Source organism: Ursus arctos, chromosome X (assembly GCF_023065955.2).
Source record: "Ursus arctos isolate Adak ecotype North America chromosome X, UrsArc2.0, whole genome shotgun sequence".
NCBI classification, from domain to species: Eukaryota; Metazoa; Chordata; class Mammalia; order Carnivora; family Ursidae; genus Ursus; species Ursus arctos.
In genome coordinates this window covers 18,375,248-18,447,336 of record NC_079873.1, presented here as the reverse complement: position 1 = coordinate 18,447,336, position 72,089 = coordinate 18,375,248, and positions in this window count along the sequence as shown.

Genomic DNA, 72,089 nt, shown 5'->3' with positions numbered 1-72,089 from the left:
TTATGCACACAAAGAGCTGGAATAGCTGGGAGTTTACACAGCCACTCTGGGTGGACTGCAGCTAAAGACTGTAAGAATACTGGCAGTGCAACTTAAACTTCAGGCTGAAGCTTGAAACCTGCTTGAATTCTCTCTTTTCCATCTCTTACTTCTCCTACTCCTTCACTAGTCTTCTCTGAGAGAGCTTCCTTAAAAAATCACTTGCCAGGGGCGCCTGGGTGGCTCAGTTGGTTAAGCGTCTGCCTTCAGCTCAGGTCATGATCCCAGGGTCCTGGGATTGGAGCCCTGCATTGGCTCCCTGCTCAGTGGGCAGTCTGCTTCTCCCTCTGCCTCTGCTGCTCCCCTTGCTCGTGCTCTCTCCCTCTCTCTCAAGTAAATAAATAAAATCTTTTTTTTTAAAAATCACTTGCATAAGAATCCTCATTCCATGACCTCTCTCTTAGGTCTGCCAACCTATAACTGCGCAATAAATATTTATTGGATGAGTAGATAAATACTTCTCTGCCCTTAAAGCCTTGTGACCTTCCTGTCAGACTGTTGTGCTAACTCATATTTTATCTCCTGTTTTAAAGATTATTTTTTATTGGATTTTGTTAAAGTAAAAAAAATTCATTATATAGTATACTTAATTGCAAATATTTTTCTGCTTCTCAAGTGTTAAGTTCTAGTATAGAAAATTTTTATGCCTTAGGCTGTGGGGTTTGTTAGCTTGTTTAGCTGTCACTGAATGATAAACATTTGACCTATGCCATTAATGCCATTTAACAGGCTTGACCAATTATCATCCATTGCTCTCTGCATTCACCTGGTTGACATTGAAAATCCGCCTTTGTGGTCTAAATCAGAAGGCATTTGTATGTTTAAAGCTTCTACTTGAATTCCTCAATGCTAACAGTTATTTCATGTTGTTACTACAACCAGAAAGGATCTCTGCTCCTTGAGTAGTGTTGGATGAGGTATGTGTAAATAGGAGAGGGTACATTGATTTCTTGATAAGTTCATGGAATCTGTGCTTTATCACTTACTTTACATGACTCTCTTCTCTCCCTGAAAACAGTTTTGATTCATTATCACAATGTAGTGTTCAGGTTATTGTAAATGCTTTGTCCTATCCCTGGTTTCCCTCTATTCCAGTCACCCATCCTCAGTGCTTGCAGAGTTATGTTCTTTAAATCCTATCACTTCCTCCCTTTAAAGCCCTTGTTAGATCTAAATTAATTTATAGAAAAAATCCATATTTCTTGTTTTAGTGTGCAAGGCTCTTTTAAAATCATTTCCCAAACCCCTTCTTTAGCCCCATCTTCTCCGTCTCTAAGATTTATTCTGAGCTCCACTTGGAATAAACTTAGACCTTTTTCTGGTTATGCTTTGCTCTTTTGACTCCATTGCTTTGTACGTGCTGTTTCATCTGCCTAGAAAGTGATTCACTAGCTTTATTACTTAGAATGATCTTTATCATGGCCCAAGTTTTAGTTCACATATCTCTTCAATAATATTATACCCAACCTGTATTTTCTTCCCTCATCACATAAGTTCATTGCCTTCAGCTAAGTCCCATAGCACTATCCATCCCTACCACTTGGGGATGCTGTGCTTTTCACTCAAATGCTCCTTTAGGACCGAATGACTTACTCCCCCTGGTTGTAAAGAATGTTGCCACTGATAACCATCAGCTGTCAGCTATCTTTGGAAATTGCCCTCACCTGCAAAGGCTGCCTCACTCAAACTCTTCCCCCTTTCTCAGGGGCAGAATGCATTTCATGACTTGTTTGCCCTGCGATTATGAAGATTCTTTTGTCCTAATTTGGACTGCTCTGAAGGGTAATTTCATCTTCAGGGCTTCCCATAGAATCAGCTGAGGACATTGTTGAGACTCTATGGCAGACCAGCCATTCCCTGTGTCAAATCTCATTTCCTTCCCTTCCTCTTTAGGTGTTGATCTAGAGAGCCCTCCCTAATAAAATTCCTGCATAATTAAGCTTCTAAGAGTCTTCATTCCATGGAAACTATCCTGAAATGCTATTATGATTTATGAAATTTTTCTTTTTTTCCTGTTGCTTTTCTCCATTTAACTGTGAACTTATTTAGGATGGTACCATTATGCCCATTTTTATTTCCTAACATTTAGCACAGACCCTGACAAACAGTAGATGATCATAAATATTTCCTAAATAAATGGATGAAAGGATATTCTTAAATTTTGACTAGTTGGATAAGAAAATAAATTTTGTCTCTTTTTCTCATCATTTCTTTGAGTTTATATGCTATCATTAACTTTTTTATGCCGAATATTAGTTTTACAGCAGTGTCTATAATATATCATGATGATTGTGCTTTCCCCTTAAATATAACTAACTAGATAAGATTGAATTTATTTATCCAAGATTAAAATAAATGGACCACATAGGAATAGAATTTCAAAATCCATATGAACAAATAAGCCAATTTTTTCCTTCAAGAATAAAATCTGCAAGTGATTAAGTTATTTTCTAAAGTTGAGCTTATTTCTTTCCGAAGTTAGGCTTATATTTATACAAAAGATATTTGTATAAACTAATGATACAGATGACTTGAATTATTTAGAAAGACTTACTCTTTCTCTAAATTACAAATTTCCATTAGAACTTTTTGAAGGCTACACTGACAGTATTTATTCTGCACTTCAAAGGGCCACTACATTTATGTACACACAAAATATGTATGAGAGTATATAAATTTTTCTCTGTTGATAGAGATATATTTTAGAGAGGGAGTGTTATAAAAAGGGTATCAAGTTAGGACTCAGATAGCATAAATTTGGTCATTTCTTTTAGCTATTTTCTTTTTTTATAATATTTTTTTACTATATTATGTTAGTCACCTTCTTTTCTGAAAAATAAGCATGCTCACACAGGCTTACTCACTCTGTGCCAGCGTTTCTCAACTCAGCACCATTGATATTTTGGACTGGATATGTTTTTTTGGTGGAAGGGGATTGTCCTCTGTATTTTCTGATGTTCAGCGGTATTCCTGGGTTGTGACAACAAAAATGTCTTCAGACATTGCTAAGAATCTGCTGTGGGATAAATCAACCCCAGTTGAGAACCACTTCTCCTTGATCAAAGTGATCTGTCTTTCATCCTTAAGTCAGCTGGAGCTGTTCTTTCTAGTCACCAGTAAAATTTCACTTGCCATATTAACACTTTCTTGGGCCTTTATCTTAGTGCCTCTGATTGATCCCAGAGAATATTTCTAAAAAGTTTCTGCTGTGATAATTACCTATGGGGGACTATGATTCTAAAAAATAAATTTGGGTTAGCTTGTGAATTGGGAACTTTCTTAGAGCTTAATGCTGTGTTTTCTCCCCTTGGGAAAAGTAGCAGGGATCATCTTATATTCAGGTTTTAAAATTTGAGTATTTGGGATGTAAAATGTAACCTTAACCAGAGATAGCTTTATACACATCAGAACAATCTGTCAATAGACATGTTTTATTTCTTTGTTTATAAGTAAGCCACATACTGTCTTCCTAACCAGGAGAACATACGTGATAAAAAAAATAATTAGGAAGTTGTCTTAGTTGCCTATTGCTGCTATAACAAAATACTATAAATAAGGTAACATATTCATAAGTTCCAGGAATTAGGACATGGACATTGTTGAGGAACCATTATTCAACTTACCACAATGTCCCATTCCCTTGGTTCAAAATAGGTCAATAATATAAAAATCTGTCACTGCCCACATTCGCCCCAGTTTGTAAGCAGAAGAGAGAGAACAGGAGAGGGACCATTGGGACCACTTCTGTGATTTTTTTTTTTTAGTTATCCTTTCAGTCAAGCATAAATTATCTTTATATTCTGTTCACTCTTAGAGGATTTGATAACTACCTTGGTAGCTGGTTAATGCTATGAAATTGACTATATATGTATACATCTGCATGCATGGATTATCTGTAAATATGTGTGTGAGAGAGAGAGTGTGTGTGTGTGTTCCTGTGTATTCCAGTCGCTCCTTTAATTCATTGGCCCTATTAATTGGCCCAATTAGAATGGCCAATTGACATTCATCCAATGTCAAACTTATTCTAAACTTACCTGTTTATGTTGTACACAGCACTTTTCACTGAGCTTAAAAACTATTTTTAATTCCTTGTTTCGTATAGTCAGTTAATCTCTAAGTACTTTTTTAAAATTATGATTTATCGAACTTCTGTTCAAGTCTACAGTCTTCTCTTCACTTTTGCCTGAACTATTACAGTTCAGTATAAGACCCTTTACCTAAAATCTCATCTCTTTCCTGTTCTCCTACATATTGTTTTACTGGATTAACACATTGTATCATCCTAGTTGATCCATCACTACTATTAATTCCTTACCCAAATTCCAAAACCTTGAATTTAAAACTCTCCAAAATTCAGTTACAACCTTCTTTTCCAATGACTGCCTTACATTATATCAACACAAGTCCTTGCTTCAATGGATGTGTTGCACCCACTATCTACCAAATGAATTCTTTATGCTACTGAGGTAATTTAAAGAGCAGATTGTTAAATCAGACTCTCTAGAACTACGGATTTTACCTTGTGTCAAACTTTTCTAATAACTCTAAGGGCACAGGCAACTGCTACATACAGGTAAAGCATGGAGAAGTCTGAGACTGCCAGTGCAGCTCCCAGGTTCTTGCTTCCTATATAAGTGTGTTCCCTGAATCAGATTTTACAAATAATTTGCCTAAGACGTGGGAGGTGTCAGTTACACAAAGGGAATTCTTTCAGTCATAAACATCTCCAGTATACACTATGATAATTACATAGCTAATGGTGACATTTTACAGTATGCAGTGCCTCATAAAGAAAAAAATTCTAGGTTGGTTTTCTATACGCCACTTAGACCAGGTATATGCTGGTAAAAGCATTCCACAGAAAAGAACTCCCCATTTTTTTTCCCATTAGTAATTACCATAATAAAGTCTGACAAGTGTAGCATGTTACAAGGAGATTTTTTCCCAACGATGGCCCTAGACCAGCTATTCGCCATCTCCTTCCTATCTACCACCTCTAAAACTTATTCCCTCTGTCTACAAAGCCCTTCTGCCAATTCTCCTACCTGTAAAATCCCAATTTCAGTCCCATGTGCTCTATTATGGCCCCAGTTTATTCTAGTTCCTGGTAATTTCTTGGAACTTTGAATTACTACTGTACTTGTTAACTTTACTCTGTCATTTAGCATTTATATTAGAAACATTATAGAATCAGTTAATTTAATCATCGGAAAACCCCGTAAGAATATTTTCATTTTTACCATGCAAAATTATTAAGACATTGGAAGTCTAAGAAACTTAAGATCACAAAAGCTGAGGATCGGGTATTCAAACCTCATTCTGACTTACACTTAGCATTAAATTTCTTTTAGGCCAAATATACAAAATGGGTGGAATTTGTTTCTAAAGCCTACTCCTGTGCCCTACCATCAATGTTGTTAATCATTTTAAAGGTATTCACTGATAGGTCCTAGGAACATGGCACCAGCCAGGAATGTTAACATTTAAAATTTGAATAATTAAAAAGGATCCTTTTGAGGTGAGAGTTAAGATGGCGGAGGAGTAGGGGACCCCTTTTTCAGCCGGTCCCCTGAGTCGAGTTGGAGAGGTACCAGACCAGCCTGAACATCCACGGAATCAGCCTGAGACGCAGGAAGATACATCTGGATCTCTACAAACGAACCTCTCCAGCGCTGAGTATTGAGGTACAAAGCGGGGAGCTGTGAAACCGCGCACAGATATCGGAAGATAAACGGAAGGGGGAGGGAGCCGCCACGTTCGGGCACCTGGAAGCGGTAGCCACCTGCACGGGGGAGCGGGCGGACTCAAGGACCGGCACCCGGGAGAGAGCAGACTGAGACCATGAGCCAGGGAATGCGCGCCACCAGAATGAAAGGGAGCTCCAGTGTGCTCACTGGAACCAGACTGAGACGGGGAGCTCTGGGAGCGCACGGGGCCGGCTGGCAGCTGGCGGTGTTAGAAACACAAAGGACAGAGACGCACCGGCCCTGGAAGTGAGGGCTGGGACCCGGCTGTGGGGCGCATATCCCAGGACGCTGCAGGGTTGAGCAGCACCAACAGTAACAGAGTTAAAGTGGCCAGAACATCAGTGGAGAACAGTCCGCGATCCCTCTGTTCTGAGACAGAGGCTGAGATTCGTCCACTGCTGCTCTGACTCTCAGAAGAGGCACAGCAAACCGCCAGGGAAAGCCGCCAGAGAACAAAAGCCTGGAAAGACCAGCTCACTGTGTGCCCACCCCCATCCCCCCTCGCAGGGGACACAGAGACCCTACCCAAACAGCGTTGCCTGAGTATCGGCATGGCAGGCCCCTCCCCCAGAAGGCAGGCTGAAAAATCAAGATGCCCACATCCCTAAGATCCCTATAAAACAAGGGCACACGGCCTGGGTCCCGGTCAATAATTTGGGCTCTGGACAACCCCACACCCTCTCCTCATCAGAATGACGAGAAGGAGAAATCCCCCCCACAAAGAAAAGACAATGAGTCTGTGGCCTCTGCCACAGAACTAATGGGTATGGATATAACCAAATTATCAGAAATGGAATTCAGAGTAACAATGGTCAAGATGATGTGTAGACTTGAAAAAAGGATTGACGAAAATGTTAATGAGAATATAGAATCTCTAAGGGCGGAAATGAGAGCGAATCTGGCAGAAATTAAAAATTCTATGAGCCAAATGCAGTCAAAACTAGAGGCTCTGATGGCCAGGGTGAATGAGGCAGAAGAACATATCAGTGAATTGGAGGATGGGTTAGTAGAAGAGAAAGCTAAAATAGAATCTGGACTCAAAAAAATCCATGCTCATGAATGTAGGTTACGGGAGATTACTGACTCAATGAAACGATCCAATGTCAGAATCATTGGCATCCCTGAGGGGGTGGAGAAAAACAGAAGGCTAGAAGAGATTTTTGAACAAATTGTAGCTGAAAACTTCCCTAATCTAGCGAGGGAAAGAAACATTCGTGTCCAAGAGGCAGAGAGGACCCCTCCCAAGCTCAACCACGACAAACCCATGCCACGTCACATCATAGTGCAATTCGCAAATATTAGATCCAAGGATACGGTATTGAAAGTGGCCAGGACAAAGAAATTTCTCACGTACCAAGGCAGTTATCAGAATTACATCAGACCTGTATACACAGACCTGGAATGAGAGAGAGGGTTGGGGGGGGGGACATTTTTAAAGCTCTTTCAGAAAAAACATGCAGCCAAGGATCCTTTATCCAGCAAGGCTGTCATTCAGAATTGATGGAGAAATGAAGACCTTCCAGAATCGCCAGTCATTGACCAATTTCATAACCACGAAACCACCCCTACAGGAGATATTAAGGGGGGTTCTATAAAAGTAAAAAGGCCCCAAGAGTGATACAGAAGAGAAAGTCACAATCTATAGAAACAAAGACTTTACTGGCAACATGGCGTCATTAAAATCATCTCTCTCAGTATTCAGTCTCAATGTAAATGGCCTAAATGCTCCCATAAACGCCATAGGGCTGCAGATTGGATAAAAAGACATGACCCATCCATTTGCTGTCTACAAGAGACTCATTTTGAACCTAAAGATACATTCAGACTGAAAGTAAAGGGATGGAATACAATCTTTCATGCCAATGGACCTCAAAAGAAAGCTGGGGTAGCAATTCTCATATCAGACAGATTGGATTTTAAACTAAAGACTATAGTTAGAGACATAGAAGGGCACTATATTATTCTTAAAGGATGTATCCAACAAGTGGATATGACAAGTATAAATATATATGCCCCCAACAGGGGAGTAGCAAGATACACAAGCCAACTCTTAACCACAATAAAGAGACATATAGATAAAAATACGTTAATAGTAGGGGACCTCAACACTCCACTATCAGAAATAGACAGAGCACCCATGCAGAAAATCGACAAAGAAACAAGGGCTTTGAATGCCATACTCGACGAGTTGGACCTCATAGATATATATAGAACACTACACCCCAGAACCAAAGAATGCTTATTCAATTCTAATGCCCATGGAACATTCTCAAGAATAGACCATGTTCTGGGACACAAAACAGGTCTCAACCGATACCAAAAGACTGAAATTATTCCCTGCATATTCTCAGACCACAACGCTTTGAAATTGGAACTCAACCACAAGGAAAAATTTGGAAGAAACTCAAACACTTGGAGACTAAGATCCATCCTGCTCAGGAATGACTTGATAAACCAGGAAATCAAAAAAAAATTTAACAATTTATGGAGACCAACAAGAATGAAAACGCAACGGTCCAAAACCTATACTGCAAAGGCAGTCCTAAGGGGAAAATACATAGCCATCCAAGCCTCACTCAAAAGAATAGAAAAATCTAAAATGCAGTTTTTATATTCTCACCTCAAGAAGCTGGAACAGCAACAGAGGGACAGGCCTAATCCACTCACGAGGAGGCAGTTGACCAAGATTAGAGCAGAAATCAATGAATTAGAAACCAGGAGTACAGTAGAGCAGATCAACAAAACTAGAAGCTGGTTCTTTGAGAGAATTAATAAAATTGACAGACCACTGGCAAGACTTATCCAAAAGAATAGAGAAAGGACCCAAATTAATAAAATTATGAATGAAAAAGGAGAGGTCACAATCAACACCAATGAAATTGGAAGGGTTATTAGAAACTTTTATCAACAGCTTTATGCCAATAAATTAAGCAATCTAGAAGAGATGGAGGCCTTCCTGGAAACCTATAAACTACCAAGACTGAAACAGGAAGAAATTGATTATTTAAACAGGCCAATTAATTATGAAGAGATTGAATCAGTGATAAACAACCTTCCAAAAAACAAAACTCCAGGCCCAGACAGTTTTCCTGGGGAATTCTACCAAACATTCAAAGAAGAAATAATAACTATTCTCCTAAAGCTATTTCAAAGAATAGAAACAGAAGGAAAGCTACCAAACTCATTCTATGAGGCCAGTATTACTTTGATCCCATCAAAAAGGAGAATTACAGACCAATTTCCCTAATGAACATGGACGCCAAAATCCTCAACAAGATCCTGGCTAGTAGAATCCAACAGTACATTAAAAGGATTATCCATCATGACCAAGTGGGATTCATCCCTGGGATGCAAGGGTGGTTCAACATTTGCAAATCGATCAGTGTCTTAGATTTCATCCAGAAGGAAAAATTTAAAAAACATATGATTCTCTCAATAGATGCAGAAAAAGCATTTGACAAAATACAGCATCCTTTCCTGATTAAAACCCTTCAGAGTGTAGGGATAGAGGGTACATTCATCAATCTCATAAAAACCATCTATGAAAAGCCTACAACAAATATCATTCTCAATGGGGAAAAGCTGGAAGCCTTTCCCTTAATATCAGGAACACGACAAGGATGCCCACTCTCACCACTATTATTCAACATAGTACTAGAAGTCCTTGCAACAGCAATCAGACAACAAAAAGGGATAAAAGGTATCCAAATCGTCAAAGAAGAAGTCAAACTGTCTCTCTTCGCAGATGACATGATACTCTATATGGAAAACCCAAAAGAATCCACTCCCAAAATATTAGAAGTTATAGAGCAATTCAGTAATGTGGCGGGATACAAAATCAATGCTCAGAAATCAGTTGCATTTCTATACACGAATAATGAGACTGAAGAAAGAGAAATTAGGGAATCCATCCCATTTACAATAGCACCAAAAACCATACGTTACCTTGGAATTAACCAGAGACGTAAAGGACCTATATTCTAGAAACTATAAATCACTCGTGAAAGACATTGAAGAAGACACAAAAAGATGGAAAAATATTCCATGCTCATGGATCAGAAGAATTAACATAGTTAAAATGTCCATGCTACCCAGAGCAATCTACACTTTCAATGCTATCCCGATCAAGATACCGAGGACATTTTTCAAAGAACTGGAACAAATAGTCCTTAAATGTGTATGGAACCAGAAAAGGCCCCGAATCGCCAAGGAACTGTTGAAAAGGAAAAACAAAGCTGGGGGCATCACAATGGCAGATTTCGAGCTGTACTACAAAGCTGTGATCACAAAGACAGCATGGTACTGGCACAAAAACAGACACATAGACCAATGGAACAGAATAGAGAACCCAGAAATGGACCCTCGGCTCTTTGGGCAACTAATCTCTGATAAAGCAGGAAAAAACATCTGGTGGAAAAAAGACAGTCTCTTCAATAAATGGTGCTGGGAAAACTGGACAGCTACATGCAAAAGAATGAAACTTGACCACTCTCTCACACCATACACAAAGATAAACTCCAAATGGATGAAAGACCTCAATGTGAGACAGGAATCCATCAAAATCCTAGAGGAGAACATAGGCAGCAACCTCTACGACATCGGCCAAAGAAACCTTTTTCATGACACATCTCCAAAGGCAAGAGAAACAAAAGATAAAATGAACTTGTGGGGCTTCATCAAGATAAAAAGCTTTTGCACAGCCAAGGAAACAGTAAAAAAAAAAAAAAAACTAAGAGGCAGCCCAGGGAATGGGAGAATATATTTGCAAATGATACTACAGATAAAAGATTGGTATCCAAGATCTACAAAGAACTTCTCAAACTCAATACGTGAGAAAAAAATAAATCATAAAATGGGCAGGAGATATGAACACTTTTCCAATGAAGATATACAAATGGCTAACAGACACATGAAAAAATGTTCAAAATCATTAGCCATCAGGGAAATTCAAATCAAAACCACCTTGAGATACCACCTTACGCCAGTTAGAATGGCAAAAATTGATAAAGCAAGAAACAACAATTGCTGGAGAGGATGTGGAGAAAAGGGATCCCTCCTACATTTTTGGTGGGAATGCAAGTTGGTACAACCACTCTGGAAAACAGTGTGGAGGTCCCTTAAAAAGTTAAAAATTGAGCTACCCTATGACCCAGCCATTGCACTACTGGGTATTTACCCCAAGGATACAGACATAGTGAAGAGAAGGGCCATATGCACCCCAATGTTCATAGCAGCATTGTCCACAATAGCTAAATCGTGGAAGGAGCCGAGATGCCCTTCAACAGATGACTGGATTAAGAAGTTGTGGTCCATATATACAATGGAATATTACTCAGCTATCAGAACGAACGAGTTCTCAACATTTGCTGCAACATGGACGGCACTGGAGAAGATAATGCTAAGTGAAATAAGTCAAGCAGAGAAAGACAATTATCATATGATTTCTCTCATCTATGGAACATAAGAACTAGGAAGATCGGTAGGGGAAGAAAGGGATAAAGAAAGGGGGGTAATCAGAAGGGGGAATGGAGCATGAGAGACTATGGACTCTGAGAAACAAACTGAGGGCTTCAGAGGGGTGGAGGGTGGGGGAATGGGATAGACTGGTGATGGGTAATAAGGAGGGCACGTATTGCATGGTGCACTGGGTGTTATACGCAACTAATGTATCATTGAACTTTACATAAGAAACCAGGGATGTACTGTATGGTGACTAACATAATATAATAAAAAAACATTTAAAAAAATAAAATAAAAAGGATCCTTTTGTTTTTGGCTCTTTTCCATGCTGCACAGCTGGACAATAGAAATACGCAGGATACTCAGACTCTCTCTTCCTTCTTCACACTTCTTCCCCGTGCCCTCTCTCCTTCCACCAAATGGTGAACAAAAAGAATCTCACTACAATACTTTGTTTTTTTAAAACCTTCCTTGAGATGTGTTTTTACTTTAATTAAATTATTAAACACTAACACCATGTAGAATGTGATTGGAATTTCCCCATTCTTACCCATCTTTTTCTATGCACCATTCCAAATCTGCAAAGGGTAAGGACGACAAATTGCATTTCCCAGAGTCCCTTGCAGCTAGGCTTCCAAATATGAATTAGCTCATCTTTGACTAGTTTAACTCATAAGAGATTTAGAATGCAGATTTCAGTCAGAGGCCAAATTCCGGATACTGTGTCTGCTGGCCTGTAAAGGTCGTGAATCCAGGATAGTGTCTAGAAAAAGTTGTGGCACTTAAAATTAGGGTTTCAGATTGAATTAACCAACTTTGTAGGTAACCAAAGGCAGTTGTCCAGGGCGGGCTCCTTATTCTTGGATCACATCTATGGTAGCGTGTTTTAAATCCAGGAGTTTCAGTGATGGCTCCTGATTCCTGCTCCTCCAGGGCTTCCAGTGATTTCATAACCTAAGTTTCTCATTTAAATCTTTTCTTTCTTAAAATAACTCAAATGATTTGTGTTTCTTGCTAGTAATCTTGACTTATACAAACACAAATTATAAATATTTTGTGGCAGCAGTTTACCCCTCGTTGTCCCTGAAGTTTAGAAGGTAAATCTTACATCGGTGAATTATTTACACTGACTAACTGCAGCCACCTAGTTATAAATTGTTAGTATTGCCAAAGATGGTATTAAATAGTCTTTCTTTAAATCATGACCTAAAAAGTGTTGTTGCCATCTAGCTTTCAGTGCTGAAGCTTGTTCTAAGAAGAGTCCTGTGATGTTTTTATCTTCATTCCCTCTTTTAACATCATTTTTTGCTGGTGTCAAACTGAAGTGAGTGGGGAAACAGGCTTCAGAGTCAAAAAATCAGAGGTCAGGTGATGGGCTTGATGTCTGTAGCTCAGCTTTTAACCATTTTGTGCCCTCAGTTCCTCATTCTGAGGTGGTTTTTGTTTCTGAATAATAAGGACACTGATAATCTCTACCATCAGGCACAGAATCCCATATGAACCTAAGGCTCTGGTCGTTGGTTAACCTGGCACGTGAGTTCCGAACATTTTTGAGATTTGCGGTAATTGATATTCAGTCAGTTTCATGTGGCTACAGATATTTGGGCAATATATTGTTTCCGTCTGATCTTCTGGGTTACTGGATTTGAGTTCCACTCCTCCATGATTTGAATGTAAGACAGATCAAAGTTTGTTTCACAGCATCTACTAATGAAATACATTAAAGGCACATTTGAATAGGGCTTGTGTGTCATTTGAAAGTCATTTGTGGTCCCACATATCAGCATTTCTCTGATGTGCCATTATGTTTTGAAAGAGGAAGCATCTGGTAATTAAATTTAATTATTGACTAAAGCATGGTTTTTGCCAAGATGGTCTGGATAGATACGTTTTAACTTGCCCTAGAATAAGAAGCATCAATATGGAGTCAGATACCAAAGAAACATGCCTAACTAGAATTGTCAGCGTGGAGTCAGCTTTTGAATTGGCTAGGTAATTTATTGGTTATGAACACGGACTCTGGAATCAGGCTGCCTGAGTTGGAACTTAAGTACCACAGTTTTTTAACTGTGTTACCTTGGGCCAGTTACTTACTGTCTGTGATTAAGTTTGTTCATTGGTAAAATGGGGATAAAAAATGGTACTTACCTCTCATGGGATGGTTTTAAAGACTTGTTAAATGAGTGTGAAAAACTTAGAAAATGGTTTGGCACACAGTGAACGTGAAATATTTTGTTAAGACTTCACTGTTGTTATCACTGTTTTGTTAAGAAACACTTGCCTTCTGTTTTTCTGTGCCACAGCCCCTCTGGTGGCTAAGAGTGAGCCCTCTATAATCTACTTTTATTCAAACTTTTCATTGAGATTGCTGAAATGTTTTCTGCTACAGTCCTTCTCTGGTTAATGAATTCTGTGCATTTGTTTCCCATGTGTACATATTTCTTTCCTCTTGGCCACTTGTTAGATCAGTTGTGTTAATTCTTTATAAAATATCTGCTAAATTAGAAGTAACCTTGTACTTCAAAAATCAGTACTCAGTACTCAATGGAACATTTAAATAGTTTTATAAAAATATTCTTCACCTAAAAAAGAATCCTATGTGTCAGTCTCCTTTCCATTGCAGGTTCCAGCTCTGTTCAACAAATTAGTCTACCAGTAATCTGCTGCAGGCTTCCTCTCATTGACCTTGGAATAAGTACAGTCCATACTGAGAAAGCATTAGGCCATCCCTCCAATTACCTAATGGGAGGGAAAAGAAAAGGCTCATAATGGTCCTCACATATCTGTGTGTGGGGGAAAGGTTGAGGTGACCAAAAAACAACTGACCCTAGGTGTTCTCAACACATTGGTGACACTTTTGGAATCTAATCCTTTCTCCCACTGAGAGATTAGGGGTTTTTCTATCTATCTACTTGAGTCTGTCAGCTTTCTAGAGCATTGGAGGGACAAAACCCTCTATCCTAGCTTATTGATCAGACCCTGATATCCTGCCTTTGCAAAGATAGCTTTATTTCCCAGACCTGAGTCCTTGACTCCACATCTTTCTATCTTAGAAAAACCTCCCTAGATGAGAACCTTACTTTTCAAGATCTGCTGCTATTATATCTAATTTCATGCCATTTGCCCCTTCTCTCTGATTATGCCATGTATTTGATTTCAACATCTGAAATGATTCTAGATTCTGAGTCCAGTAAGTTGTATTAAGTGTTGGGTCCTAGATTTTGCTTCAGCTTAATATCAGTTAAGACTTGTTTATATTCTGCTTCAGATTAGTGTTACTCATTACTTTGGAGCTACTATTTTTGTCAAAGACTTGCCTGCATGCCACCTAATTTATTCCCTCTAGTCTGATTTTCGTTCCTACCAGCATGCTGTGTGCCTGCTGAAGTATCCTGGAGTCCTACTGTAAAACTTAGACAGACACTATATTCTTAGCATCTTCATATAGCCTTTGGCTTTGTAGAAATGTGGCTGAGTTAGACAAAACTTAACATTCAGGAGATCTGGTTCAATAAAGATTAGTTCAGTGGCCTCTGAAGAACTGGAACAACTGAATGTTTGCAGAATTCCCGTTTGTTTCCACCAGTGTAAGCAAGATTTTCCTATTGCAATGACTGGAATGCAAATAGAAATAAATTCCTCACATAATTTTATATATAGCATCTTGTCCTGTTTGAAAGGATCACTTTAAAACTTAGTCATCACAGTAACCTGAAAATGTGAATCAATTTATATAATAAACTGTATTAGGTGGTATTTGATCTTGTCTAAGTACTTTGCAGTAATTTCTTTGAATACTTATTTCTCACAATGATCCTGTGATACAGTGCATTACTATCATATCATCTTCCCTCTGTTTTCTTTTGGGAGAAGTAAAAAACAGGCAGTCAAATGTTACCAAGTGAGTCAGTGGCAAAATGGGATTTGAAATCCCAGTGTCTGTGTCCCTGATCAGTTATTATTTCTACCCAGATAAGTCTACTGGTTCCCTATTTATTGTTTAGTCTGTCGTTTCTTCAACAAAATCCAATTAAATTGTTAATTGTTTCATGTACCTTCTCTCATACTAATTATTTCTTTTTTGTTCACATAACTTTATCCTGGGCATTAGATGAAGACTTGCCTAGGAGCCAAAGGATGTATAAATTATTTCTTTCTACCTTTCTAACTCTTTCACCCTAGTAAAACTATATTTGAGAATGTAGGTGTGATGATCACAAGCTAAAAGATCAAGTCTTTCCTCTCCACAATTATGTGTGTGTGTGTATACCTATATATAATTTTGAAATATCAAGTGATTTTCATGATAGTGTGACTTGTCTGTAAAAAGACTTAAAAAAATGTTTGGATTAAAGTTCTGTCTCTGTGCTATACCAACTCTGTGACCTTGGGCTGTAATTTATTCTTTTCAGCCTATATTCCTTTTCCATAAAATGGAGATAATATTTACCATATAAACTAATACAAATATAAACTAAAAAGGCATGTTGAAAGTACTCAGGTACCATATAGGCAGTTAACAAACATGAGTTTCCATCAGTCTCATCTTCTATTTGCTTGCATATACCCAGACTGTCAGTATAGGACTCATTAGTCATGATAGGTGGCCAGCAGATTTTGTTCAGTGGCAAAATATTTGCGTAATCAGCAAGAACAAACTTTATTACAGAGTCATCTTTAATGAAATTGATTTCTCTGCAGCAAATATTTATAGTTATTGGACAAGTATGTCTCTTTTCATTTTTAAGGCTCAAATAAGAATTTTATTGACTTGGTCACTTGCAGATGATGAATGTCCCAAATGTGCACAAAACTACTTGTTATTAAGAAGAGATATTTCAAATATGTTTTTAGAGGGCGTTCTGAAACAAAAAAGTCATTTTATAATTTATCACTTAGGATCCAGTTCATTAAACAGAAACCAACCACTAGGTATTCAACAGAAGGAATTTAATCTAAGGAATTGAATGTACAGGTGTTGGAGGGCTAAAAGAGCCAAAATAATAATTGCAAGAAGCCTCTACCACCTCTACGCCTGAAACTATAAAAGAGAAGAGTTTGAGGTAATCAGGACCTAAGATCTAGGAGGAGAGGCTGGCTCTTTTGGTATTCACACTTAGGTTATCACCTAGCTGTTTCTGGTAACCTAAGATCTCGGAGGAGGGATTCCACATAGTTGGAGCTCAGATCTCTGAGGGGGTAGGAATATCTGGCAGCTTCTGGTACTTTTGAGTAGGCACAATGAGGCTGGTTCTATGTATGCCAAAAAGAAATTTAACTGAAAGGAACTGCTGATGCTGGGGTGTGAAACAAAAAAGACAGTCCTTACCCCTACTTTCCAATCTCTCTCAAGTGTCCTTTGTTAGTTGAATCTAACAGGAAGCCAGTTGGCAAAGGAGTCTGGAAAATAAACTTTTCAGAGTTTTAGCCTGAGCACTGTAGAATACAAAAGGATATATTTGTAGCTGAGAGACTAAAGAGGTAAATAACTGGGACGCATAACTAAAAAAAATCAGTAACCACAAATTCCTTTGGGTTTCAGATAACATTCTGAAGTTTATCAAAATCCATCAGTTTACCATGATTAATTTGCATTCTTTATATGAATTGAGGCTTTTGATAATGACAAGAAATCAGTTGTTAGATAATTCTTACACTGACCCCCCTATGAAACCACCTCCATTTTCAGTGGTCATTTTGTCTTCCCCTTCCTTGAAGTATGCTCCATTATTACTCTGCACCTGAGTGAGCAGATTGGTTTTTCCTTGCAAGATATGTGTTTCATAAAGCCCAGTAAAAAGTAGAACAGGTGCATATGGGTGTCTTGAAACTCCCAGAGAGAATGTTTAACAAGCAAGCCTCTGTGTGAGCAGAAAAGTTCTCAGATTACTAGGATTCTCATTTATTTACTGAATCAGAATGGTGTTGAGGCATTTAAATGCTTCCTTTGAGAACTGTGTGATAGGACTTTATGCCATTTACCTGATGTCGACCCCATGGAATAATCCAGTGTTTTGTTGGCAGCTAGACTGGGTAGCAGTGATACTTTCAATGATTTTATTTTTTTCAAGATTTTATTTATTTGAGAGAGAAAGAGCACAAGCAGGGGTGACCTGGGCAGAAGGCAGATGCTTAACCGACTGAGCCACCCAGGTGCCCCTTTCAATTATTTTCTTATTTAAGGGATTGTGTATTTGGATTAAAATAAAAACTAAACCCGAAAAGGTTCAGTATTCTCTAGAATTTGTTTTGTTTTTCTAAGTTGGCAAAACAGAGATGGAGACCAAATAAAGAGCTTTAGAAAAAGGTACTTACCTGAGGTAGCTTAAAGTGATTGCCTGTTACCAGTTAGTTGACATTTTGGCAACTATGCATATATTTTGTGAAATTCATGGAGACTTAAAGACTTCCTGTTATTTCTTTAGGGGAAAGCCAAGCTTCTTTATCACTTTGTCTTGATGAAAAAGAAGATAATATAGGACCTGGGTAATTTTACATGTAATTAGATTTAGGATTGTTTTGAATGGCCATATCCAAAGCACATTGGATAAAGGACCATATCCATGTTTGTGTGATGGGAGCAGATTTAGATATCTCACAGTGTTGTACCTTCTCTTCTAGTCTGTTAATATAAAAGTACTCAGAAGGAGGCATAAAAGATACGATGATCAATTCTCAGATATTAAAAATAAACCAGTATCTAAAATAATCTTGATAGTTTGAAATAATGAGTAAATCAAGGTAATTTTAGCAAGATAGGGACACCTGGATGGCTCAGTCAGTTAAATGTCCAACTCTTGATTTCAGCTCAGGTCTTGATCTCAGGTTTGTGAGTTCAAGCCCCATGTTGGGCATGGAGCCTACTTAATTTTTTTTTTTAATTTTTAAATTTAAGATAATTTTAGGATAAATACAAAGGAAAAATATGACACATAGGAAATAAGACTTAACAGTGGAACTTTGGCAAACAAACTGTCTACAAGAATAAAATGATTTAATAATGGAATATATCTGCCAATAAAGTCAATTCTACTTAGGCTACATTGTGCTGGTGTCCAAATCAACAGAAAGAAGAGTCTCACAAGTCTTCGTATGTGAGGCAGCAGTAAGAGGTAATCTCTCTTTCTGGTGATCATCCATACTCTCATCCATTTATAACCAGTTTTCACTGTATTTCCCAAAAGTATCATTCTGAGGTGTCTTGAGAGCCATAGCTAAGTATCTGTGGTCAGAACTAGTGACTGCGGAACACATTTGTTGGTCTTGTTTTACTTTCATCAAACATTTTGTTCATGAACTTTAGGGGAAGCTACAGAATGTTTTAAAGCCTGTCAGACAGGCACCTAGGTGGCTCAGTCAGTTGAGTGTCTCATTCCTGTTTTCAGCTCAGGTCATGATCTTGTGGGTTGTGAGAATGAGCCCTGCATCAGGCTCCCCACTCAGTCTGCTTGAAAGATTCTCTCCATCTGCATCTCCCCCTGATCTCTCTATCTCTCCAAAAATAAATTAATAAATCTTTAAAAAATATATAAATAAAGGGCTGCCAGATGGTGAGTTCCATACCCCCTCCCCCATTAGGACATCCTTAAGAGTTTTGTAAGATGTCTGATGCCCCCTATTTGAGAATGTATGCACTGTAATCATATCTGGGTTTCTTTTCCTTTATCGGCAACAGCAATAACTGTCATTTTTTGAGTGCTAACTATGTACCAAGTACATACAATAGCTCATCATAAAGATGATTAAAATAAGGCTTAGAGACATGAGCAATAGACTCAGGCTTACCTAATCAATCAGTGGTGGAGCCAGAACTTGAATTCAGACCATCTCAATCCATAGTAGCACCTCTGCCAGCACTTTGGAAAAAGCTATGTATTGGATATGGGAGGATTAGGTCCCAGGACTGGTCTGCCTTACCTAATATTGTAGTGAAACACTTTGCTTCTTGGGGGGGCCTCCACTTTCTCATCCATAAATTGGGTCACCTGGATGGAATGGTCAATAAGGTCTCTTGTAGGTCCAATTCTCTAAATCTGCAGTTTTGAGAATTTAGATGTCTTTTCTCTTTAACTCAGTGGAATTGAAGAATCAACTAGAACCTGTCTCTGAAAATAATTACTTCTAGGAGAAAACTTCAGTGCTAATCTCCCCAGTTTTTATGGCAAGAGCTAATAAGAACAGATGGAATCAATTCCCTGATACGATTTTAAGAAAAAATATCAAACATTACATGCATAAATTAGAGTTATTTCTCCTTTGGTTAGATCTCAAAATTATTCTATGAGGTTTGGTGTTGTAATCGTACAGATGTGTCAAACGGGATTGTGTTCCGTTTTTCAGAATTTTGGCTAAAGCTCAAAAACTGAAGAAACATAGGTTATAAGTGCCTGCACATTCTTTAGAGAGCTGCTAACTGAAAAAAAATGTAAGAAAACTGATATTTGGTGTGAACAGTCAGTGACTGGGAGGGGGCACAACGGGAACTTTTGTGGGGCTGCTTGTGTTTTGGGTGCTGGTTGTATGTGTATGTTAACTTAAAATTCAATGAACTGCACGTTTGTGAGTTGAGCACTTTTCGATGTTTATGTTGTATGTCAATAAAACTTTTACCAGAAAAAACGTATCCGAAAGGTTCAGCTACTAACAACTTCAATCAATCAGCTCCAGGATATATAAGAGAAGATGAAATTTTTTAAAAATGTTGCTGAATAAAATCATTAAGGTAGAGACTTGTAAATTGAATAAGAAGTGCCTACAATTTTGATGACCCTTTCTTCCAATATATTTGAGTCTTTCATCCTGTGTATCCTGTAAATATTTTTATACTATCAATCAAGAGACTAAAAATTGAACCAAGATAGTCTAGAGTTTTTGCCAGGGAAACCCAATTGAAAAGTGAAATGGCAAAACTAATTTGCACTAGTGTATTCTAGACTCTGAATGTCCACTCCCTAGAGAATCTGCTTTCTAAAATAAGACCATGGGGAAAAGCAATGCAGAAAAACAGAAAGAAATTCTTAAATGATGGAATATGAGGCACTGGGAAGGAAGATATTTAGGGCTCTTTTTTTTTTTTTTTCCAGATGAAGACTTACTCTACTTTGTTATAGATTAAGCTTTTCTTTGCTTAATAGAGTTTTAATATAGACTGGAAGCTCCAATTCCTGTAAATATTTACATATAAACTGATATACTTGAGCGTAAATAGTTGAGTAAATAAAAATAAGGAGTTATGATAATTGTCAAGGCTGTATTAAATAGAAGGTATAAGAACTTACTCATTGAAAAAATTTCCTGTTGGGGATTTACAGTGTTCCAGCCACAAGGGACAGTGCCATGAGCAAAATGAGAGACACATTTCCTTCGCCCATGGAATCTTAGATTTGGCAAGGAAGATGGCCATTTAAAAATTTTCCCCCCAAGAATTATTTTATTATAGGCCTGATGCTGTAAACCAAAGTGCAAGTACTTGATTTCTTTGCATAAATGGAGTTGAAAAAGCTTTGGATATTATAACCTTAGAATCATATTTTAAAAATAAACTGCAAAGAAAAAAAGCCACGCAATTAAGCTTTACTATTAAATTCAATGTTCTTTGTTTTTTGTATGTGAAAGAGATATTAATAATATAACATATCTATTACTGTATATCTGATGCTAAGAAGAAAATTCCTCTCTTTAAAAATGCATTTCTGTTTATATTATTGAGAAAGTTTTGTTGCCAAAGTTACAAGATATTTATTTGGATTATTTGTCCTTAATTGAAAGAGGGGTTGCAATTTGGTAAGAATCAATAAGTTTTGCCAATTAATTGACTTAGTTTTTAAATGGTTCATTGTTAGTTTTGAATAATGAACTCTTATCTTGGCTTCAGTTTTATTTTTTGTTTAAATGTAATATGTGGCTGAAAATGCTTTAACACAAATGGAGAAGTTTAACATTATTCTGCTTTAAACATCAAAAAAACCCTAAATCCTAAAATAAATACTTTTTAATCACCGATTTTCCAGATATGCAGGAAATCATTTCATAGAATATTTATCTAAAACAATTACAGATGTCTCAGAAATAATAGGATTAGGGGGTGCCTGGCTGGCTCAGTCAGTAAAGCATGTGACTCTTGATCTCCAGGTTATGAGTTCTAGCCCCATGCTGGGGGTAGAGATTACTTAAAAAAAGAAAAGAAAAGAAAAGAAATAGAGTTCTAGAATTAAGAATGGATGGAGATGGGCCCAGATAATCAAATTGCAAATCCAAAATTATGTGGTCTCCTGATGACTTATTCTGGGTTTACTCAATGACAGTGTAAGTTTGTTGATCAAAATTTAAGTTCATTGGGTATCTATTTTTGCTTTACTTTTTTTGCCTAAGTGTCACCGTTCTTGCTATTGAAAGTGTATAAATTTCAAGCAGTAAAATATTATCCGATGAGTATAAACAAATTTATGAGGAGATATTTAATCAGCCATTCCTTCCCATTTTTTTCTTACTGTCTCAAATCCTTTTCTGAGGAGCATTTGATACCTCTGAACTTGAAAATATGATACATATGTTTAAATTTATCTCAGGAAAAACTTGTCTCATGTTAAAGAATACGTAATGTTTTCTTATTCTCACTTAGTAATCCTTTTGATTTTTTTTTAAGATTTTATTTATTTATTTGACAGAGAGAGAGACAGCCAGTGAGAGAGGGAACACAAGCAGGGGGAGTGGGAGAGGAAGAAGCAGGCTCATAGCGGAGGAGCCTGATGTGGGGCTCGATCCCATAACGCTGGGATCACGCCCTGAGCCGAAGGCAGACGCTTAACCACTGTGCCACCCAGGCGCCCCTCCTTTTGATTTTTTTTTTTTTATGGATCATCCTGACCCAATTCTTTTTGGAAAAATTGTATTCATTTTTGTTACTTGAGGTCATGAGACTTCATTGCAAAATAAGAAAGTAAACAAACAAAAGTATTTCCTTATCTTCAGCTGGCTTCTAGATTCTTCTCCTGACATTACCCTATATAATCAGATGTGTGCTTCTGGAGCTTCTATAACCAGTCTGTGACTGTAGGTGAATGGCAATCAATGATTTTTGATGATCTATCAGTGATAGTGCAGTGCCTTCAGTCACAAGTCATCCCCTTTACCTCACTGTCTCATTTTCTTATTCAAGTATTCCCTGGAACTCCCCAAGACTTCTGTGAAAGCTCTGGAACTATAGATTTAGGAGTATGTCTTTAGCTTCTCTCATCTTTCCTCATCTACTTTCTTTCCTCTATTTGGGGGTTGTCTCTGAAGTCAAGGTAGCACGTCATCACTGCCATTGTTTTCAGTGCCTTCCACAAGAACCCTAATATCTGGATCAGGAGCAAGAGGGTTGTGAAACTCAGGATTCACAATGAGGAATCCTCAAGGTGCCAGAGAGATTTCATGTTCCTGAGAATCCTGTGGGAACTGAGATGAGAATGATTATTATACCTTCTTTGTCACAAGGCACCAAAGCAGTATTTCTTATGGCATCACTGCCACTCAGAATCCCTCATAAAAACTAGTTAAATCACTTCCTGCATCCCCATCTCACATCTCTAAGACCTGGCATGTCACTAAATTCTTTGGCTTAGAAATTAGACAAAATATCATCTGCCTTTCACCATCTCAGTTCCTATACACCCAGTAGGATGAGCATCCTGCCCCACAACAAGCTCTATAACTTAAGCCAAAGTGTGCCATAAAAATAAAATTAATTTTTGATAGTCCCACCTTCTGTTAATGAGACACGTTAACAAGGGGTTTCTCTTGTACTTTTCTCTCATGCTCCATTCATGTTTAAAACCACTTCATACTTTGCTTTTTTCCCCCAAAGCCAATTTTATCAGTTTAGAACCAAAATATATCAGTATATGACCTTTATTTAAGACTTCATAGATACAATATAGCCAAAACAATCATGAAACAACTGGAAATCTGGTAAGTTCAGAGACTAACAAGGTTTACCATTTCTTAGAAGGCTTACCGAATACATGGTCTACCTCAGCACCATGGGAGTAGGTGAGTTGTTGGTTCTCACAAGTCAGTTCTCACGAAAGATCACAGAGGTTAAATCTAAAGTCTTTACTAAAACATTTTCTCTGTTCTTATGCAAGTTCAACTCCCTCTAAATTCATGCCCTCACTCCCATCACCCTAGCAGTCCACATTTTTGTCATGATTGTATCCCCACTGCCTATCAAGGCAAAAGGAGTAAAACTGTAAATATGACCTTCCTCCACAAAACAGAGGAGGTTCAGACATCCTCTTGAAGGTAGAGTATCAATGTGCCTGGATGGCGCAGTTGGTTAAGCATCCCGACTCTTGGTCTCAGCTCAGGTCTTGATCTTATGGTCACGAGATCTAGCCCCACACCAGGCTCTGTGCTCAGCATGGAGTGTGCTTGAAATTCTCTCCTGCTGGCCCTCCCCCTTTTCATGCTCTCTCTCTCTCTAAAATAAATAAATAAATCTTTTTTAAAAAAACACATAGTTTCAATAGATTAGACGAGATTTCACATTTTGAAGAAATTTGATGAAGGTTAAAAATTCCAGCTAAGTTTTACAATCTTAATCACAAAAGAAGATAACAGAGCATTCCAAGAAAAAAAGGGATGTAGCCTATTGTTATGACTGCAGGATGTTTCTGATTTATAATACTGTACGCTGGGAACCAAATGGTTGAAAGAAAGAAACCTAGGTGGGTTTGAGAAAACTGATCACAGGTGAATGACCAGGAAGGCATGTATTATCCTCTATAATAAATAATATCCTCTATAAACCTCCCTGTCGATTAGGATACCTAGGTAGAAACGCAGGAATACAGGAAGAACCATGTTATATCAACTGTTTTCAAAACAGTTTTAGAGCAGTGTTTCTCAAAGTAGAGTCCTGGACTGAGCAACATCACTATCACCTGGGAATTTGTTAGATTCGCAAATTGTGATACTCTTTCCCAGACCTAGTGAATCAGAAACTCCAGGGGTGGGGCCCAGCAATCCATATTTAATCTATGATAATCACCCTCCTTGTAATTTTGGTGCATGCTTAAGTTTGAGAAGCATTGGTTTAGAGGCAATTTAGAAACAAATTTACTCATACAAACATTGACTAAATGTCTAGGTTCAAGAATCCACAGGAGTAAGAGGCATGTAACAAAACCATGCCCTTCAGGATCATAGAGCTTGGTTAAGGAACAAATCATAACTTACAGACATCTAAAAGATATCAGGGTTGTGAGATAGAGCCCCATATTGGGCATGGAGCCTGCTTAAGATTCTCTCTCTCCCTCTCCCTCAGGTTCTCCCCACCCCCCGCAAATAAATAAAATAAAATAATCCAAAGTGTCAATAAACACGACATAGAGCACTTAGGTTTAGATTAACTGCCAATTTAATGGAATATTCCTAATGTAGTTCCAGTGAAAGGAAATGATTTACTTCTGGTGGGATTAAGGAAGATTGCTAGGAGAAAGTGATTGTTAGGACTGTTAAGAGGGTTTTGAATGAAAGTTGGAAAGTGAGAGGGAGCAATCAAGACTTGGAGAAATTTGGGGTGCCTGGGCAGCTCAGATGATTAAGCATCTGCCTTTGGCTCAGGTCGTGATCTCCAGGTCCTGTGATGGAGCCCATGTCAGGCTCCTAGCTCAGCGGGGAGTCTGCTTTTCCCTTTCCCTCTTCCTCTCCCCCTGCTTGTGCTCTCTCTCTCTAATGAATAAATAAAACCTTAAAAAAAAGACTTAGAGAAAAAGGAAACGCTTTTCCAATGACTAGAGTTTGATTAATTGGAACAGAACGTTCATGTTCATTAAACATATGGAAGGAGGTTTGGCCTTGCCCTTAGAATTTGGCCTTGGGGGGCACCTGGGTGGCTCAGTCGTTAAGCGTCTGCCTTCGGCTCAGGTCATGATCCCAGAGTCCTGGGATCGAGCCCCACATCGGGCTCCCTGCTCCGCAGGAAGCCTGCTTCTCCTTCTCCCATTCCCCCTGCTTGTGTTCCCTCTCTCACTGTGTCTCTCTCTGTCAAATAAATAAAATCTTCAAAGTAAAGAATTTGGCCTTGGAATTTATTGATATTTTTCTAGCATTGTGATAGTTTGAAATTTTTCTTTTTTTAAAGATTTTATTTATTTATTTGAAGAGAGAGATGGAGAGAGCACGATCAGGAGGAGGGGCAGAGGCAGAAGGAAAGGGACAGACTCCCCGTCAAGTGGGGAGCCCCACACAGGGCTCAATCCCAGGACCTTGAGATCATGACCTGAGCTAAAGTCAGATGCTTAACTGACTGAGCCACTCAGGCACCCCTGAATAATTTTCCTTAAGTACTTTATCCAATATTTGTATTTGTTTTAGGTAGGAGAATGGTCTCAATAACCTGTCCTCCCATTACTGGAAATGAATGTTGAATAATTTAATATTCAGTATATTTTTTATTAAGTAATAATTAAATTATTAATTTAATAACTTAATATTCACACATCTTTTTTTAGATGTCAGCTATATCCATGTCAGTGTACTAGATTTCAGAGTACAAAGTTGAATTAGATGTGGTCCCTGCTCACAACCTTACTGTTTGCTAGAAAATGTTTACTATTGTAGAGTATGAGCTGTTACATTGGTGAGTATGTAGGGATTACTCATTTCATACCATTTGAGATCTTTTGATTGAGCATTCCTCATATTAGTTGTCCACTGCAAAATGAAACATTTGAGGCAACTATTTAGATTACAAAGCCATAAGAACATGTAGGGAAAGGAATTGAAATGATCTTTAAAATCATAACATCTGTACCACACAATCCAGCAATTACACTCCTTGGTATTTACCCAAAAAAGTTGAAAAACTTATGTATACACACACACACACACACACACACACACACACCCCTTACACACAGACATTTATACTACCTTTACTCATAATCGTTAAAACTTGGAAACAACCAAGATGTTCTTCAGTAGGTGAATGAATAAACTGCAGTACATCCAAGACAATGGAAAATTATTCAGCACTAAAAAGAAAAGAGCTATCAAGCTCTGAAAAGACATGGAGGAACCTTAAGTGCATATTACAAAGTGAAAGAAGGCAATCTAAAAAGGCTGCATACTGTATGATTCCAACTATGTAACATTCTGGAAAAAGCAAAACTATGGAGACACTAAAGAGAACAGTGGCCTGTTACGGGTTTGGGGTAGGGGGTTGAATAGGCAAAGCACAGAGGACTCTTCGGGTTGTGAAACTAACCTGCATGATACTATAATGATGACTACCTGTTATACATGCACATATATTATACATGTGTCCAAACCCTTAGAATGTAGTACACCAAGTGTGAACCTTAATGTAAACTGTGGACTTTGGTTGATTGTGATGTGTCATTATAGGTTCATTGATGGTAACAAATGTGCCGCTGTCATGGGGGGTGTTGATAATGTGGGAGGCTATACATCTGTAAGGCAAGGGGTATATGGGAACTCTCTTATCTTCCTCTGAATTCTGCTGTGACCTAAAATGCTTTAAAAAAAATAAAGTACTCGGGTGCCTGAATGGCTCAGTTAGTTAAGCGTCCAACTCTTGATTTAGGCTTGGGTTGTGATCTCAGGGTTGTGAGACTGAGCCTTGCATCAGGCTCTGTGCTGGGCATGGAGCCTGCTTAAGATTCTCTCTCTCCCTCTTCCCCTCCCCACCTCTCCTTCTCTAAAGATAATAATAATAGTAATAATAATAAAGTACTTAAATACAAAAAAATAAATCTTAATGTTGTAACATCTGACATGGTCTAGCCCTGCTACATCTTTGGTCTCTTCTCATACTGCTCACCCCTAGCTTTTTGCTCTCCAGCCCCTAGACTGCTTTCATCTCTCCAGAACATATTGGTTTCTTTTGCAGGAGGGCCTTTTTGCTTGCTGTCCCTTCGGCCTTGAGTGCTTTTCCCATCTCTCCCCATTTTGTTTAGTAACTCCTGTTCATTCATCAGCTCCTAGAGCTTGAAGCCTCTTTGATATCCTAATCAGCTGAGGTTTCTTTGTTGTAGCCTTTGAAGAATCTTACCTCTCCTTTAGCACACTTATCTCTGTCATAGTAAATTAACCAGTAATTACTTGATTAACGTCAACTTCCTACGTTAGACTGTAAACTTCTTGAAAATAGGAATTGTGTTCATTAACACTGAACATTTTACACAGTGCCTGGTACATAGGAGGATATTAATAAGTGAAATTTTAAGTGGAAAAAAACCCCGTATCATTTGTTCACTTAACATTTTCAATGAGGTTTGGCTAATGAATGTGTTACTGTAGGCCAGTGATTCTCAACCATGGTTGTACATTGGAATAACCTGAAGAACTTTAATTACCGTTACTACCTGGATCTCACCCTCAGAGACTCTGATTTGAAAAGTGTAGGGCAATTCTAAGGTGCAACCAAGGTTGAGAACCACTGATCAGCTTCCAATATGAAGTAGCAAATCATAAGCCTGAGATGTCTTAAGATTTAGGAAACATGAGTAGAAGAGTCTTTGAATGTATTTCAAGGATGAGAAAAATAATTTATTAATGAAAATAATGATTAATATTTGTAATATTTCATTGTGGAATCACAGCCAAAAGGAAAAGCATTTCACTGATTTAATTTGATAATTAAGAACTAAACATGAGCACATTTTCATATTTTTCCTAATTTGATGTGTCTTAAGATTAATCAAAATGTAACTTGACCCAGAAAAAATTTTAACACAGTCATAATTCATATTGCAGTAAAAAGTATCCTAGGTTATTCAGTTTATGTGAAAGTACTGAAAGCTCTCTGGAACTGTAATTATCTGGATTTCTATACAAGTAAAAGAAATTCTTATATGCAATGAAAGTTTTCTGATAAATTTTACTGCAAAAGAAACATTTTTATGTTTGTATTTGATTTTTATTTTTTCCATAGTTCCTCACTGCAAACACAAATATTTAATCACTAAATTAGTTTATAAATCGAATTTAGCTTACCTGAATGAATAAAAATGTTTGTAGTTTTCTCTTTTAAAAAAGTAATGCCTTAAAACATTATAATACTGGTTCAGTGATAAATCAGCCAAAAATAGTTCTACATGTGATTGGAAACTTGAAATATGACAAAGAGGCATTGTAAATCAGTGGGACAAGGACGGCCTATTCATTAAATGGTGAGGGGACTCCGTTATCTATATGAGAAAAAACATAAAGTAGACACCTACTTCATCCATGTACAGAAATCAGTGCCAGATTAATTAAGATCTTCAATGTGAAAGAAAATACTTCAAATTTTTTTTTTAAATAATATTTTTTATTACATTATGTTAGTCACCATACAGTACATCCCTGGTTTTTGATGTAAAGTTCGATGATTCATTAGTTGCGTATAACACCCAGTGCACCATGCAATACGTGCCCTCCTTACTACCCATCACTGGTCTATCCCATTCCCCCACCCCTCTCCCCCCAAATTTCTTTTAAGAAATAGAAGAGAAATGTTTATGACGTTTGGGGAGGGGAGGACTAGTTAAGATTTAAAAAGCAGAAACCACAGAGGAAAATATTGATAAAGTCTACATAAAATTTGAGAACTACTCTTTATTAAAAGATAAAGAGACTCAAAAGACAGGCTATAGTGGGAAATGATTCCTAACACTGATTACTAAAACAAAACCCTGTAGGATTCAGAGTATATAAACAACATTAGAAACCAATAAGAAAAGGAACCCCCCTCCAAAAAGATGTGCAAATGACACGATTTATATTGTCACGAAAGAGGTAATAGAAATGCCCAGTGTATGAAAATGTTAAGGTAAAACTCTACACTAACTTGAATGACTAAAATTAAAATAATAACAATACTAAGCAAAGATGTGAGACAAAAGGAAATTGTTTAGGTTTGGTTACTTTGGAAAATATTTTGGTATTAAGGGTAAAATTTGAAAATATGTATACCCAATGACTCCCTGGCTCCACTCCTAGATATATTCCCTGTAAACTCTTTTACATATTTAAGAGATATGCAAAAATGTAATCTTAAGATTGCTCTTTGTAATGACAAAAAGACTGTAAACAATGCAAATATCTATCAAAAACAGAATAATTTGTGATATACTTACACAATGGATATTGATCAACAGTGAAAAAGAAAATGGAGTAAAAGTACAGGTATCTGTGTAGATACATCTTAGTAATATAGCAGAATGAAAAAGTTCACAGTAGAATAAATTAGTATGATTACAGTAATTTAAATTTTAAAACAGGAAACAAAATATTGCTTAAGTTATTTTTGGTTTAATGTTTATGTTTAGTTTATAACTATGTTATGCTGTAAAACTGTAAATACAAGCAAGGACATGTTTAATATAAAATTCAGGATATTGACTATCTTTGACAGAGATGGGGGGGTTGCGATTGGTGGGAAACTATGATAGAATTCAAAGTAATGTCCCTTTATTAATCAAGGCGGTGTGGGTATATGGGCATTCATTTTGTCAATTTTTTTGGTTTATTCTTATCCCCTGAACTGTACATTTATTATCGTAGTATTTGGTATGCCTGATCTATTTCACATTACAAATATGCTGTTAAAATTAGAGCAAGAAGGAATGGAAGTGAGATGAACCTGGAGGCAGTCAGTTGGGCTCCAGGCAGCTACAAGGGGAGAAGTGATGACAAACTGTGTCACTTAATGGGGAACTCTGAAGGTCATGGGGAGGAGGAAAAAGGATCTTAAGTAGTTACTTAGAGATTTATAGTGAAAAAAGTTATTTCAAAGAAAATGTAAAATGTGCAAGTAGTATTTGTGGTCTTACATCTCTCTCTCTCTTTTTTGGAACGTTTTTAAAAAAAGCTATATCGAGGGGCCCCTGGGTGGCTCAGTTGGTTAAGCATCTTACTCTTGGTTTTGGCTCAGGTCATGATGTCAAGGTTGTGAGTTTGAGAGTCTGCTTGAGATTCTCTCTCTCTCTCTCTCTCTCTCCCCCTTGGCCCCTCCCCCTGCTCATGCACTCACTCTCTAAATAAATAAATAAAATAAATAAATAAAATCTTTTAAAAAATAGCTGTATGGAGGTGTAATTGATAAAATTTGTATTCATTGAACAGCTCCCCATTTCCCCTCCCCCACCCCTGGCAACCACCATTCTACTTTATATTTCTGTGACTTGACTACTTCAGATCCCTCATGAAAGTGGAATCATGAGTATTTGCCCTTTTGTGACTGGCTTATTTCACTTAGCATGGTGTCCTCCAGGTTAGTCTATATTGGTGAATATGGCAAGATTTCCTTCTTCTCTAAGGCTGAATAATATTCTGTTGTATGCATGTACTATGTTTCTTTATACATTCTCTGATAGACATTCAGGTTGTTTCCATATCTTGGCTATTGCGAAAAACATGGCAATGAACAAAGGGATGCAGATGCCTCTTCCAGATTCTGCTTTTTATTATTTGGATAAATACCCGGAACTGGAATTGCTGGATCATATAGTAGCTCTTTTTTTTAAGTTTTTGGGCAACTTTCATACTATTTGTGATGACTACACCATCTATATCAAACTCAAAAGCTTTTGCACAGCAAAGGAAGTAATCAACAGAATGAAACAGACTATGGAATGGAAGAAGATACTTGAAAAACTACAATGAAGGGTCAATATCCAAAGTATGTAAGGGACTCCCACACTTCAGTAGCAAATCATCATCATCTGCTTACAAAATGAGCAAAAGACTTGAATAGATATTTCTCCAAAAAAGACATAGAAATGGCCAACAGGTTTATGAAAAGGTGCTCAATATCACTAATCATCAGGGAAATGCAAGTTGAAATCACAGTAATATATATATATAAAGTCATGATATATATATATATATATATATATATATATATATATATTTAAAAGATGAATGTTGGTGAGGATATGGAGAAATTGGAATCTTTATGTATTGTTATATATTGTTAGTGGGAATTTAATAAACTTTTTTTAGTGTCAATAAACTAGTGAGTAAACATTTTCAGTATGGTTAGAGAAATTTCCTCACTGGACAGACACAGAGATGTACAACATAGGAAAATAAGGTGTATAGTGTTAGTCACTTGCCTGGAATTGCCAACTTGAAAATGTAATATCCATAGCCCTTTTTTCTTGGTAAATTATAGACACATACATTTATTCCAGCTATAAAGTCTCCTCTTTCATTTATGATTTTATACATTTGAGTCCTTTTTTTTTCTTAGTCTAGTGAAAGATTTGTCAGTTTTGTTTATCTTCTTGAAAAAAGAACAGCTCTTAGTTCTGTTAATCTTTTTTGCTGTGTTTCTGCTATTTTATTTGTTTCTGCTCTACTATTTGTAGAGAAAGAGAGGATTTAAGTCATGATAACTCTTGGAAAAGTTGGAGCCTTTTTCTGCCATGCTGTTACCTTATCTGGTGTCAGGCACATGCCTTGGCTACAAAAGATTCAGTCTTGATTTCTGGAGAACATTTCTGAAGATTGGCCCAGGAGATGGTAGTATATAGCCTAATGGTTAGGAGGCAGGCAGATCTGGGTTCAGTTCTTCCACTTATTAGCCACGTAACCTTAACACAAATTCCACATCCATAAAACAGTGATCATAATAATACATGTCACAAGCTTTTTATCCTCAGCGGTCATCTGCTATTTTCTTTCCAGATTAGAGCCCAGTATCACAAGTCCATCTGATTTTCTTAAATAAAAAGGCTATGTATGTAAACTTTTAAATTGATGTATAACATACATAGAGAATGAAACACAAGTCTTCAACTCAATAATTTTTACATAGTGAACACACCTGTGTAACCACATCACTCAGAATAAGAGACAGACCATGAATAGCCCTCTGGATGTCACCTTTTTTTGCCCCCTTTTGATCACCACCACCACCACCACCACCACCACCACCACCACCACCACCACCACTACCACTTACTGACCAAAGATAACAACTATCCTGACTTCTAATATCAAAGGGTAGTTTTGCCTTATTGGATTTTATATAAAAGGAATAATAGAATATATATTATTTTGAGTCTGGCTTTTCCGCACAGTATTATGTTCTGAGATTCATACATATTGCTATATATGGCAGTATACCATTAATTTGCATTATTGTTTTCTACTCCATTGTTTGATCCTATCATAATTATTTATGCAGTCTACTGTGGCAGGACATTTAAGTTTCCAGTTTTTGGTTGTTAAAAATGAAGCTGCCGTTAACACTCTTGTACACGGATTTTTTTTTTTTTTGGCATATATTTCATTTGGAGGTATAGTGATGTATGCCTATGATCCACTTGCTTAGACAATGACAATAAGTTTTAGAGAGTAGTTGAGTGCATTTACACATACTCTTAGCAGGAGTTAATGGAAGTCTTACTTGCTGTATATCCTCCTATTACTTTATATTGTAATTCTTTTTTTAATTTGTCATTCTATTGCTTATATAGTGATATTTTAGTGTGGTTTTAATTTGCATTTCTTTCATGACTAATGACCTGAAATACCTTTCCGTGTACTTACTGGCTATTTAGATAGCCCTTTTTGTGTCTGTTTAAATATTTGCCCATTTTGCTATTGGATGGTATGTCTTTTTCTTGTTGATTTGTTGACCTATAAAATTGGCAAGACTTATAGTGGAATGCTGAGGGGCAATCATAAAATTTAGCAAGACAGGAAAAGAGAGGAAGAAGAAAAATGATTACTGAAGGAATTTTGGGGTGTCATCTTTGGAAGGTTGGTAACCTGCTAGTCTGAAATGGAATTATGTCTGGAATCAAAATACACAGTCATTTTCTAGACTCAACTGTTGCTCTAACATTACATAGAATTATGGTACATTATCTAAATCTTCTTTGGTAAATGAAAGAAATTCATTTCTAGTCAATCTGCATTTTCTGTTGCTCTGTTGAGTAGATATTTACTGTCTGTATGTCTTCTAAATAATAGAGAAATGGATGAGGATGGGGAGGAGAGAAGGGTTCACATTCAGCACTCTCTTCTGCACATGACTAGAAATTGGAGAAATAACAGTAACCACCAACATGGCCGGTTTGTGGCCCTTACTCAATTTGCCTTTTAAAGTACAGTTCTTCTGTATAGTTGAAACATTCCTGTGTGGAATTGATTAGGAGAATGTAAGGAAATATTTTCCCCTTCCATATAAATATTAGTTTGTTGATATTATAAAGATGAATGTTAATTTTCATTTATTTCTTTTAGAATAACATCTGCTCTTACAACAGGAGGTACTCTTTAGACAATAATGTCAGCCTTTCCATTTTATAAAGACAAATCTTTTCTTTTCCCTTAACTGAATATCCTACCTGGTCCTTGTGAAACTTGTTTGATTATGCCACATCTTACAGAGACTTTACAGAATTCCAGAAAGCATTTCATAGTCAGAAGATTTGCTTTTCACCATACCTGAAATTTAACATGGTAACCATCTCTCACCTCTCTCTCATCAACTTGCTATTCACTCATTTCTTTTTGCAAAGCCCTTCTGCTCATTCTGACCAGAGATATGGATAACCTTTCTACCTGGGACATATAGCAAGCAGCCTCCCTTACTGCAAAGAAACAGAGAAAAGGAAAGAAAGGGAAGGAGAAAGAAAATGGAAATTGAAATATGTAGGAAAATGACATCCTTTACTTTAAATATGGCCTATTGAAAATCTTCTGTATGTATGTTTTATTTTCCAAGGCTAATAATATTTCCTTTTGAAGAAGAACATTATAGGTTAAATATGACAAAGGAGATCTTATATTAATGTTAAATCTATTTTAACATCTAAATCTAACATTAACAAATCTAAGTCTTTGGCGTACGAAAGTATTTTACCAAAATAGTCTGTGGAATGTCACTGTCTGCCTGAGAAGAGGAAGCATACTAGTAATCAAGTTACTGTCAGCTCCAAACCTGCCCTTCCATGCTCTGTTCTGTTTCCCAGGGCTAGGATTCTGCAAAACACATTGCTGCTTTGCCAGTTGCTCCTTGTTGGTCTCTGCCCATATGGGTATGAGAGAGGGAGGAGGACGAGACAGGAGAAAAAAGGCATGAACACAGAGGAAACTGTCTGCGTCAGCGCAATAACCCAGGTAGCAACAAGCAGTTCCTTCCTATAGGAAAAACCCTAAGCAGTTCGCAATTCTTCCAGCATTTGCATAGAACCAGCCTCATCATACTACCGTTGGAGACACCAATGCCAACTGAGCTATACCAATCCTCTGCTCTCTGTGAGGCCCCTCAACTAAGCATCTGTTACACAATTCTAACATCTTCTCTTTGTTCCTCTACCCCTACAGCTGCTAACAATTTCCTGAAATTTCTGCTGTTCTGATGTCTTAGAATTTTCTTTCTGTCCTTTTAGGAAATTAACAATTTTATACCTACTTAATAGTTCTTTATATTAAAGTATACTTGCTACCAAAACCCAAGTTTGGCTGCCCATTGCTCGAAAAGCCAATACTCAAGAGATGAGTTTTGATCAGAAAGAAACATTAGCTTTATTCAGGAGGCCAGCCACCTTGGAAGAAGGCAGACTCTTGTTCACAGGTCAGCTCTGAGGTTTCCACCCAGCCCAGGGATGTTTAAAGGGTTTAAGGCAGTTAATCAGTAAAAGGAACATCATGATCCATAACATTTCTAGATTACCTGTAGACTTGATGGTGCCAACTACAGAGGTTATCGCAGTGCTCGGGGCTTGTGCAAGGGGTTCTGCTTCCTTAGTGCCTAGGGGTTGTGCAAGAAGGTCTGGTTTCTGTTTCATAAGTGTAGGAGTGTTCTGTTCTTTCTAGGAAAGAATGCATGATCTATAGATACACAAACAGAAGTTAGTTAATCACATGGACTGAGGGCCTTTGCTAAAGTTTAAGGACTGCTAGGTTGGCCAGAGGGGCCAGGGTGGCTTCACATTTTTATTTTCTCTGTTCAGATAGCAGTTGTGCTCTCTCTTTCCTGACTGGGCACACATAGACACATGTGTACAATATGCGTATGTGATATGTATGATATATATAGTATACATGTAATATATGATGTACATATGTCATGTAAAATGATATAAATTATCTTCTGTTTTATAAACTATCAAAAATAAGGGAAAAAATACCATGAAACACATGAATATATATCCATACACCCTCCTGAATGAGACCTAGTTAAGTCTATTTGCTCACATAGAAAGGTCTGTAGGACAGAATTTAAAATGGTGTGAGTGATTTCATATTCAAACAAAGTAGATTGATCACAAAGGACTTAATTTAATATGTGATGATAATGCTAATGCTAATGATAATTGTAGTAGATATCTGCTAATACATTTTCCTCCAAGATTTCCTTGGAGCTATGCAGTTGTTTTGGAAGGATTTTATTTCCTTTAGAATTCTACAAGAAAGCTAACAAATTCCTCAGAAGTTCCACTGAGTGGAGTGGACATGTTGACTATTAATCACGACGATTTTTGACATAACCTTAGAGAAGAGAAAAGAATGTTTGAAGGGTGGGAAAATGCTTCCATCTATTTAGGAAGATAGATAGGTTTGGCTTGAGCTGTCATTTATGTGAATATGTGCTATAAAGGGCCTGGTTTTGATGCTAGTGGAAAGCACCTGACAAGAGTAATTACCCATCACCAGTCTTGGACATTGCACGTGGTAGTTTACTGCTAGTGGGTGTAGCTGGTATAGGGGAAACAGTGTCTCCATAATGCTAGGGGACCAGGTCCGAAGACCCAGAGGAGGTCCTGCAGGACCAGCTAAGAGGGTCTTTGTCTTTGCACAGCATGAAAATCAAATGGGATCCAGCAAAAAGTAAGGGCAGAATTTATTGAAGCTATAGAGAGAACAGAAAAAGATGGAGTGTCTGGGAGACTCAGAAAGGAAGGGAGTGTGAGTGTTGTCTTTGTTCAGGGTCTGGGGGTTGTTATTGACGTTCCAGGTCTGGTGTATGTGTCCTCTCAGGCACCCAGGAACCGGTCAGAACAAAGACAAGGGCCTAGGTATTATTCCTTGGAGCCAGAGGATCTTGGTGTATGGGTATCAAGCTCCTGTGTTCTGGAATGCACATATGATGGCTTCATCCGGTCATTCTCACCTGATCCTTCTCTAGATGTTTTCTATTCTAGGGAAATCATTAACTCCTTGTCCCTTACAAGGAGGACATAGGCTATTTGCATTACAAGGCGTGTATAAAGTGGGGTGAGGGTGCAGCTCCTAGCAAGAATAGAAGCAGGAAAAGGAGCAAAAAGCAGATTTTTTATAGAGTCCTTTAGTTTCCCTATCTCATCTGCGTTGAAAAAGCTTATATATTATCCAGCACAGGAAAAGAAATGCCTACAACTTAGAAGTAGGGCAAGATGATACTTTTTAGATTAATATTGCACAACTAAGTTTTCATAAATTTTGAAACTACTAAGTGCTAGGAAATTATGTTAGGTGTGGGTTAGAAACGTAAACACAAAAAAGAGACAGTTGTAACCAGTGTGGTAAATGTAGATGTAGTAGCGAATATACAAGCTGACCACTGGAAAAGCGATTAACTTGCCAGATTGGAGTAGATGAGTAGGGAAGTCGCCTAGCACTGGGTTTTGAAGTATCTTTAACATTGTCAGGTGGACAAGGGGATAAAAAAAAATCCTAGAAAAAGGAGGCAGAATTGCAGAAGCACCAAAAAGTGAAGTAGCTTGGCATGTTAGAAAAACTACAAGTAGTTCAGTGTTCCTAGTGAGAAAACTGTAAAGGGAAATAAATGGAAAATTAAGTACATCGTGTAGTCTTATGCTAGGGGCTCAAAAAATGTACTCAAAGTTGGCTTGAAGAACATTAAGAAGGAGGGCTAGCAGTCAACCGTAGTCAGTATTTTCTTCCTTTTTCACCCCATTTGCTTTTCCAGTACAGTTGTGCTTATAAGTCAATACTAAGTGTTGTCCCCTGATGATGTAGTGACAGTTTGAAGTTGTTCAAAGAACATGGATAGGCACAATGCATATGAGACCATAGGGAAACATCACTAAGGCATGTTTGAACCTATTCCATTCAAATTATTTTCTAAAATATTCAAAAAGGAAAAATCATTTAAGAAGCAAATTGGAAAAAAAAAATCTGCTCTGGACCTGCTATAGCAAGAGATCCATCTATGCAGATTTATCACCCTTACAGAGATAGAAGGGGAGGAACAAGTGACAGTAACCAATTTTCCTTAGTGCCAAATTTTCCACTTAGCAGAACAAAACTCTCAGATGAGTTACACTATGTACCTTGCACCCTGGCCCCCCTTTCTTTTTTAAACCCTGCTGCCAGGTACCAGTGTAAGGGTAATAATGTGAGAGCTCATGGAGTGAAGACATAAAGAAAACCAGTTTGTCTGTGGCAGGAACTTTGCTTCAGTAAAGCCAACAGGATATAAAGATAGAAGGCCCAAGCTAGAATAATCCTGGGATGCATATGATTAAAGATATTTGGTACCAGAAGTGGCAAATTTTTGAGACAAGGTTGGATGTTTCAAATCACCTAGAAGGTACCACTGTGTCTCTGAATGTGTATAAGAAAAAGTATAGTTAAAATGTGCATTTGAAGATGCTTAAAAAAGCTTTTAACAAAATACAGCATCCATTTTTTAAAGATTTTATTTATTTATTTGGAAGAGACAGAGAGAGCAGAGGGAAAGGGAGAGGGAGAAGCAGACTCCCTGCTGAGCACAGAGCACGACACAGGGCTTGATTCCAGGACCCTGAGATCATGACCTAAGACAAAGCAGACACTTAACAGACAAAGTCACCCAGGAGCCCCACAGCATCCATTCATGATAAAACTCTCAAAAAGTAGGTATAGATGGGAACATACCTCAAATCATAAAGGCCATATACAAAAGACCCACAGCTAATACCAACCTTAATGGGGGGCAAAACAGAGCTTTTCCTCTACGGTCAGAAACAAGACAGGGATGTCTACTCTCAACATTACTATTTAACATAGTACCGAAACTCTCAGCCTCAGCAATCAGACAACAAAAAGAAATAAAAGGCATCCAATCAGCAAGAAAGGAGTCAAACTTTCACTATTTGCAGGCGACATGTTACTCTATGTAGAAAACCTGAAAGCCTTCACCAAAAAATTGCTGGAACTAATACATGTACTCAGCACAGTTTCAAGATACAAAATCAACATACAGAAATCTATGGCATTTCTATACACAAATAATAAAGGAACAGAAAAAGAAATCAAGGAATCGGTCCCATTTACAATTGCATCAAAAACCATAAGATAACTTGGAATAAACCTAACCAAACAGGTGAAAGATTTGTACTCTGAAAACTGTAGAACACTTATGAAAGAAATTGAAGAGGACACAAAGAAATGGAAAAATGTTCCATGCTCATGGAATGGAAGAACAAACATTGTTAAAATGTTTATACTACTCAAAGCAATTTACATATTTAATGCAATCCTTATCAAAATACCACCAGCATTTTTCACAGAGCTAGAACAAATAATCCTAAAATCTGTGTGGAACCACAAAAGATCCCAAATAGCCAAAGCAGTCCTGAAAAAGAAAAGCAAAGCTGGAGGCATCACAATTCCAGACTTTAAGCTGTATTACAAAGCTATAGTCATCAAGACAGTATGGTACCAGCACAAAAACAGACCCATAGATAAATGGAACAGAATGGAGAACCCAGAAATAGAACCACAACGAATCTTTGACAAAACAGGAAAGAATATCCAATGGGAAGAAGACAGTCTCTTCAACAGTCTCTTGGGAAAACAGGACAGCTACATGCAGAAGAATGAAATTGGACCACTTTCTTACACCGTACACAAAAATAAACTCAAAATGGATGAAAGACCTAAATGTGAGATAGGAAACCATCAAAATCCTAGAGAATAACACAGGCAGTAACCACTTTGACCTTGGCTGCACTGACTTCTTACTAGACACGTTGCCAGACGCAAGGGAAACAAAAGCAAAAATGAACCATTGGGCCTCCATCAAGATAAAAAGCTTCCACACAGCAAAGGAAACAATCAACAAAACTAAAATGCAGCCTACAGCATGGGAGAAGATATTTGCAAACGACCTGATAAAGAGTTAGTATCCAAACTCCATAAAGAACTTATCGAACTCAACACCCAAAAAAACAATCCAGTTAGGAAATGGGCAGAAGACATGACTAGATGTCTTAATCCAGATGGTTAATAAACAAAAGATGCTCAACACCACTCATCATCAGTGAAGTCCAAATCGAAACCACAAAAAGAGAGCACCTCACACCTGTCCAAATGGCTAAAGTTAACAACACAGGAAACGGCAGATGTTGGCGAGGATGTAGAGAAAGGGGAACCCTCTTGTACTGTTAGTGGGAATGCAAACTGGTGCAGCCACTCTGGAGAACAGTATGGAGGTTCCTCAAAAAGTTAATACTAGAACTACCCTATAATCCAGCAATTGCTCTACTAGGTATTTACCCAAAGGATACAAAAGCACAGATTCGAAGAGGTACATGCACTCTGATGCTTATAGCATCATGAACAACAGTAGCCAAACTATGGAGAGAACCCAAATGTACACTGACTGATGAATGGATAAAGAAGATGTGGTATATATAGACAATGGAATATTACTCAGCCATCAAAAAGAATGAAATCTTGCCATATGAAATGATGTGGATGGAGCTAGAGTGTCTTATGTTTAGTGAAATAAGTCAGTCAGAAAAAGACAAATACTGTATGATTTCACTCATGTGTAATTTAAGAAACAAAGTAGATTAACATGTGAAGGAAAGAAAAAAGAGAGGGAATCAAAACATAAGGAGACTCTTAATGATAGAAAATGAACTGAGGGTTGATTAAAGGAAGGGGTGGGGGATGGGCTAAATGGGTGATGGATTAAGGAGGGCACTTGTTATGATGAGCACTGGGTGTTATATGTAAGTGATGAATCGCCAAATTCTGTTCCTGAAACCAATATTACACTATATGTTAATTAGAATTTAAAAAATTTTTTTGAAAAGAAAAATGTGCATTTGATTGATAACCTACTTCGCTGAGTTTTTATAAGGATTATATGAGTTAATATTTTTAAAGTCAACACAATGCCTGGCACAAAACAAGTACTCCTTATGGATAGTCAATATCATCATATTCTTCATCTCACTATTTTTTTTGCTATTTTTATTTCAAGAGTTGAGGCTCAAAGTAAGAAATAATATCTCTGTGTACAGAGGTCTTCCAAATTTGATAAATATTTTTTATATTCTAATGGCAATTGATAAAATCTAAATAATCAGTTAAACTGTACATTAATCTTGAAGTTACATTTAATTAAAATATTTGAACATCTCCTAAGTCCAAAATAATGATATATAGTGGCAGAGGGTAGTGTCAGGATTAATAACAATACTAGGGATGCCGATTCTGTGAGGGAGGCAAATATCAATAAACTAAAGCAAGACCTGTAGAGCTGGGTGCACACTATGGCTGTGGGAGTGGAATGGAGGAGAATTTGATAGATTTTACAGAGGTAGAATTGACAGGATTTAATGACAAAATAAGTGTAATTTTTGAGAAAGGAAGCAAGGTGAATTCTGTAATGAACTGAGAGAGCAAAAGCTTGCTTGGGTGTGCTTCTAAGCATACGCAAATGGAGTCCCTGGGTAGTGGGCTTAGAACTGGGTGAACATGTCAGAAACAAATGTGAAGACTGGACATGGAGACTTGGGGTCATTGCAAGACAAGATAGTCCCCGACACTCCACGTTTTTATGTTATACTTTAAAGAACATAAATATCTAAAAAAGTAAAGAACATAAAAATCTGAATAATTTCTTGATACTTTTTATCACATCTAGAATAAACTTCCATGGTTAATCAATACAACCAAATCTGAGACAGCCCTCTCCGGTTAGTGATGGTATGTTTTTTTTTCCAGCTTTATTGAGATATAATTGACATATAACATTGTGTAAGTTTAAGGTGTACAGTGTGTTGATTTGATGAATGTGTATATTGTGAATGTTTACCACAATAAGGTTAGTTACCACTTCTATCACCTAAGATAATTACCATTTTGTTTTTGTTGTTATGGAGCTTTGAGAAGTTAACACTTCTATCACCTAAGATAATTACCATTTTGTTTTTGTTGTTATGAAGCTTTGAGATCGTCAAAGCTTCACTCTCATAGCAACTTTCAAGTATACAGTACAATATTGTTGACTCTAGTCACCATACTATACCTTAGATCCTGGTAACTTACTCATCTTATAATTGAAAGTTGGTACCCTTTGCCACCCTCTCCTCATCTCCCCCTCCCTTCAGCCCCTGGTAACTACCATTCTAGTCTCTGTTCCTGTGAGTTCAATGTGTTTAGATTCCACATATAATTGAGATCGTATAGTATTTGTCTTTCTCTGATTTGTTTCACTTAGCATAATGCCCTCCAACAAGGAAGGATTTCCTTCTTTTTTATGGATAAATAACATTCCTGTGTGTGTGTGTGTGTGTGTGTGTGTTTCACATTTTCTTTATCCATTTATCCGTTAATGGACACTAGGTTTCTTCCCAGTCTTGGCTATTATGAGTAATGCTGCGGTGGACATGAGAGTGTTTCTTTGAGACAGTGATTTCATCTTCTTTCAATACATACCCAGAAGTGGGTTTGCTGAATCATAGGACAGTTGTATTTTTAATTTTTTGAGGAATTTCCATGCTGTTTTCCAGAGTGGCTGCGCCAATTTACATTCTCACCGACAATGTGTCAAGGTTCCCTTTTCTCCACATCCTTACCGGCGTTTATAATCACTTGTCTTTCTGATAATAGACATCCTAACAAGTGTGAGATGATAATGCATTGTGGTTTTGATTTCTATTTTCCCAGTGATTAGTGATGTGGAGGACCTTGTCAAGTACTTGTTGGCCACGGTATGTCTTTGTTGGAAACATGTTTATTCAAGTCCTCTGACCATTTTTAAATCATATTGTTTGATTTCTTGGTATTGAATTGAATGAGTTCCTTTTAAGATATCAACCCCTTATCAGATAGATGGTTTGCAAATATTTTTTCCTATTCTATCGTTTGCCTTTGCATTTTGTTGATTGGGTTTTTTTTGTTGTTGTTGTTTTGGTTGTTTTTGGTTTTTTCTTTTGTTTTTTGCTGTACAAAGATTTTTGGTTTAGTATAGGCAAAGTTGTTGATACTTGATTTTGCTGCTTGTGCTGTTGGTGTCCTATCAAAAAAAAAAAAATTCGCTAAGACCAATGTCAAGATTTTACCATAAGCTTTGTTTCTAGGAGTTTTATGTTTTAAGTCCTTAGCTATTTTGAGTTAACTTTTATGAATGGTGTAAGATTGGGGTCTAATTTCATTCTTTTGCATATGGATTTCTAGTTTTCCCAACACCATTTATTGAAGAGACTATCCTTTTCCATTGAGTATTTGTGGGTATCTTGTCAAATATTGGTTGACTATATTGGCATGGGTTTATTTCTGGATGCTCAATTCTTTTCCTTTGGTTTTTTGGCCTACTTTTATGAGAGTACCATACTGTTTTGATTACTATAGCTTTGTAATAGAGTTTGAACACAGGAAGTGTGATGCCACCAGCTTTCTTCTTCCTCAAGATTGTTTTGGTCATTCTGAGTCTTGCGGTTCCATATGACTTACAGGGTTGTTTTTTCTAGTTCCATTAAAAATGCCATTGGAATTTTGATAGGAAATGTGTTGAGTCTATAGATGGCAATGGGTAGTATGGATATTTTAACAACATTTACTCTTCTAATCCACGAACACAGGATGTTTTCCATTTATTTGTGGCTTCTTCAGTTTCTTTCCTCAATGTCTTAGGGTTTTCGGTGTATAGATATTTTCTTCCTTGGTTAAAGGTAATGGAGTATTTGGATGAGAACAGGAAAGGAAAAATAACCACCCTCTCTCTAGAGCTGACCAGGTATAATCAAATAGAGTAGATGGTACTTCTTTTCCAATAATTAAAATGCTAGCAGGGGCACCTGGGTGGCTCAGGTCATGATCTCAGGGTTGTGAGATTGAGCCTTGCATAGGGTATGGAGCCTGCTTAAGATTCTCTCCCTCTGCATCCCCTATCCCCCGTTCATGCTCTCCTTCTTCTCTCTCTCTTAAAATAAAATGCTAGCAGAGCATGGTGTGGTGTAAGGTATTTGTGTAAGGTATCCTTCCTCTGAGAATTCATTTATCAAAATGGTAATTTTCAAAGCATCTTGTCTTGGGGAATATTTTATGTTAGGGAACAGAAACCCATTTAAAGAAACTCAGGTTAAAAGTGAGTATGCTATGAGGGTACAGGGATTCTCCTGGACTCTGATTGCTGTAGTTACAGATTAAAATCACATACTGCAATTTCTTTTTGCCTTAGGTTTCAGTAAAGCTGTATACATGAAAGCTTTCTTCTTAGGGTATAAATTTCAAATGAAATACATGTTAATACATGCAGTACTGCACTGCTTTTGAAGCTATACCATTGGCTAGTGCGAAATATGTCATCACTTGATTAAGAGTGCACAATGTTTCAGAAACGGTCCATAGCAGCCATCTTATTTAGTAAGATCTCCAGTTAATGCTTTAAGATTATAGTCAACTTGATTTCTCACAGAATTTATGACCTTCCAAGGACAGACTGCATTTAGTCAACACAATGTATTAACCGATATTAACATTGGTATTTATTTGGGGTCTTCTTAATTTATAGGTGAAATGTGGAAGGTATGCCTGCACACAGATGTTGGCCTAATGGCATATGACAGGAAAGCCTACCATTTTCTTTTTTATTTAAATATCTTTAATTCTTGTCTCTGATGGCTTCTCCTGTCACTTCATGAGTAAGTAGAGCTAGTACTGGCTGCAGCAAAATCACACTCCCCATTTATCATGCTAATTGCAGTTTAATGAGAAGAGGCCTTAGGCTGGAAGACTTGTCTACCTAGAGTCCTATCGGAGTGGAGTTTATTATGGTAATTAATATAGCCCATGATAATTAAATTGCTCTACTACATAGGTACTGTATTTATCATAAAGATTCACTATAGCAAAACTTTTTTGAGGATATTATATTCAAAGACCACTTTTGAAAATCAAGTTCTCTGGAGTTGTGTCTTTTTAAAACAAAATTGGTGTGAATCCCATTTTCAGATATGTCTCCTCAGAGCAAGACTGGCTACATAACTTGTAAAGCTTGTTTGAAAATGAAAATGCAGGACCCCTTTTTCAAAGCACCAAGAAATTGCCATAAAGGTACTAAAATGTGCCTTTCTTCCACACATCTTCCCTGTTTGTATGCATGCTCCATTGTCTCATTGAACTTTACTTAAAAAATGAAAGTTCAGCGATAAATGAAGAATTTCAAGATGGTGACAGCATGAAGCCTGAGTGTGGGGTCCTGTGTGACTGCTCAGATTGATTGCACTCCCATGAATCTGGCCCTGCCCTAGAGAGCAGAAGTATAGAAGGCGAAAACCATTTTTACATAATTGGAACTGAACTCATCTCATGCCAGACTGTAATGTGATAAGTCCAAAGGAAATCCAGTCAAATTTGGGCCAACAGACAACTGGAGCTCAGGCTGGGGAAAACCCTATGTAGGGAAACCAGGACAATGAAAATGAAGGAGCAAGGATTCCTGTGTCAGTCAAGAAGCTGCCCATGTTTCCTGCTAAGATGTGAAGTCACTCCAGGACATGGTTACATCAAAGCCCTTAGGAGGCAATGAAAGAGCTAAAATAAGAACATGTGGAGTAGTTTAAACTTTGCTATAATTACAGGTAGCTACTGCATTAACACAAACATGCTGGCATACTCCATCTAAATAATAGTAAACTTTTCTAAAATTTACATCATTTTCCTTCATCCAAGTTTTTGAACTATTGGAATGATCAGTGTGAATAAAAATATTCTAAAATGTATTGAAGAAGGTAGAGTGATTTTTTCTTTTACCTGCTTTAATGACTGATTTGTTTCTTTGCTAATTGTTGGATGAATTCAGTAGGATCTGGTATATTATCTTACGCATAAATGATGGTCCATAAATGCTTATAGAAATAATTACATATAATTAACTCTCCACAGCAACGGACTGGTAAGCCTTTTAGGAATATGTTAGCAGGGACGGAACATTCATCGCAATCAGAGAACTAATAGTACTCTACATCCACAATAAAGTAGAGGTTGCCTGTTGTTCTAGTTTGGACCACCAGTAATGATAAGCAAACAACAGTGCAGTTGAGAGACTGCTCTAATTTCCTGGTGTAGATTATGATTTGGGTGGGGGAGTATTATCTTCTTGTCACAATAACATCATTTATAATAATAATAGTAGCTTAATCACACAGAATCCCCTGTGAATGTCCTACTCCTCAGTTTACTGTAGAAAATCACTTGAATTTAATTGAGTTCTTTATTTAGTTCTGTGTAGTGAGATTGTAAAGACAAACACTGTTTGAAATAATTTTTTGATGGCTTGCTGGAGAAAGGCATATTTATTAATTCAAACCATATACATGAAATACCTGAACAGTACTAGGCCCTGGGAATATAACTGAATGAGATAGGCATGGTCTCTCCATGGAGATTAGGGATGGTCTTTCCTTAGAGTTTATAGACTGATGGACTTCTAGAATAATGCTCCATGCTGTTAATTTCAGTCAGGTGCACAGGCCCATGCGTTAAGAAGACTCAAGCATTTGAAGGTAAAATTGAATGAAACTAGGCTTAGAGCAACTAGACATACTCAAAGCCAATTTCCAATAGTTAATTATTTTGAGTGGTTTCCTCATTAGTTAAAAGGAAGAGGAGAGGGGCGCCTGGGTGGCTCAGTCTTTAAGCATCTGCCTTCTGCTCAGGGCGTGATCCTGGTGTTCTGGGATCGAGCCCCACATCAGGCTCTTCTGCTGGGAGCCTGCTTCTTCCTCTCCCACTCCCCCTGCTTGTGTTCCCTCTCTCGCTGCCTGTCTCTCTCTCTGTCAAATAAATACATAAAATCTTTAAAAAAAAAAGGAGATAACAGGGAGGATAGAAGTCTTGATAAATTTCTAAGTTGGACTAAGTTTGTATCTATAAAAAATGCAGTGTAGTTAATAAAGCACAAAGCGGAAGATTTCCTCTTAACTCATAGTTATTATACATCATCATTAGAGAGGGGACTTGATGCTCCCTGTACTAGATTAATAGCCTGGGCATTCGTCTCTGACCTCAGCTGAAGTAGAAACACCAGGCAACAGAAGCTGAAAATGGAGTAAAAAGAAGTACTATCTAGTATTTCATCTGGGCAGGGAAATTAAAAGAGGAAGCTCTCAAATTGTAGAGGAAAAGGATTGGTGCTCTTTTCTTTTCCTTGACAGTACTACCCTTTGAGAACTAGCTGGCAGCTCCTGGGTCACTAGGCTTAGTCATTCCTCTTTTCAATTACAGGAACATCCTATTAACAGGGAGATGGAGAGCAATTTTTAAGAGAGAAAAGAAAAAAAGAAGGGGAATATTTTTCACGTGGAGAAAAAGGCATCTGTCAGGAAATAGGGAATGACATGCAAATTAAGTTTTTTCTGCCCCTGTTATTTGTATTTTAAACACTGTGAAAGGAACCAGTGTTTCAGGAGGTTTAAAAAATAATGGAGGGCGGGCCTAGCAATATATAATTGTTATCTGAAGATTTTATATTCTATTGTAGGACATACAAGTAAATGGGGATATTTGAGTGTATATCAGTAATATCTGAGATATCTTTTGAAAGAATTAATGTGCCTAGTGCTGCTTTCAGAAAAAAATCAGGTTGAATGTACCATAGGTTTTTCATATAATTCCAGAATTATATATATATATATATATATAATTATAATTCCTACTATTTATGGTTTTAGTATATGTATAAGAAGTGCAAGTGCATCTCAGATTATTATAACTTTCATATAGCCATGAGGATCTGGACAGTATGATCTAGGAATTTTTCAGAGGACCCTTCCAGGTCTGTATCCATTATTTTATTAAAATACTGGAAGTGAATGTTGCTTCTGAGAACATTGTTGTCATGTATCAAACTAAAAAAGGAAATAAAACTCTTAATTATGTTTTCAAACTTAATCAGATGGCTATTTTAGAAGCTCTCTCAGTGTAATGAAACAAATTAATATCAGATGCAACTAATGATCTTGAGGTGTAAGCAGAATTATTTCATTTTTAGTAATTTGCCAGATTTCTTAAATTGGGTAATGCAAGAGTAAAATTTAATTTAGATAGCTTATCATGGAACACTGGATTGTCCATTCTTTTTTTTTTTAAGTTTTTATTTAAATTTCAGTTAACATACAGTGAATATTAGTTTCTGGCGCACAATACAGTGATTTAACACTCCAGTACATAAGCCGGTGCTCATCACAGTAAGTGCACTCCTTAATCCCCATCACCTATTTCACCCATCCCCCCCCCCCACCTACCTTCTGGTAACCATCAGTTTGTTCTCTATAGATAAGGGTCTGTTTCTTGGTTTGCCTCTCTCTTTTCTTCCCCTTTGATCATTTGTTTTGTTTCTTAAATTCCACATATGATGGGACACCTGGGTGGCTCAGTGGTTAAGCGTCTGCCTTCAGCTCAGGTCATGATTTCAGGCGGTCCTGGGGTGGAGCCCCACAGTGGGCTCCTTGTTCAGCAGGGAGCCTGCTTCTCCCACTGCCTGCGCTCCCCTGGCTTGTGCTCACTCTCTCTCTCTCTCTGACAAATAAATAAATAAAATCTTTTTAAAAAATTCCACACAGGAGTGAAATCATATAGTACCTGACTTTCTGTGACTGACTTATTTCGCTAAGCATTATACTCTCTAGCTTCATCCATGTTGTTGCAAATGACAAGATTTCATTCTTTTTTATGGCTGGAAAATATTCCTCTGTGTGTGTGTATTTGTGTATGTGTGTGTGGGTGTGTGTCTACACACGTTGTGGTATACGCATATATACCACATCTTCTTTATCCATTTATCCATTTATCAATCGATGGACATGGACTGTTTCATCTGAATATGAAATAATTCGGCTATTGTAGATAATGCTGCTTTAAACATTGGGGTGCATGTATCCCTTTGCGATAGTATTTTTTAAAAGATTTTATTTATTTATTTATTTTATAGAACACAAGTAGGGGGAGTGGCAGGCAGAGGGAGAGGGAGAAGCAAGCTCCCTGCAGAGCAGGGAGAACCCAATGTGGGGATTAATCCCAGGACCCTGGGATCATGACCTGAGGTGAAGGCAGTTGCTTAACCAACTGAGCCACCCAGGCGCCCTGCATTAGTATTTTTATATTCTTTGGGTAAATACCAGTGGTGTTATTGCCGAATTGTAGTTCTATTTTTAACTTTTTGAGGAACCTCCGTACTGTTTTCCAGGATTGCTGTACCAGTTTGCATTCCCACCAACACTGCCCAAGTATTCCTTTTTTTCTACTTTCCACATCTTCCCCAATACCTGTTGTTCCTTTGGTGTTCATTTTAGCCATTCTGAGAGTTGTGAGGTGATAGCTCATTGTGTTTTTGCATTTCCCTGATTATCAGTGATGTTGAACATCTCATGTGTCTGTTGCCCATCTATATGTCTTCTTTGGAAAAATGTCTATTCACATCTTCTGCCCATTTTTAATGGGATCATTAATTTTTGGGGTGTTGAGTTTTATAAATTCTTTATATATTGTGAGTACTAACCCTTTATCAGGTCTGTCATTTGCAAATATCACCTCCCATTTTATAGGCTGCCTTTTAGGTTTGTTCATTGTTTCCTTCACTGTGCATGAGCTTTTTATTTTGATGTTGTCCCAGTAGTTTGTTTTTGCTTTTGTTTCTCTTGCCTCAGGGGGCATATCTAGTAAGAAGTTGCTATGGCTGATGTCTAAGAATTTGCTGCCTGTATTCTATTCCAGGATTTTTATGGCTTAGGGCTCACATTAGGTCTTTCATCCATTTTGAATTTATTTTCGTGTGTGGTGGTGGAAAGTGGTCCAGTTTTATTCTTTTGCATGTTGCTGTCCAGTTTTCCCAGCAGCATTTGTTGAAGAGACTATCTTTTTCGCACTGAAGATTCTTTTCTACTTTGTGAAAGATTAATTGACCATGTAATTCTGGATTCTTTTCTGGGTTTTCTATTCTGTTCTGTTGACCTGTGTGTCTGGTTTTGTGCCAGTACCATACTATTTTGCTCACTACTGCTGTGTAATACTACTTTGTAATATAAGTCCAGAATTATGGTGCCTCTATTTTTGCTTTTCTTTTTCAATGTTGCTTTGGGTATTCAAGGTCTTTTGTGTTTAGGATTGTTTGTTCTAGCTTTGTGAAAAATGCTGTTGGTATTTCTATAGGGATTGCTTTAAATGTGTAGATTGCTTTGGATAGTACATACATTTTAACAGTATTCTTCCATTCCATGAGCATGGAATGTCTTCCCATTTCTTTGTGCCCTCTTCAATTTCTTTCATCAGTGTTTTATAGTTTTCAGAGTACAGGTCTTTCACCTGTTTGGTTAGGTTTATTCCTGGGTAACTTATTATGTTTGGTGCAGTTGTAAATGGGATTGATTCCTTAATTTTTCTTTCTGCTGCTTCATTATTGGCATCTAGAAATATAGCAGATTTCTGTACATTGATTTTGTATCCTGCGACTTTAGTGAATTCGTGTATCAGTTCTGGCAGATTTTTGGTGAGGTCTTGCAGGTTTTCTGTATATAGAGTATCATGTCTTCTGCAAATAATGATTTGTATGCCTTTTATTTCTTTTTGTTGTCTGATTGCTTTGGTTAGGACTTCCAGTACTTGAGTAAAAGTGGTAAGAGTGGACCTCCCTGTCTTTCTCCTGACCATAGAGGGGAAGGTATCAGGTTTTTTTTTTTTTTCCATTTTGGGTGATACTAGCTGTGGGTTTCTCATATATGGCCTTTAGTATGTTGAGGTATGTTCCCTATAAACCTACTTTGTTAAGGGTTTTTATCATGAATTGATGTCGTACTTTGTCAAATGCTTTTTCTGCATCTGTTGGAATGATCTTGTGGTTCTTATCCTTTCTTTTATTAATGTGATGTATCACGTTGTTTGATTTGTGAATATTGAGCCACCTTTGCAACCCAGGAATATATCCCACTTGATCTCAGTGGATGATGTTTTTATTGTTCGATTTGGTTTGCTAGTATTTTGTTGAGGTTTTTCCATCTGTGATCATCAGAGACATTGGCCTGTACCTCTCTTGGTGTCTTTATCTGGCTTTGGTATTGAGGTAATACTGGCCTCATAGAATGAATTTGGAAGTTCCTTCCTTTTCTATTTTTTGGCATTTGAGAAGAATAGGTAGTAACTCTTCTTTAAATGGTTGGTAGATTTTGCCTTTGTAGCCATCTTGTCTTGGACTTTTGTTTGTTGGGAATTTTTTGATTACTGATTCAATTTCTTTGTTGGTAACCATTCTGTTCAAATTTTCTATTCCTCATGTTTCAGTTTTGACAGTTGATATGTTTCTAGGAATTTATCCATTTCTTCTAGGTTGTCCAATTTTTTGGCATACAGTTTTTCATAATATTCTCTTACAACTGTAATTCTGTGATGTTTGTTACTATTTCTCTCTCTCATTTGTGATTTTATTTATTTGAGTTCTTTCTTCTTTTGATAAGTCCAGCTAGAAGTTTATGAATTTTATTAATTTTTTTTTAAAGAACCACCTCCTGGTATCATTGATCTGTTCTGTTATTTTTTTAGTTTCTGTATCATTTATTTCTGCTCTAATCTTTATTCTTTTTCTTCTTCTAGCTTTAGGCTTCATTTGTTGTTCTTTTTCTAGCTCCTTTAGGTGTAAGTTTAGGTTGTTTATTTGAGATTTTTCTTATTCCTGAGGTAGGCTTGTATTGCTCTATACTTCCCTCTTAGGACTGCTTTTGCTGCATCCCAAAGGTTTTGGACCATTGTGTTTTAATTTTCATTTGTTTCCATGTATTTTTTAAAATTTCTTCTTTGATTTCCTGGTTGACCCATTCATTGTTTAGTAGCATGTTATTTATCCTTCATGTATTTATGGTCTTTCCAGTATTTTTCTTGAAGTTGATTTCTAGTTTCATAGCATTGTGGTCAGAAAAGGTGCATGGTGTGGGGCACCTGGTTGGCTCAGTTGTTAAGTGTCTGCCTTCGGCTCGGGTCATGATCCTGGCATTCTGGGATTGAGCCCCGCATTGGGCTCTCTGCTCAGTGGGAAGCCTGCTTCTCCCTCTCCCACTCCTCCTGCTTCTGTTCCCTCTCTTGCTGCCTCTCTCTCTCTGTCAAATAAATAAATAAATAAGATCTCTCTAAAAAAGAAAAGAAAAGGTGCATGGTGTGACTTCAACCTTTTGTATTTTTTGTACCCTCTTTTGTGACCAAATACATGATCTGTTCTAGAGAATGTTCCATGTACACCTGAAAAGAATGTATATTCTGCTGTTTTAGGATGGAATGTTCTGAATATATCTTTTGAGTCTATCTGCTCCAGTGCATCATTCCAAGTCATTGTTTCCTTGTTTATCTTCTGCTTAGATGATCTGTCCATTGATATAAGCAAAGAATTAAAGTCCCCTATTATTATTGTATTATTACTGTTTTGTTCCTTTATGTTTGTTATTGTTTTATATATTCAGATGCTCCCATGTTGGGTGCATAAATACTTCCAGTTGTTATATCTTCTTGTTAGCTTGTCCCCTTCATGATTTTATAGTGCCCTTCTTTTTCTCTTGTTGCAGCCTTTGTTTTAAAGTTTAGTTTGACCAATATAATTATTGCCGCTCTGGCTTTCTTTGACATCCATTTGCACAGTAAATATTTCTCCATCCTCTCACTTTCAATATGCAGGTAACTTTAGGTTTAAAATGAGTCTCTTGTAGGCAGCATATAGATGGGTCTTGTTTTTTATCCATTCTGACACTCTATATCTTTTGATTGGAGCCTTTAATCCATTTACATTCAAAGTAATTATTGATAGATATGTATCTATTGCTTATTTTATTACTTGTTTTGTGGTCGTTTCTGGAGACTTTCTCTGATCCTTCCTCCCTTCGTGTTTTGCTGATTTTCTTTAGTGATATGTTTGGATTTCCTTCTCTTTTTTTTGCATATTTATTACTGGCTTTTGATATATGATTGCCATTAGGTTTGTATATAACCTCTTCTGCATATGGCAGTCTATATTAAGTTGATGGTCATTTGAGTTTGAACCCATTCTTTACTCCACCTCTCCCCATATTTTAGGTATATGTTATTATGTTTTCTGTCATTTTTCTGAGTTCCTACACTGGTATTTGACAGAAATTTTATTTTTTACTGCTTTTGTGTTTCCTGCCTTTATACTGTCCCTTTTTGTCTCTCCTTTGCCCTCAAAGAGTCTGCTTTAATATTTCTTGGAGGGCTGCTTTAGTGGTCATGCCTCCTTTGGTTTCTGTTCATCTGGGAAACTCGCTATCTCTCCTTCTGTTCTGAATGATAGCCTTGCTGGTTAGAGTATTCCTTGCTGCAGATTTTTCCCATTCAGCACTTGGAATATATCATGTTACTTTCTTCTGACTTGCCAAGTTTCTGTTAAAAAAATATCTTGCTAGCCTTATGGGTTTTCCCTTGTAAGTTAATGACTCCTTTTCTCTTGCTGCTTTTAAGATTTTTTTCTTTATCACTTTATTTTGCAAATTCAGTTACAATATATCTTAGTGTGGGTCTGATTCTGTTGATTTTGATGGGAGTTCTCTATGCCTCTTGGGTCTAGATGTCTGTTTCCTTCCCTGAATTACAGAAGTTTTCAGCTATTATTTCTTCAAATGAATTTTCTGTCCTCCTTCCTCTCTTCTTCTGAGACTCCTATAATAGGAATAATATGTTTGATGGAGTCTCTGATTTCCCCAAGTCTATTCTCGTTTTGCATATTTCTTCTTTCTCTCTTTTGTTTAGCTTCATTGTTTTCATGACTTTGTGTTCTAGGTCATTAATTGGTTCTTCCACTTCTTCCAGCCGGCTCTTCATTGCATCATGTGTTTCTAATCTCATTTATTGCACTCTTCATGTCTGATTCTTTTTTAACTTTTATCTCTGTGGTAAGGGTCTCATTTTTTTCTCTAGCCCAGTGAGTATCCTTATGTTTGTTGCTTTAAATTCTCTATCAGTCATGTTACTTAAATCTGTCTTGCTTAGTTCTCTGGTTGTAGCCTTATCTTTATCTTCCATTTGGGATATATTCCTCTGTCTTTGCATTTTGTCTAAGTCTCTGCCTTCTTCTGTGTGTTAAAAAAAAACAAACAAACAAACAAACAAAAAAAACAAAAAAACCAGTTATGTCTCTTGCTCCTGAAAGTGATGACCATATGAAGAGGTCCTGTGGTGCCCAGGGTCTGGCACTACAGGAAGTGCCTCCAGTGTGTGCTGCATGTGCTCTGCTGTTGTGTTCTGGCTCCTTTAGGCCAACTGTCTATAGAAGCTCTTCTTGCCTGCTGTGGCCAGTGTTTGTTTCCTGGCTTGAATGTTGTGCATCTTAACCAGGTGTGCTTTGGTCTGCTTATGAAATGAGACCTGCCACCATCTGCATCAGAACTGAGGCCCTACAAAACTCGTGGGCCAGGAGATGTAGTGTGGGCAGGGGTTTGTGCTCATCTTCTAGTGGAGGGGCCCTCTGTGCTGGCACTGAAGCAAGTGTGACTGAAAAGGATGGTTCCAAGGGAGTTCAGGGAGGTAGGGCTTGGTGTAAGCAAGTTGGTCAGCCAGTATCAGCACTGTGCTGCTTCCCACAGGTGGCTCTGTGATTATGCTCATGGCTGGGGAGGGAAATGGCACCAGCCAGCTCCATTTTTTTTCCTCAGAGATGTCTTTCAGTAAACGTCTGCCTCTCAGGGGCAAACTCTAAGAAGAGCAAATAATCTCCTCACTGTGTGCCCCAGGTGTTTTTCAGATCACTGTTTATATGCTGTATGACCCTGGGTTGTTTGCTTGCCTTCTTGCCAGGAACAGGGCAGTGCCCTCCTGGCTCTATCCCAGCCATTCCCACTGACCTTCAAAACCCCAGGCTTTAACCCCTCTGGTAGCAAGAGCTCTTGAAACTCAGCCCCTCTCCTTTTCCTAGCCAGTGTCTTTGGTGAAATGTCCTCCTTATGCATTCCCCTGTGTGCTGCTCCCTCTTTCACCCTTTTCTTCAACCACAGCTCCCTCCCCTCTGTGGCACTGTGATGTGTTTATCCCCTGAACTATGGGTCTGCACTTTGTACTTTTTTTGATGTAGCCTCTTGTCTCCTTTTAGTTGTGGAGTTTGTTCTCTGTCTTCAAGTCAATTTCTGGGATATTTAGGGTGATTTGATAGTTATCTAGTTATATTGGTGGTCCAAGGTGAGCCTAGGGTCCTATTACCCTGCTGCCATTTTCCTATTTCCTCTGGATTCTCCATTCTTCTATGAGAAAGCTTTGAGGATTGAATGTTTTTAATGTCATGATAATGCAACATAGAGCTATTCGGATTTTTCATTTCACATTGTTCCAACATAGTCTCTTAGGAGGTTTGCCTTTTGGATACCACCTCTGATATCAGAGGTTGATTATTTTTATGTGCTGATAATATTTTTTAATGCTTCAGGTTCTGAGAATGTGCTTTGTAATCCTGGTTTGGTCATGGGCCTACATGGTGTGGCTTTTAATCAGTCAGTTCACCTTTGAAATTCCCATCTCTCTTCTTAAATTACTTAGTAATAAACTTGGCTCATATCATGGCTTTACTTTTTGAAGAAAAACTCATAGAGCAATTTGAAAATGTAATCTCAACTACTCCGTAGGATTAAGTTTATTAATAAAGCAAACTATAATATCCGTATTTGTTCCTTCACGTAAGAGAAATGTTCATTCACAAAGAACTGTGTTTGAGCTATATTGTAATTGGACTAGACAAATTTGAATGTGATGCTTTTAATCTGATGATTTTTAAATTCTTAAGAATTGGAAAGGTGTGTGCACGCTTGTGTATGTGCATGTGGGCTGGGTCAAAATAAGACTGTTAGGAACCCTGTCCCTGAAAGGCATTCTGGCTGCTGCCCCTATATATAATTCAAAATAAAAGTGACTTTAATGATAGAAAAATTCTTATTTTTCTTATGATGGTAAGTAAGGCTTTCTCTAAAGTACAGTTTGTAGTTTTTTTCAATAAATATCTTCACAGGGCCTTGCTTTACTGATGTCTTAAGCACAGAGCATTGTGTGACTGTGGGTACCCACTTCAAGATTTTTCAGTTGTAATAAAATTAACCAGATATTGACAAATCTCTGCCTCAACTCTGTGAGCAGAGCTTCAAAGTACATCTTCCAAGCTACTTCATTTTTCTAAGTGTTTGTTTTTAACCTAATTTATCCTCTTAGTCTCAGTGGGAAGGAGAAAATTTCACTGAAATATGTGCTCAGTTTCTTGTTTGGTCCCTAATGAAATTTGTACTTGAAAAGGCTTAGTGTTTTGGAAAATTTTAGCATTAAAAAGAAATATTTGATTCCAGTTACTTTTTTAAAGCAAAATAAAATACCACTAGTGAAAAAGTCCAAATCATAGCGTTGAAGAACTTTTCCATAATAATCCCCGAAGATAAATTAAAGTGCTTTGTTTTCTCTGTAATTATTTTTTTGGATAATCTCTTAGAGCCTAGTCTGGGGAGAATATTATGAGTTTCTCCATTAAATTTGTTCCTGCTGCACATTAATGCCTAGTGTTTTATAGGCTTGCAATTGTCTTTCTTTGGGAGGTTTATACATAGTTTCCAGCTGACATGGTAGTGAGCAGAAGCTAATGAACTAAACTCATTGTACACCAACATGACTGCATTTGTTTGATTTACTCTTCTGTGCAGTTGTTTTCTTTCTCTCTTGCATTTTGGCTTCCAAAGCAACTAAGGGCTAATTTTGAGGACCGCCTGTGGTAGTTCTTTAGCCTAAGGTTATTAAAAAATATGGCCCCAGACTGGAGCTACTGAAGCAAAGAACAGGAGAGAGGATGGAATTGACAGCCATAGATTAAAGCCAAACTACAGAAAAGAAACTATAATCCAGAATATTTGAGGAATCACAGCAAGTCAGGCCTGAAAGTGGCAGCATAGGCTAGGGAAGTCTCTTGTAACACAACATAGATGCAAAAAAAATTTTTTTTTAGTTTTTTTTTTTTTAATTTATTTAACAGAGAGAGACAGCCAGCAAGAGAGGGAACACAAGCAGGGGCAGTGGGAGAGGAAGAAGTAAGTTCCTAGCAGAGAAGCCTGACGTGGGGCTCGATCCCAGAACGCTGGGATCATGCCCTGAGCCGAAGGCAGACGCTTAACGACTGCGCCACCCAGGCGCCCCAAGATGCAAAAAAATTTTTAAGGGCAGAAGCAAAGTAGGGAAAGCCCCAGAGTCCATGTACAATTGAGTGGGGAGAAACAGGGAGATAAAGGGACTTTTTTAGAGCACAGGTGAATACCAATACTAGAGATGAGCCTATAAGAATAGTACTAATACTAATGACCTTACAACAGAAATATTATAAGAATAATGCCAGCATTAGAGATGATCATATAAGAATGCAGGGTGCGAGGTAACACAGTGTCACTGTGTAACAGAAGGCAGAGGAAAATAGGCAGCAGTGGTGGGAGAGAGGGAAGAAGAGGAAGTAAGAAAAAGAAGGAGCAAGGGAAAACAAGAGGGAAGGATGACTATTGGTATGTTACCTAAGGTAAAACTAAGAACACTTAGCTTTGTGTCAATTCTGGGATACATTTAGTCATTTGTATTTCTAACTATATTATTTTATTTCTAGAATGAACAGTTCAGGCACAGGAGACCAAAGTGCTGGTCAAAGAACTAGTACTTCTTTGCTTTATTATTATGGTTATATCTAGGTCTCAGTTTGCTCATTTGTAATACGTGTTTCAGAGACTGAGACTTAGACTCACACAGACACACACACACACACAGGAGGGAGAGAGAGCTGAAATATTTAAATATAATTAATGCTTTATCTGTTTACAAAAATGATTTGAAAATTTAATAATATTGAAATATACGTGGGATAAGAAAGTTATGTGGTATAAAAGCGAAGATGTGAGACCATACAGAAAGATACTCATATACCAGAGTAAATGAGAAGCAGTACTTATTTTGCTTACTAAATTGAGCACCAAATTTAGCTCTCAGCTTCCTGGTAGCAGAGAAAAGGGAAAAACAGGATGATTTAGAGTTTTCCCTGTCAGATACAAAGACGTGCATGCTGAATTGAAAATACCAAAAATTTTCTGTAATTTTCCTTTTATGAGGCATTTATCACATATATGAGAGTTCAGAAAACTACATTCCATGGGCCAAATGCACTTTTTGCCTCTTTTTGTTAATAAAGTTTTATTGGAATACAGTCATGTCTGTTTGATTACCTATTGTCTATGGCTACTTTCTTGCTACAGTGACAGAGTTGAGTACTGTACTCTCTACAGTACAGAGACCCTGTGTCCCAAAAAACCTAAAATATTTGGTATCTCATACTTTACAGAAATAGTTTGTCACCCTGTGAGCTTTCTGAAAGGAACACTGAATAAAATAATGCCCATTCTGCTAAGTGATGGCTAAAAAAGTTACTTAGATTTCTCTGAGGAGATTTATTAATATCATATAAATATCTAAGTTAACACATAAACTCGTATTTAGTGAAAGCATTTGTGTTTTGTTATGGCAGGGTAGGGAGGCTCTTAAGACCAATATACTCTAGGATACTCTCTTTTTTTAAATGAATGTGTGGTAGAGCCATATTTAGTTCTGAGAAAAATACTTTTTTATTTCCAGATTTACTGAGCTGTGACATAAAACATTGTGCAAATTTAAAATATATATGTTGATTTCATATACTTATGTATTGCAAAATTATTGCCACCGTAGCATTAGCTAACATCTCATTCATGGCATGTAATTATCATTTCTTTTATGTGGTAAGAACATTTATTATTTACTCTCTTAGCTTTTTTTAAGTATATAATACAGTATTATTAACTATCATCACAATGATGAATTTTAGATCACCAGAACTTACTTATTTTATGATGGGAAGCTTGTATTCTTTAACCAATATCGCCCCATTTCCCCCACCCACTAGCCCCTGGTAACCACCATTTTCTGTGTTTCTTTGATTTCTGCTCTTTCAGATTCATTGTATAAGGGATCTCATACAGTATTTGTCTTTCTGTGGCTTACTTCACTTAGCATAATACTCTCAAGGTTGACTAAAAAACTGTTAGAACTAATCAATTAATTTAGTAAAGTTGCAGAATACCTAATCCACATACAGACAACAGTTGCATTTCTGTATACTAACAATGAAATTTCTGAAAAAGAAATAAAACAATCCTGTTCACAATAGCATCAAAAACAGTAAAGTACTTAGGAATAAATTTAACCTAGGAGATAAAAGAATTGTATACTGAAAACTACAAGACTTGGATAAAAGAAATTGAAGAACTTAACCAGTAGAAAGTTATTCCATGTTCATGAATCAGAAGAATTAATACTGTTAAAATGTCCATACTACCCAAAGCCATCTGTAAATTCAGTGCAATCCATATCAAAATTCTGATGGCATTTTTTTTTTACAGAAATAAACACAATGGTTCTAAACTTGGGATGGAAACACAAAAGACCCCCAAAACCCAAAACAATCCTAAGATAGAATAAAAACCTGGACGCATGATGCTTCCTGATGTTGAACTATACTCCAAAGCTTTAGTAATCAAAATAGTATGGCACTGGCATAAACATAGATACATAGACCAATGAAACAGAATTGAGAGCCCAGAAATAAAGTTTTGTTCTCTGGTTGTAGTGGGTATTTACTGCTCTGAGATACTGAGTGCCAACGCCTTCATAGTGATAAAAGCCACCTAACTGTATTCAGATATCTCTGTCTCTCCGATGCCCTCTAAGTGCTTTTCTTCTACCATTCCCTCCACCCACACTCCAAGGGTGAACCTGATTGTCTCACATCAGTCAACATACTCCATTCCTCTAGCCACAGTGCTTGATTCAGGCTTTGGATACAGGACCCAGTTCATGACAATGAATATGAGTAGAGATTTTTTCCTAGAAACTCCATAAGACATATTCATTTTATGCAAGACACAAGAAAGCATTGAGTTCCTAGACACCATAGGCTGACATTGTGTATCAAAAGGAAACATACACAGGGGGAAGGTAAAGAAGAAAACCATAGATTAATGAGCGTTTGGTAGATCAAGCCTCACCTGAAAGTTATGCCATCTCTGGTCTCATTGACATCATGAAGTTTAAAAGTTGTCATTGTGTAAACCACTTTGAAAAGTTATGTTATTTTTTAATGAAAAATTAGTCATAAACTAGTCATCTTCCAGTACAATATAGAGAAGTGAGAGACTTTGAAGAATGGTTAGCTAATGAATATCAGAAATCCTACCTAAACTCTTGGCTAAATCAAAGTCTATCCTTCATAGAAACTTCAAAAAGGCCTAGAAGGTAGAGATATCACGGGCTGTACTATGCTTTATGTGTTTGATGGAAGAGGTGGCAAACCTAACCTTCTCTTGGGAAAACTCAATGTATTCTCGTTAAGAGAACCATTTCACTTTCTAGAAAGGAAGGCTTCAAGGAATATTGCGAAGTATTAAGAAGAAAAGAGCTTCATCAGAACCTTCATTGAGTAATAATGATTGTTCCTGTTTAGTGCAAATGAGGTGCAGCAGGGAGCTCTGGGAAAATAAGGTTGTCATGGTAACTGATAACACTTTTTCCCTGCTGGAAGTCTAGATAGTCAAAGAGGCTACACAAGGCCATGTTTCCTTAGAGACTTTTCCTAAGTAAAGGAAATAAGAAAAAGGGAAATAAAAGGAAAGCTCTGTCACTCAGTTGAACTCTGTTCTGCCCGCAAAGATAACAGACTTCTAAGGAAATGCTGTTTTGCATAATTAGCTGACTCAGGTAGGTGAGAATGGGATCTCTCTTTTATAATATAATCAACTTAATACAGGTGGGCAGATGAGTATTTATAACCAAACTCTGAGAAAGTACTGCCCAGAAGAAAATTCAGAGTAAGTTTAAAATGAAAATTAAGTTCTTCAGTGACAACATTTAATATTTAATGTGAGGGATTGTTTCTCTTTTGGAGTTGGGTATGGACCAAAAACTGAAAAACAGTATTTAAATGCTCTTTAGTATGCATCTGAGCTTTCTGAACCTAAGTTTTCTTGCCGGTGAAATCAGCACTTTGAGAGAGGTCTAGTTTTTCAAACTTTTTTCTTAATAAAAGCCTCAAGAAGAAAGTTTCCCTTTATTCCCTGCTAGGTTTTTTGGCTGGTCTAGTAATTGATGTAAGACAGATTAACAGGAGAAAAACAGAAGTTTAGTAATAGGTATGCCTTCAGTGTGCTTGGAAGAGAGGCAGGAAAACTTAGTAACTCCCCTAAATAGCCTAAGCCATGGGTTTAAACACCATCTCTAGCTAAAGATGGAAGAACTTGTTGAGGTGGGAAGTCAGTTAGGGGAGGTTACCAGGAAAGCACAGAAAACAAGGGAATAGTTGTTCAGCTGATTTAAGTCCTTGCTTTCAGCACTGATAACTGTTTCCAGAGATTTAGAGTCATCTCCTTCTCCCTGGTAGAGCCAGGGAGACACCCTTATAAATGGAGATTTCCCTTATAAATGTAAATGTCTCTTACAAAGGGGTCACTTCTTTTTGGTATTCAGAGCTGCTCCTGTGTTTGCATTTCTTAAAAATAACCCCCTTAAAATAATCAATCTGCCAAAGGCATATCTTGGGGGAGCAAAATTTCCTTCTCTTCACATGTAAACAGATAAAATTGCAGTCTCGGGGTGGAGCCTTAGCAGGAAGCTCAGAAACTGAGCAACTGGTCTTCTTTTCTCTTTGTAATAGTCCTTAAGACATTTTATAGGAAATAATTGACAGACGTATGTGTTTTAAAGCTTCTGCCTTTTAAATAGTCACACTTGAAATGTCTTAATTGCTCTTAAGAAGAACTATTCTCCATCTGGTAGTAGATTTCCAAGTAGCTCAGGAAGGAGGCACCAACTAGATCCGAGTAATCAACTCTAGGGTTGAATGAATTGATATTTGACAGTTCTGCCGTTAAGCTTCTGGAAGGAAATAATTAAATTCTAGAGATCTTGCTTTACAGATCTGTACCTATTACGTGAAAACATCTTGATGAAAACCTATACATACTCCTATTCTACGACCTGATACAATTCTTGTGTTATTAACAAAGGCAAAATTAAATGCTGAATATGAAAGCTCTTTAAAAAGCTGAAGAGAGATCTCACCTGTAAGCTGCTTTCTATAATCTAATATATTTTTAAAATAAGATTTCAAGTCTAGCTCGTGGGCACACTCTAAGAATGTATTGACTAGACGTAAAATCCTGCTCTAAGTTTTATGAAATTAAATAACATTTATAGAAATTTTGACATATTATTTAAATATGGATTCTGCTTTAAATTGCCTGAGCTGGAATATCTTTGAGAATGAAAGGGGAACTAAATAAAGGCAGCAGCATTGACTGATTTATAACAGTTATAAACAGGAACAATCTTAGGAAAATCAGACATATGGTTACTCTATTTACAATACCTTTAATGATGGCAGTTCCACTGGCCGGAGTCCTATAACAATAACATATTAACCTAACTAGTTTCTGATGAGGTTTTGGAATATAGGTGAGGTTCAGTGGGGTGGAATCCGGAGCCAACAACCAAGAAAGAATTCTTGAGACATCTTTGGTGCAAAATGGTGCTTTATTAAAGCACGGGGACAGGACCCATGGGCAGAAAGAGCTGCTGCCTTGGGGTTGTGAGGGATGGCTGATTATATACTATGGGGTTGGGGGAGGTAAGGAAAAACAGAGGTTTCGAGAGAGTACTTTGATATGTTAAAGAAGACTCACAGGATACCAGAGGCCTTGCTATTGTCAAGTTAAGGTTGTTTACCTCTCTAGTAAGGCGTGAACATGAAGATAGTTGGGAACTTCCTGGATTCCTGGAAGTATCAGTGTGACCTGAAGATTATAAAGACATTCAGTTGTATTTACATTCCCTTCTGGAAGCTAGGTTACTGATAGCTTTGTTCTTGTAAATTGCTAGGACACTTGTAAACTGAAGGAGACTCAAGGCTTGCAGGATTGTGGTCTCTATAGGTTAACTATTTCTTTGTCCTTTGGGGCAGCCAGGAGTGCATGAGGAATGTCATGTACATCCCATGGTGGGGGCGGGGGGGTTGCGGCGTGTCAGTTTCTGCTTTGTCCTCCGCTTGCCTTCTGTTCCCTCATCAGTTTCCTTTTAAATATTTAACTCTGGTCTTCAGTTTTAAAAGGTAAGTACTTTTGCAACTTTGAAACAAAATAGTTACCCTTCATTTATTTGAAAATCTTTCCAGATGCTCATGGAATTCTTAGTTTTTAAGAACTATGCAATGAGGCATTTACCAAATATGTCCACTTGTTATCCCACTGGATCTTAGCTCAAACCAGCTCAGTGACCTATTATATTTGAAGACAGTGTATGTCTTTAAGATATTGATACTCTATTGTAGGTGTTCGTGTCTTCATAAGATCCTTTAAATTTATGGAAGATTTAATTGGTACTCTTTCATGTTTCTCTTCTAGAAAAGCTTAATCTTGCTGCTTGCTATGATATGATTGAAAAGGAAACCACAAGGGTAGATTTGTGGAGGGTAAGGGACTGGATTGGGTGGAGGCATGAGCAGTGAAAGAATTCACTGAAGGCAGAACAAAGGTGATAGAAGTTTATTGAATATACTGCAAGGGAGCATTGGGCAGGACAGCAGAGGAGGGACTGTTTGCCAGGAGGCAGTGGTGGGGGACTGTAGGAGTGAGGAGGTATGGGAACGTATGGAATTTTCCTTTTTTGGTACCTGTGCCCAGTTGTAAGTATCCCATTGGTCAGCTAGGGCCTCTGGATAATGTGAGGTGGGTCACCTAATGACCCTGTTTGCATTCGGCTTGGTGGTCCCTGTGGGCCCTTTTACCTATCTCGGGTCTCCGTTGTTTAAGACTGTTGCCTAAAAGCAGCCTATACATTGTATTCTTTTTATTTATTCCACTGTCATCATTTTTTGGTCTGGATCATTGCTGTGATAGATTATGTTTGAAAGACTGTTGTTTTAAAATATCTTCTGAAAACCTATTGCTCTTGAAGAAGATTTTCATCTGCTTTTTCTGTCTCCTTTCAGTTTTATCTGTCGCCAGTTGTATCAAATGAACAAATCACTAGTTAAGAATGGATGATAATAACCATGACAAAATAACCAATACTGGCAAACTCTCAAAGTCAGTGGTTCACCCTTTTTGCACATTAGAATCTTTGGGGGGACTTTTAAAATAATGATGTGTGCAAGCCACATTTCACATCACTGACATGAGAAACTGTGAGTGGGACCTAGACATTAATACTTTGAGTTTCCACGGGATTCTGATAGCAGACAAGATGGCTTGCCACCTCTCTAAGTACTCCATAATACGAACTAACCCACAGGAAAGTATAGCTCTTTTAGGGATGCAGTTGTGAAAGGGAAGAGTGTATCTATGTGTAATTATGTGTTTGGAGTATTTGACAGTAATAAAATGAGGACTTTGAAGAAAAAAACTTATGTGTTGTAAAAGGAGGTAATGTTACTTTCCACATCAAGACAGATAACCCCCCCCAAAATAAATATATTGTTTGTAATAGATATTTTATCTGGAAAGAAAGCTTGGAAGAACACTGATATTGAAGGAATTAAAGTTAGCTCCCAAAACCACATTAGTACCTTGTTATAATTTCTTTTAATCTTATTTCTAGACTTGCTGGATAATTGTTAGCATGGCTATAATCAGGTTTAATTGCTTTCAGTTTATGAGTGATGAATTTTGTATAGGGGCAACTTATTTATTTATTTTATTTTAAGTAGGCTCCATGCCCAGCTTGGAGCCCGATGTGGGACTTGAACTCACAATCATGAGATAAAGACCTGAGCTGAAACCAAGTGTCGCTTAACTGACTGAGCCACCCAGGCGCCCCTGTTAAGGGGCAATTTTACGAGAGTAATGCCTTCTGTCTATTTCCATAGTGTGGTGGGATTATTGCGGCCCCATCTCACACCTTCCTATAGTCTCAGCTTTTGGTAGCACCAACCCACATTGACTTTGTGCTTGGCATGTGATTTAATTTGTTTAATGGGACCGTAACAAATTTGGTGCAAGCAGTCTTGAGAAATTTCTTGCACACTTTGGCTTTCCTTCATGTTCCCCCTGCCTCTACCATGAGAATCTACCTAGGCCAGCCTGCTAGAAGGTTAGGAGAGATACATGGAAGAAAGTAGTGTCATCCCAGCCAAGACCCTCTTAGACCAGCTAGACATTATTCAACCTGCCAGCTGACCAAAGACAAATGAGTAAGTCCAACCAAGATTAGCTAAGTCTGGGTCAGATCAGCAGAACCACCCAGCCACCCCATAGACTACTGAGAAATAATAAATGATTTTTGTTTTGAGCCATTGAATTTTAAGATACTTTGTTATGCAGCATTAATGTAGCAGTAGATCACTGATACAAAAGACCATGCCTGTCAGTGTGTTTAGTTATAAGACATCGTCGTGATTGAATGACCAATGTCTTTAAGGTACTGGATCTTTATATAGGTTTGAATGAAGGTTTGACGTTGAATAAATTTGAGATAAAGATTTTCCTCAGGCCTCTTGCTGTGAGTTTGTAGCTGTGACTTTGATGAAAATGTCATTCCTGGGTATCCTTGTTTCCAAATGAAGTGTTTCAGGGCTTGCTGTAGTAACACAGTGTTGAGTACAATTCTAATGATTTTAATGACCTTTATTTCCACTTGTGAGCAGTCAGTGAAGGGGCCGTACATGTTTTTCTAAGCCATTTAAGGATTTACGTGTACCTCAGTCCATTGTAAGTGTTCCTAAAAGCTCTCTTGTCATCATCTTCCACTCTATCCTACAATACACACTGGCACTGCATGGTCAATATCCAGTAATAGCTCCAAGAGAAAGAAAAAAATTGCCTAAGACCGTACGGGTGTGGTTTATATACAGATATTTAAGTCGTTCCCTTCTTTCTAAAATTTCCAAATACTAATAGTTAGCTTCTGAGTACAGTTCTATTTTAGATTGGAATCAATCACATTCCCCTGTCTCTCCTGAATCTGCTTCTTCAGTAGCCATGAATTTAAAATGACAATATTCAAAGTAAATGTTTTTTCTCTTGCACTATTTTCTATCTACTTGACAATTGCTATTAACTTTTTATGATCTCACAGTCCCACAGTGGGGTGTACCAGAGTTCTTATACCTGAACAACCCCATATCTGATAGGTTTATTTGAATAATCCCTTAGGAAGCTATGGTTAAGTCATTAGTTAGTATTTTTTAAAGATTTTTTATTATTTGAGAGAGAGAGAGCGAGAGAGAGAGAGAGCAGGTGCTGGGAGAAGGGGCAGAGGGAGAAGGTGAAGCGGACTCCCCACTGAGTGGGGAACCTGAGGTGGGGCTCCATCCCAGGACCCTGAGATCATGACCTGAGCTGAAAGCAGATGCTTAACTGACTGAGCCATCCAGGCTCCCCAGTTCTTATTTTTTAAAATGAAGTACATGAATGTTCTATTTTCTGAATACCTGTTTTTTGTTGCCATCACACAGTCGTCATTTTATTTGTTGATTGAACACACATTTATGGACTTTTGGCTAAGTACCAGGTACAGCAGAAAAAAATCTGAGCTCAGGTCTTATTCTTTTGTGATTAATCTGTGCTAATCAACATGGATACTGACAAGCTGTTTTTCCCTGAGATTTTTGAAGGTAAATATTTTTTGTTAGTATGTGTCTAAAACTTTTGCCTGGTACATGGTGAGCCCTTTCAATTTGCTTTTTGCATTTTTCCTCTTAGTCATTTTTCTCATCATGAATTTTATTACTGCTTCTATTCCAGTTCCTTATTTTCTTGAAAAAGACTTGAATTCGTAAATTGGCTCTTCATTCTTTATATATTGTCAACTAGTTAAAATTTTTTTTTTGCCTTTTGCAAGAACTTCCCAAATGTGCCCACTAATTTAATCAGAATCCACTCCAGTAATTTGATGTTCAGAATGAATTCTGCTCTTCACTGCCTCCAATGGGACTTAATTCTGTATTGTTTTTAATTTCACTGTGATTCTTAGCTCATCCATTTTCCTTTGTATATTATTCTGCTATCTTTTCTTCTTTGTACTCTTACATGATTGATGTGGTACCTTCTTACAATTTTTTAAGAACTTGAGCTTTGCCTTTCCTGAATTTTACAGATGATATGATTTTCCCTTATGTTTCATAGACAGTATGTTATTTTGTATTTCTGTTTGGCTTACTGTTACATAACTAAGGAAATATCCTGAGATGATGTATGTTTGTGAACTGAGAAGGTATAGGAATGCTTCTGGCCTCGCTATTTGTTGAATCCTCTTTTCATATCAGTAGCTAATACTGGTTGATATCTACAGACCAACTTGCAGCACTTATCATACTATTTTCTAACATGGGATTATTGGACTGATTCAGAACGTTCTCCTATCCTTACTATCTGGAGCAATTAACAGATCATTTAAAAAATAATGTGATTCCCTTTTTGTACCCCCTTTGGACCCTCATTTTATCTATTTCTGCTTGTGGTGTTTATGTGTAAGTACCTTCTGTTTTAGAATTTAATATGCTTCTGAAAGTTTCCTATCCACTTTTGATTCTCTGGCCTTCCAGAAATTTCAGTCTCAAAGTGCTTGTAGCAAGATACAAACCAGAGGTAGAAGAATTGGAGGCAGAAAGATGACTAGTCAGTAGAAGGATGGATGGCCAGCTCTCTAGTTGGTACAGACTTTCAGTTTCTGAATAAAGAATTTAGAGGAACAAAGTGTCTTCCAACTGCCTTTTAGAGGAGCTTAGCATGGTTTCTAACAACGGTGTTTTCAATATTTCCATCAGCCTTGTCTTAGTTGAAATTTCTCTTTTTGAAAACAGATTGACTGTCTTGTTTTTCATTCCTTTGAGTTGTCTTTTTCATATCATCAAAGTTATTTTCATGTGGGTTAAGAGAAGTTTCAATAGCAGCTGCTAGCCAGATTCTGTTTTAAAACAGAAGCCCTACTATGGTGGAGGTAAGGAATAAGATAAAGTGACAAATAGAAGCTAAACTTTTCAGATTATTTCTTGTTTGTAGATTTGACTTTCAAAAAACTATATAAATGTTTTTTTAGTCAAGATCATTTTTTATTATGATATGTTAGTCACCATACAGTACATCATGAGTTTTTGATGTAGTGTTCCATGATTCATTGTTTGTGTATGACACCCAGTGCTCCATGCAATATGTGCCCTCCTTAATACCCATCACCGGCCTAGCCCAATCTGCACACCCCTCTCCACTCTCAAACCCTGTTTGTTTCCTGGAGTCCATAGCCTCTTGTGGTTAACAAGTAAAACAAAAATTAAACTTTAAAAATCTCTCTGGTACTCGAGAAGAATGAGTATTCTGTTGTTTTAGGATGGAATGTTCTGTATATATCTATGAAGTCCATCTGATCCAGTGTGTCATTCAAAGCTCTTCTTTCTTTGTTGATCTTCTGCTTAGATGACCTGTCCATTGCTGTGAGTGGAGTGTTGAAGTCTCTACTACTAATATATCATTATCAATATGTTTCTTTATTTTGGTTATTAATTGGTTTATATAATTGGCTGCTCCCACATTGGGGATATTTAAAAAATATTTAGAATTGTTAGATCTTCTTGTTGGATAGATCCTTTAAGTATGATATGTTGTCCCTCTACATCTCTTACTACAGTCTTTGGTTTAAAATCTAATTTGTCTGATAAGAGGATTGCTATCCCAGCTTTCTTTTGAGGTCCACTAGATCCCTTCACATTCAATCTAGAGGTGTCTTTAGGTTCAAAATGAGTCTCTTGTAGACAGCACATGGATGGGTCCTGCTTTTTTTTAATCCAATCTGATACTGTCTTTTTATTGGAGCATTCAGCCCATTTACGTTTAGAGTAACTATTGAAGGATATGAATTTAGTGCCATTATATTGCCTGTAAAGTTCCTGTTTCTGCAGATTGTCTCTGTTACTTTCTGGTCTATGTTACTCTCGGGGTCTCTCTTCGCTTACAGTATCCCCCTTAATATTTCTTTCAGGGCTGGCTTGGTGGCCACATACTCTTTCTTTCTGTGCTGGAAACTCTTTATCACTCCAACCATTCTGAATGATAGCCTTCCTGGATAAACTTTCTTGGCTGCATTTTCTTTTCATTTAGTACCCTTAATATATCTTGCCAGCCATTTCTAGCCTTCCAGGTTTCTGTGGATAGGTCTGATGTTATTCTGATGTTCCTCCCAACATAACTAAGCAATTGCTTCCCCTAGCTACTCTCAGGATAGCTTCCTTGGCTCTAAGATTTGCAAGCTTCACTGTGTGTTGGGGTGTTGATCTATTTTTATTGGTTTTGGGAAGTGTCCTCTCTGCCTCTTAGATGTGAATACTTCTTTCCTTCCTCAGATTAGGGAACTTCTCAGTGTGCACATGGAACTTTCTCCAGAATAGATCACATACTGGGTCACAAATCATGCCTCAACTGATAACCAAAAATTGAGATTATTACCTGCATATTTTCAGACCAACGATGCTTTGAAATTTGAACTCAGTCACAAGAAGAAATTTGGAAGAAACTCAAACACTTGGAGGTTAAAAAGCATTCTGCTAAAGAATGAATGGGTCAACCAGGAAATTAAAGAACTTAAATGATTCATTGAAACCAATGAAAATGAAAACACATTGGTTCAAAACCTGTGGGACACTGCAAAGGTGGTCCTAAGAGGGAAGTAAATAGCCATCCAAGCCTCTCTCAAAAAAATTAGAAAAATCCAAAATGCACAAGCTAACCTTATACCTAAAGGACCTGGAGAAAGAAGAGCAAATAAAGCCTAAACCAAGCAAGAGAGAGAAATAATAAATATTAGAGCAGAGGTAAGTGAAATAGAAACTGGAAGAACAATAGAATAGATCACTGAAACTAGAAGCTGGTTCTTTGAAAGAATTATATGATAGATAATACTCTGGCCAAACTTACCCAAAGGAAAAGAGAAAGGACCCAAATCAATAACATCATGAATGAAAGGGGAGAGATCATGACTAATACCAAGAAAATAGAGACAGTTGTTAGAACGTATTACTAGCAGCTATATGCCAACACATTGGGCAATCTGGAAGAAATGGATACATTCCTGGAAACTTATAAACTATCAAGACTGAAACAGAAAGAAATAGAAGACAATCTGAACAGACTAATGACCAGCAAGGAAATTGAAGCAGTAATCAGAAACCTCTCAAAAAACGAGTCCAGGGCCAAGTGGCTTCCCAGGGGAATTCTACCAAACATTTAAAGAAGAAATCATACCTATTGTACTGAAGCTGTTTTGAAAAATAGAAACAGAAGGAAAACTTCCAAACTCGTTCTATGAGGCCAGCATTACCTTGATCCCCAAACCAGGCAAAGACCCTATCAGAAAGGAGAATTACAGACCAATATCCCTGATGAATATGGATACCAAAATTCTCAAGAAGATTGTAGCCAGTAGGATCCAACAGTACATTAAAAGGATTATCCATCACGACCAGGTGGGCTTTATTCCTGGGATGCAAGGGTGGTTCACCATTCGCAAATCAATCAATGTGATAGAACACGTTAATAAGAGAAGAGACAAGAATCATATGATCCTCTCACTTGATGGAGAAAAAGCATTTGACAAAATCCTGTGTCCTTTCCTCATTAAAACTCTTCAGAATATAGGGATAGAGGGAACATCCTCAATTTCGTAAAAACCATCTATGAAAAGTCCACAGCCAATATCATTCTCAGTGGGGAAAAACTGAGAGCTTTTCCCTTAAGGTCAGGAACATGACAGGGATGCCCACTTGTACCACTATTGTTCAGCATATAGTACTAGAAGTTCTGGCCTCAGCAATCAGACAACAAAAAGAAATAAAAGGCATTCAAATTGGCAAAGAAGTCAAACTCACACTCCTTACTGATGACATGATACTTTATGTGGAAAACCCAAAACACTCCACCCCCAAATTGCTAGAACTCATACAGGAATTCAGCAGTGTGGCAGGATACAAAATAAATGCACAGAAGTCAGTTGCAATTCTATACATTAACAATGTTACTGAAGAAAGAGAAATTAAGGAGTCAATCCTATTTACAATTGCACCGAAAACCATAAGATACCTAGGAATAAGCCTAACCAAAGAGGTAAAGGATCTGTACTCTAAAAAGTACAGAACTCTTATGAAAGAAATTGAGGAAGACACAAAGAAATGGAAAAACATTCCATGCTCATGGATAGGAAGAATAAACATTGTTAGAATGTCTATGCTGCCCAGAGCAATCTACACATTCAGTGCAATCCATATCAAAATACCATCGACATTTTTCACAGAGCTGGAACAAACAATCCTAAAACTTGTATCAAACCAGAAAAGACCCCAAATTGCCAGGAGAATGTTGAAAAAGAATTAGGCAATCTGGGGGCATCACAATGCCTAACTTTGAGCTATATTACAAAGCTGCGATCATCAAGACAGCATGGTATTGGCACAAAAACAGACACATAGATCAATGGAACAGAATAGAGAGCTCAGAAATGAACCCTCAACTCTGTGGTCACCCAATCTTCAACAATGCAGGAAAGAATATCCAATGGAAAAAAGACAGTCTCTTCAATAAATTGTGCTGGGAAAATTGGACAGCTACATGCAGACAAATGAAATTGGGCCATACTCTTATACCATACACAAAGATAAACTCAAAATGGATGAAAGACCTAAATGTGAGACAAGATTCTGTCAAAATCCTAGAGGAGAACATAGGCAGTAACCTCTTCAACCTCGGCTGCAGCAACTTCTTGCAAGACACGTCTCTAAAGGCAAGGGAAACAAAAGCAAAAATGAAGTATTGGGACTTCATCAGGATAAAAAGCTTCTGCACAGAAAAGGAAACGGTCAACAAACTAAAACGAAACCCATGGAATGGGAGAAGATATTTACAAATGACATATCAGATAAAGGGCTTGTATCCAAAATCTATAAAGAACTTATCAAACTCAACACCCAAAAAACAAATAATTCAATCAAGAAATGGGCAGAAGATGTGAACCGACACTTCTCCAAAGAAGTCATACAAATGGCTAACAGATGCATGAAAAAAATGCTCCATATCACTAATCACCAGGGAAATACAAATCAAAACCACAATGAAATACCACCTTTTACCCATTAGAATTGCTAAAATTAACAAGACAGGGAACAACAAATGTTGGTGAGCATGTGGAGAAGGGGGAACCCTGTTACACTGTTGGTGGGAATGCAAGCTGTTTCAGCCACTCTGGAAGATAATAAAGGGGTTCCTCAAGGCCTTAAAAATAGAGCTACCCTACGACTCAGCAATTGCACTACTAGGTATTTACCCCAAAGATACAGATGTAGTGAAAAGAAGGGGCACATTCACCTCAGTGTTCATAGCGGCAATGTCCATGATGGCCAAACTGTGGAAGGAGCCGAGATGTCCTTCAAGAGATGAATGGATAAAGAAGATATATATTCCATATATACGATGGAATATTACTCAGCTGTCAGAAAGGATGAATACCCACCATTTGCATTGATGTGGGTGGAACTAGAAGGGATTATGTTAAGTGAAATAAGTCAGT